The sequence below is a fragment of the Metopolophium dirhodum genome, chromosome 5, assembly GCF_019925205.1.
Source record: "Metopolophium dirhodum isolate CAU chromosome 5, ASM1992520v1, whole genome shotgun sequence".
NCBI classification, from domain to species: Eukaryota; Metazoa; Arthropoda; class Insecta; order Hemiptera; family Aphididae; genus Metopolophium; species Metopolophium dirhodum.
In genome coordinates, this window is record NC_083564.1 from 23,043,157 (window position 1) to 23,115,245 (window position 72,089).

Below are 72,089 nucleotides of genomic sequence, written 5' to 3' on the forward strand. Positions count from 1 at the left end.
AGTTATTAAACTCACTTGGGAAGTTCGTTAATGAAGTTACAAACAAACATATATCCGATATTATACCTAGATTCTGATGAAGTTATATTGAACAATTGTAGAGTAAATTGCTTCACGCGGAGCTCAGCTTACGTCAGATTTTTGAAAAAGTGAATATTATGAAATTAAAAATATTAATTAAATTAAAAATTGCAGTCACTTACAAATATCGTGTATCTACTCCGACGTCCCCCTAGCCCTAGTATTATATTAAAGACGATGAATGCAATCGGTCCGCAGGGTTAAGTCTTTTGTTGTGTGTGTGTGTGTGTGTATATATATCTGTATAATATTATGTATTATAATATTATTATTATTACATATATATATATGCCTACTTACACGTACAATATCACTATAATACTATATATATTATTATATACACCATATAATATAATATATGAATAGAGGGATTTGCCGCCGACGCCGCCGCCGCAACATGACGTCGATCGTGGTGGGGAGGGGGTAGGTCTCGTGTACAGACTCCGCGCGCCCATATGACCACTCGCGCGCGGTATACCAGTTCGAACCAGACGTCCGCGTGTTCCAGTGGTCCGCTGGCGTTCACGACCCATTCGTCATATTACATTATTGTTAATACATAATATCATATTTGAATTTACCGATCGCGACTTTTCTCACTTTGTCTTGATCGCTACGACTGCACGCGTATTTAATAATAATAATAATATTATTATTATTATTATTATTATCATCACTTGCATTATTATTATTATTTTCACATTCGACGATTTGCGACGCGTACACAGTTGTTGTGTCAACTTTGATTCAATATAATTCTGTACGATAACATTAGTGAGTCGTTTACGGTTTTTTTATTATTTTTTCATCCCGAAGATATTCCGATTTTCAACTACGCCTGACCGTTGCGACACGCCACGAGCACGTGCCTGTTTTCCGGATGCTTAAATGAGAACCATCGCTTTCACATGGATATCACACAAGTAAGCAATTCATTTGATAACAATTATTACATATATTATACACTTGCCCCATTGTGACATGACATGAATACCCTCATAATATCGCATACGTTTCCGCGAGATCGATTAGCCGCAATAAGTTTAGGGTTTATATTTTGAGGGAACCCTGTGATTAGGTTTTAATTTTCGTTTTAGAACAGCGAATAGGGGGTGCTCGATGTTTATAATTTTTAAACCTAAGATAGGTATTGTAAGAAATGATAAGAAAAAATTTAAGAAATAACTAGGTAATCTATAAATATTATAGATTTTAATATTTTTTTTCTCAAGATTGTTTTTATTATTTGACTTTAGTCTGTATTCAATTTGTAAGAACGATAACTATAGCTTTAAATTATAAATGCTTGCAGCTATTATGTGTTCTTTCGACATTCTTTACTTATTTGTATATTAGAATATTACAACTGTGGTTTTAAAAAACTTTAATTATAATAACATGTTCTGAAATTATAAATTTGTTTCAATTACAAAGAAAAAGAACCGACAATCATAGCAAAATATGCTTATTCTTTATATATTGTTAAAACGTTAACAATAAAATTCCCAGCAATCATAATAATTATGATTTTTACTGTTAATTTTATCTGTAGGTATATTATTATTTTATGTTATGCACGCGATGACATAAAATGTCAGAATAATCGGCTAACAAATGATTAAAAATTGTATTTATGTAATTTTCTCATACCTGCATTGTACAAGAATATTTTATCAATAGTAAAAATATTCTTCTGTTTAAATAAAAATTGTTTTCAAAATTACAACTTCATTTTTTTATGCTCATACTATAATTCAAAGTAGATATATAAGTTATTATGTATATTAAAGTAGTTATTTATAATTTTTCTGATTTAGTGCAACAAATATATGTCGTACAGATTGAATACTGATAATTTTAGTTAAAATATGAATATTGTTTCTTTTTTGATTTTGTATTATTTATAATTTAGGGTATGAAGAAAAATATACATGTATATCTAGTACTATAGTTATTGTATATGTATGTTTTTTGACAACTTTTTAGGTCGTTGGATAATCTTTGGGTATGATTTTAGACATAGAAATACCTATATTTAGGTAGGTAGGTAAGTATAAAAAATAAATAGGTAACTAATAGAATGTCATAAAAAAATTATTATTTTATTCCACATAAAAAAAAATATCCTTTTGCTAGATGGTAATGCAAAAGTTACACAATTCGAATTGTAGTTACAAATCGCCACTGTTGATATCGTAGTATTAATTGTTCTAACCAATATAATATTGAAAATCTGTCACCCTATGGAAATTAGATTTTGTGTATTTGTTTACATTTGAATAATAATAAAGTAAGTGCACACAAATAATTATTATACAGATAATAAAGTTACATGATAATGTAATTAATACAACATTTTATTTACAAAAATGTATTAATTAATTTAGTGCAAAAATCTAAACAATCATAAGAAAATTCATCCAAAAAAAATGATTATGATCTTCTACATAATAGTTACCTACTTATACGTAATAGTAATATTATACTATTTAGTCTTTTTAACATTGTGAATACTGTAATTGCGTGATTATAAAAAAAATAATATGTATTTTATGTAATGCCTGTTGGAATCATATCGAACATTAATTATTCCGATCGCAGCGATATATAAAATACGATAATTTAAAATATTTTATAGTGCCTAATACCTATGAGCAATGTTATTTTTTTTCTGCGTATAAAATATATATCAAAATAATATATAGGTAAATCATTTTTAGACGAGTAGGGAAGTCGGCGCCGCCGCCGTGATATGGCATACTTTTACTTATATTATATATTATACAATGCCTATAATATTATATACTTGTGATTTTATTATTATTATTATTATTATTACAACCGTATTATCGTCAATAACTCGGTAAATTATTGATCACGTATGACGTACAATATTTTAGTACGTAGCCGGTAAATCGGGACGGCGTACAACACTGCTCTTATTTTAATATATTATTATTTTTATTATTATTATTAGGTATGTAGAGTGGTTTTGTTTTTTAAAAATAACGTTGGCGCGTCTCAAAGAGATCCCGCGGACGTCGTGACGGAACGGTAATACGACGGATGGACGGGCGGGGGGACGGACGAAGGAGAAGCGTCATATCAAAGCGTCGGCAGCGGCGTCGTCTCCGCGACGGGGCGCCGCCGGTTCCGGGCGGCCGGCGGAAGTGCGTGCGGCCGGCGGAAGTGCGTGCGGCGCGCACTCGCTCTTTCTCTCTCACTCCGCTCCTCTGCTCCCTCCCTCGTGGTGCGTATCGCCTGCAGCTCGTATAATATGCTGTTTTTTCGTTCAACGCGAAGCGTCGCGCGGAATCTAAAAGCGCGTTCGTTTCCCTCCAAAAATCCGTTCGCCGCTGTTTTTCTCAGGAAATTAACACGCGCCGCGAGAGGGGCGGCATTGTAATGAAAATAATAATAAATAATATAATAATAATATATGAGACACGGACGATGACGGTTAAAGCGACTTATAGGCATATAATATGAAATACATCATGCGCAGGGATACCGCGGGCGCGCGCGCGCGGCACTCTTGACGACAATCCGCTTGTCGCGCCCGCCAGCAGCACCGCACGCTCGTATCATACACATTATTATTATTATAATAACACACACACACACACACACACATACACACACACACACACGTGTATATACATTTATAAGTTAAGATCTATATAAAATATAAAGATCTATATGTATATATATATAAAAATCTTTACGGTGAACCGCCGCCGCCGGGCCGCGCGTCATGGTACAAATTATGTCCGGGGCCGAGGAGATACGCGTCCGTCGTATAATACACATATTATTTATATATATATATATATATATTATATATAAGTATCCAACCGGCCCCGCTAACACAACACACACTCACACACACGCTGTCAACCGGTTTTCGGGCCAGAGGCAACGCGCTCGGGATCAAAAGCGCCGCCACCGACACACACACACATGCACGCCTCACGCATATATAAGATAACAGATACATCCGACGCGCCAACGCCACACAAACGCCGCCGCTCTTCTTCCTTTTTACTACTTATTATTGTTGTTATTATTATTATTATTATTATTATTATTATTATTGTTATTATTGTTATTATTATTATTATTATCATTATTACTATAATACTATTACTATTACTATTATTATTATTATTATAATCCGGCAACCGCGGTAGAAAGTCGAAAAACCATATACACGCGCGCCACCGTCCGCCCAACTAATATTTACTACAATAAGTTACCGCGACACAGAAAACACTTTGACGTATAGATCGTTGTATATTATAATAATGTACCTGATTGTTGTTTCGACGAGTCTATTATATTAAATACACGATAATGGTTCTTTTATTATATAGTCTCCTCAGTCGTCGTCATTATTCGTTATCGTCTCGAGTCGGATGTGAACTTCGACGACCTAAGATTTCTGCCCACAATTTCATATAGGTACAGAACTACAACAGAGGTACTCGATTTTTATTGTGAATTCCCAAATATTATTGCGCCCGTACGGCTTCAAACTGCATCATCCGTATACTCTTCGTGTATTATATTACTATTTGTTACTATATGCAGTAATGTGTTCCAAAAATTATAAAAACCGTGTTGTCCAAAGTATTATATACGCATACGAATTTCAGTAGTTTTTAAACACCCTGTAAACACACCAATATGCATGTAATATATATATAACATAATTTTTAAAACAATATTGCAATCGAATATTTGTGCACTTTGTTTCAAAACCGTATATATTCGTAGTATCCGAGGACTCAATTGCGAATTTTATGAACAATTGCGCTCGAAACGGCAGCGTTATAATGCAATGGATCCAAAACCAAAATACTCCAATTGCCAACTATACAATATGGTATAAAATGGTATAAGTACGATAACAGAACCGACCGAGAAAACGTTTGTCGAGCCTGATGGAAATCGAAAACCCCGTGTCAAAAATATGTGATAATATTATATAGATTTTGTCGTAACGCGCATTATCAAACGGTAAAAAAATAAATCGTTTGCTACATCGTTAATTGTATGGCCGAAAACTAATTTCGTTATTATAGAAACTTCGGTTATTATAAAAGTATATACTCGACAGCCGAGATGCTTATTGAACAATAATTTACACATACAAAATTCCCAATCAAGGATTGAAACTTGTTCTCGTGCAGTGTATTATAGGTATAGGTAATGTATTATAATAACCATCGTAATTTTTTTCTCTTTGGATTTGATGACTTGAAAAAAACGTCGTTATAATAATCCTATAATGTAATATATTATTTATTGTAATAATATGACGCGGACTGCGAGTGCAACGTTGCAGTCTTACGATATAAACTTCCAAACTGCAGACTTGCGAATACATACATAATAATATAATATACATAGCTACATGACGTACCTTCATCGGTTACGTCAACTGTCCAGGCCTGAATGCGCGTTAAATGTTTACATAATAATATATTATAATAAGGGCCGCAATAATCGAGTATAAATATTCAGTTGCACGTATATTACCCATATTACCCACCCGTAGCTGTATGAAATTTGATAAATTTTACAGACGCCACTCCACAGGTATTATAATATCGTATACCACGTACACGCACAAACACATAATAATAATATTATTTTTTTTCGTCGGTGGTGTCTGATGCGTTTTCCTCGGTTTTCGTTTGTGTCAGTTGTGTATTGCGCGCGCGCGCGTGTGTGTGTACGCGTAATGAGACGACGGACAGCGTGTGTTCACCGGGCGGGGGCGTGTCGCGGGGTCCGGGGGGTCCTCTATTAGCCTCCGCGTCCGCGGGGTTAGCGGGAGATCTAAATTTTCTTTGATGTGAGCCGACATCGCCGCCGCCGCCGCCGCCGCCGCCGCCGTTCTGTTCGTCCGACCGGCTGCCGCTGCTGCTGCTGTCGGTGCTGCCGTTACTGTATAGTCACCGACCGCTCGCTCTTTTCTCCGCTTACCTATACATCGTATACAGGTGGTACTATATCGTCGTCGTCGCCGCAGTTTCTAAGGCCGCGCGCACATGACTATATTTGGAGGTTTCCCGATTTCGAGATCGGCGGTGGAACCTTTTTCACCGCGGGAACCGGCCCTGCTGCTGCAGGTGCTGCGGAGTCGTCGAAATGATTTTAAATCTGTTCAAAACAATATAGATGGTACACCGCGAACACCAACGCCGCCGCGCTATACGTATACCTCCTCGGTGCAGGCGTAGCAGGAAAACTTATCGTATGTATGGTGTAGTTTAAAGGGGCCCCCGTTTCATAACCACATGGTTACGACACGTGTTGATGGTGATTTTCTTCAAAATCGATTCGAACCGACTGCACTATAAACCAGCCACGTCTCTCTACAGCAGAGTTTTGCATATTTTCTATGTTGTAACGTACAATTTAGTAGTAACGAAACAATCGAGAAACCCGAGGGAGAGGCTGCGAGGCCTTGAATCCGCGCATAACCGTCTCCATATTTCCTCATATTATAATACAATACAATAATATTATATTATATTATACTTATCAGTTACACGCCAACTACATATTATATATATATATATATACGTCTGTCTGTGATCCGTGCAATAGATCCCCACATCTGTGCAGGATGCGCTTAATCACATAAAATGACCAATCTCTATATATTGTGTTCGTGTACACGATTTGTACAATGACGCGATTGTCGTCGTCGGCCGCGGATGTGTAACGTTTTGTGTGCATGTGCAGCGTGTCTGCAGGCGTGTGCGTGTGCGAGTGTGTTAATCAGTAGATCGGAACACAATGAGAGACGATTTTCTTTCTTCTAACATTATAACGTCATGATATATATATATATATACAATATAATGTATTATTTATTTATTCGCTGCAGCGTGCACGTACACAGTATATACTGCACTATATATACGATGAAAGCCGCTTTTTTCATTTTTCGTTTTTGTTTTATCGTTGTTTATTTCAAGTATTTTTTTTTTCATCCCGGGGGGAACGAGAAAATGATATCGCGTCATTCATTAAATACGCCGAGAAGAAAGTACAATAACGAACGCGAGCGCGAGCGGTGTTGTCGACGACGACGACGAGGGAGGGCGGACGGGCGAACCGCCGGGCGGATGTTGGCGGCAAAATCATAATATTGTATTATTACACACTGCTGTTCACAATGGACGTTGCCCGCCGTTGCAGCCGATGATTAATTATTACCATTATAATTATTATTAGTATTGTTATATTATATCGAACGAAATGTGTACAAAAATAATATCGTAGTGGCGAGGGGCGGACGTCGGGCGGCGGGTGTGCGCGATGGCAGGGCGGGGGAATTTTTCATAATTGGAGTAATTATCGGCGTCGGTAAAATATAAAAGAAATGTTACAATTATTATTTATCTCGTCCGGCGAATACTACCTATACTACACACACACACACACACACACACACACAGACACACACACTAGCAGACCTATATAATATAATAGGTGTATAATATACCTACCTACTCGTATATTTTTTAATAATGCGTTATAGCGCACCACGGCACGGCGACTCCAGTACATATATTATAATAATTAATAACAATTATATTATTAGATCGTCCGACGCGTATCTCGCCGAAGCATCGACAACATTGTTTGTTAATCGGCATTTGTATGTATGTGTGTGTGTTGTTTGTGTGTGTGTGTGCGTGTTTGTGTGTTATATATATATACATAAGTCATAAGTTTATGGATAAATCAATAGGTATACAATATTGTTGTTACTTGTTGTTGTTGTTGTTGTTGTACGGAAACGTTTTCGCCTTCCGCCGCGCCACGCGAACACACACTGCTGCAGCTGCACCACGCGCGTATCTTCCTACTACAATTCGTCGGAGGTTTTATTATTGTTATTTTTTTTTTTTTTTAACCGTAAATTTAACGGTGCAGCAATCCTATCGGCGTGTGTGATATAGTTGTACGAAAAACTATTTAAAAAATGTCAGTAGGTAGGTATACGCACAAATACGTATAATATACACCTATATAGAAGTAGGTATACGCGCGTTAGACTCGGCTGCGATCGTCCCGAGGTAAAAGATCAAAGAAATGTATATAAATATCATAGACAATACACGAACTTGTTGTAAATAACGCACGCGATAATAAATATCAGGTAAACAGAACGATAATTAATAATATACGTTACGCGTTCGGATCCAGCGCGCGCGCACTCATTATTATTCTACAGTGTATAATAAAAAAATATATAAATATATATATATATAGACTCGACTGGTATGCATATATATACGCACAACGCACTCACGAGTCAAACAACCAATTATAATATCATTCGGTTTTACATAAAATATTATTGTAATTCGATTTATGGTTTGTACTTTGTTTTACCTACCAAAACCGTTTCGAGAATGCGTTCAAAGTGTATTATTTTTATTTTGTTTTTCGCGCCACTCGTGCTATTCGAAAACCGTTTGAAAATAAATTAAACGATCGGACAATATATTATATTATATAAAAAATATATGGGTTTACCAGTATAATACATCAATCATGTACCGGATTTATTACCGACATAGGAGTTGGATGACTTACCCCCATGCAATAACAATAACTACACGCGTGTATTTTATCGCACGCAGTAGATATAATATAATATCATTAATACGTGATTATTATTAATTATAAATTATAATTGCGTCTGTACGATTCGGAAGTGACGACGAGGATTTAAAAAAAAAAAAATTAACAAATATATAACTTCTGTTATGCATACAGCTATATTATTATACCAAATATGTGCGTTCGACAAACTAACTAGGAAAAATCTGTGTTTGAACCACGACCTCGTCGCAGTAGCCACTCGAAAAAACGAAATGTTTGTGTAAATATTTGTAGATACGTGTCGAGATTTGAAGGAAAAAAAATGGTAAACAATGTATATTTTACGCGGCTTCAGCTCCTACCGGTAGCTCCTACTCCTTTATGATAACCTACGAAAAGGAATTTTTTCCCACAGTACATTTTTAATGATTGATAACTTTTTATCGTATCATACCTAATAAAACGGTGCAGACGGCGTTTAGAAAACTCGTACTATTATATGAATCACGTCGATCGATATTTGTTTAGTTTGTTCGATATTACTGCAATCATATAATATAATGTACCAGTAATACCGTAAAACGTATAACATAATAATAAATATATAGGGTCATAATATAGTAATATACTCTCGGGAAGACGAACTTTTCGAGACCAAGAATTTGGCGCTAGGGCGACGACGATGACGGTGTACTGTTATAATATTATTATATAGCATATGAGACTGTTATTGTAGCGTATACGGTTAATACGTATTACTAGTAATAATAATAATAATAAAAATAATGTTAAAATACCTTACCTAGACTGTTTTTTTTATTATTATTATTATTATTATTTATTTATTCTGATTGATGACCGTCGTCCGTACGTCCGAGCCGATACGAATCTCCGAGGGAAACGGAAAGTGTGTATGGCCAGGCGGCGGCGCGGCGGCGACGGTATAAACGAACCGGCCGATGCGTGCGAGAGGGCTTTTTGTCCGTGGAGATTTTTTTTCTTTTGCTCCTTGTCGGCGGCGACCGGCTATAGACTAAAGTATATACTTCTCTCTATATGTATATATATATATTACTATTATGTACTATTATTGTTATTATTATTATTATTATTATTATTCTTATAACTGCAGCAGTCGGCATGTCTATTATAATCTATCTATAGGTGTATAATACATACATAATATTGTGTGAAACGCATAATATGATATTTCGATTCCGCGTGTTAAATTATAAAGGGGTACACCTGGGTATAATAGTGTGCAGCCCGGTGCAGGTATATTTTATACATAAGTAATAATAGGTATAGCTGGTATATACCGGTGCGCGCGATCGGAGAACAACAAAAACCTTCCGTTTACGACTGCAGCAGAACTGCATATTTGTGCGCTATCTGGAAATTTACTTTTCGAAATTCTCAGACTCGCAGACGTTCAGTGGATCGCGTTGGAGGTAGTATTATATATTATAATAATTCCGTCCGACTGATATGATATAATAATATTGTAAATTGCGTTCGACGGTACAATAGTCGTGCAGGGTTGTCGTACTACACGCGCCCCACTTTTCTGTCGATATTTCATCCCCCCCGTCAAAATATATGTGCGTGCTTTACATTTTGCCACTAACCACACACCCCTACTCACCATCACCCATGTGAGTTGATACCTGCGTCGCGGTATTTTACCGTACAGACATAATATTATAGTGTTGGAAGCGTTGAGCAGCAGGATCAGCTATCATCACATAGCCGCATTCGAAGTGAAATCGTCGGATATTAACATAATATTATATTGCGTATCCAACCCCCCCTCTCCGCCGCCGCACTTGTTCCAAACCACTTTGAACCGCGCTCGCTACACCGATGACCGCGTTTAAACCATATATATATATATATATATATATATATAATGATATAATAATATCACGAGGTAATATATAATAATATAATATATATGCATATATGTATACGTATATTGTATAATATATATATATATATATGTACAGTAAAATATGTTAAAATATATATAATACATATACGCGCGCGTACGTATTATAATAAGGTTTTGTCGGCGGCCGCTTTGACGGGTTCTCGGCTCGAAACGGTTTCCCGAAAATATTCGTTTGACGCGGTCCGCATGAATGTGTGTGTGTGTGTGTGTGTGTGTGTGTGTTGTATACATCAATAACGCCCGCGCGATCGACACGATATCGTGTGCGTGGAGGACCGCGATCGTTAACAACAATAATAATAATTATAATCGTTTTCGGGTCGTCGAGGGTCGCGCGCCTTTGCGCGTGCCGAATCCCGGGCGTCGTGTTACACGTCGCGCCGCACAACGCGAGATTCTGTGTGCCGCACATTCCGACGGATTATTATTTCGTATATAGTATTTCGCGTTTGGCCCGAGTCCATCATCACATACGCACACACACATGCACACACACACTCGAGCGTGCGCGTGCGCGTCAACGCACGCACAACCGATTTTATCGAGAAAATTTCGACATTGAAACATCAACAGGTCTCTCCTCGCGTGGTTTTTTTTTTTCATCATGCGGTTCTCGATGAAACATTTTTCGAATATCTGCAATGATAGGTACTCATCGGTGTTTCCGTTATAACTCATAATATATATGTGTATATGTATATGTGTGTGTGTGTGTGTGTGTATGCAGAACAGGCCAGTTATTTATATGTGAGCAGGTGTGCGTATGCGTGTTATAAATTATTCGTAAGCCTAATTAACGAGGGGGCTTAGAATATCGAATTCAACGTAATTTTTTCCAAAGATATTTTTATTAAATTTAGTCTTTAATTTATCCATACAATTACTATATAAAAGTTATATTGATTTTATTATAATTTTATTTTATACATTTATTGAATATATAAGAAATTATACATAGGAATACCTACACTGTTTTAATGTTTCTATATCAAATATGATTTGATTAATATAATATTGTTGAGACATTGGACAAAACGTCATGGCCTAATATAAATCTCTAGACTCTATTCACGTTTATGGGAGCATCTATACGGCGTATATACATATAATCTACCCCATTAGTTCGCCGGATTAAATGGATCTGGAAATCATACCAAAGAATGACATAATTTTTCGATCAGATTTAATGTAATATAACATTTGTGTATATACTGTCAGCGGATATAATCGCGAGGGGTTCGGATTTGGACTGATAGGTCGCCGCGTATACGACTGCTGCAGCAGAAGACGATCGAACCTGCATTGGACGGCAGAATATTGTAGTTATGTCATCATGACTCCCCGCAGAGCTGCGTAATGTGATTTCATAAAACCGGATTTCCCATTTCCACGATTTCCCGCGGCTCGTCGCCGGCCGCACCGGTCGCGCGGGGGCGGCGTTTATCATCGCGCACATTTCGTAGTTTTAAATATAACATATTATATTATTGCAAAACAGTCGTCCCGGTCGCGCGGCTTACGCTCGGACGTCGTACTTGTGCGCGCGCGTTATACATATAATGCATATGTATATATATATATACTTATACACATCACACATACGCCAAGTACAGCCTATGTATATACATATATATATTATATATATATAATATTATATATATTATGTAATATATATACGGTATATATACTTGCAGTGTGCGTGTGGACCGTGGAGGGCACAGCTGTCAGGCGGCGGAACATCAAAGGCGCGCGGCGACCCCTGCGGGCGCGTTCGTATTTTGTTTACATAGGCGGCACGCATTCAAAGGCGGCGAACCAATTGTGATTTTGCACGTCCGAAAGGAGCCGGCGGCCGCTGCCGCCGCCGCCAACGGTGTACGCATACGCGCGCGAGCGCGCGCGCGTATATTTATTGTTCTTTCAATTTCACACACACACACACACATACACACACCCGCACATATATATGACGATCATATTAACCATTATATTTCTCTCTCTTTCATACTCGGCCGTCCGTTTTTTTTTTTCCAGCTCTTTTTCCCATCGCACCCTGCACGTCACACGCACGCACACAATAATATAAAAGGAGATTTTCTTCCCGTACATACGAATAATAATAATAATATATATAATATGCCCACGTCCCACATTATATTCTTTTGTATTTATATAATATAATATAATAATAATAATAATAATAATATATAATAAAATGTTATATCGAACCGTTTATGCGCCTCGCGCTTAATATTATAAAACGCCGCGCCGGTGCCGACGTCACATAATATTACAATATTATTATATCGACGGTATAATAATATATAATATCATCGCGGACCGTATACCAACGACAGAATACTATATGTAACAGTATAATACACGTGACCGCGTCTCGCTTTTATCGGTACCTATATATATATTATTCACACAATATTATAATATGTCATAACCGCGCGCTGTGGTGTATAGCGGGATACGCCCTGGCCTTTGTCGCGCCACTATACACGCTACACCTTTAGGTATTAAATAATATTATTACATGTACCTAAATACGTCGGATTTCGATGTAATATGTCCCACGAAACCCCTCGCCCGCGGTGACCCGAGTACGGATTACTAGCGCGGAGATCGAGATCAAAACCACCGGGTCCTCAGATGTACGTCACGATCGTCGATATACGTCTTATGGTTGCCTACTTAAATACGCCGGAGTCGTGTCCGCCGCAATTTCCACACCGATGGCCGCGGCATGTACCTGATATACCGTCCCGTTTGATACAGGACCGCGGTTACCGGGTGTGCTGCAAGTCACACGAGTACACGACGGACACAGACACGAACAAAGGTACGCGCGAGGTGTGTTTACCGTATACTTATGGTATATACCAACGAACACCGGATATACCTTCGTGTATACCCATGTACAGTCGTTGCGCGCGCTTAAAAATACAAAGTCGTTGGTGGATGTGTGCATGCGGGATCGACGGAGAGTGTGAAATCGACATTCTCTCCGGTCGACTGTAGCAGTGGCGATGTATATATACAGGGCGATTCACCAAGAGTGCTCACCCCTCGCATTTTTCATTAAATATTTAATTATATTTAAGCTTTTAAATATACTTGAGGGTCACATTCTCAAATAATTTCAAATACCGTACAACTGCCAGAGTATAACAAAATACCAAAAATCCGATACGCGTGTGTTCTGTTTTATATTTTAGTAAAACCATTTTTAAGAACTATTGTATCGTTAGTATATACGTCGTTTTAATTAAGTTAAAAACCGTTCGTTCGAATTTTGATTTGAATAATAGATAGGTAAAATCGTTTACTTGACTGTAATATACCGTAAAAAAGGTAGTTCTCGTTTGAAAAGTATATTTTTGTATCAGCACAGGACCTTCATTATTAAACGGAAAAAAATTAATAATTATTTAAAATTTCAAAGGTCAGAATTAAAATATATACATTATTAAATGAAAAAATAGGGGGTGATCATGTTTAGTGGATCACCCTGTATACCGTGATACTTGTGTACTTCCACATTATATTATTATTAGTTTTTACACGTTTATAATAATATATTATACATTTTCGGGTGAGTATAATAATAATAACAGTATAGTCACTATATGGTCTTAGAATAAAAATATAAAATGTACCTATTATACTTATTATGCGTAAAAGACGCATGAGATATAGGCGTATTCGTGCAAGTGCGAGAACGGCCGTGTAATACAATAATAATATTGGTATACCGCGCGGTCATCGATTTAATCTCTTCTCCGCTTTGTGTGTATACCTCGACGTATCGTATAGTACTCTGGAAGACGGCCGTCGCCGGCTAAGACTTTCTTCTCGTCCGATGCTCGCCATATGCAGATGAACCATGCGTACGAATTGTTCATCTATATGATATTATTATACCACGCGCGTTCACATATTTTATAGATTTTGGAAATCAGTCTTGAAAATAGCGCCGCGTTGGACATGGCCCACTTGAGAGCCGCGTCCCCTTAAAACGCACTTAGCCTTTTTCACGCACCCCGCCAATTTTATCTTTGACAGCGTGCGAACAAAAATAAAAGTTTAAGCCGTGTATATACGTATGAGGGGAGGGGGGGGTGCTGTGGCTAACGAGTTACGAGAGGTGAACTCTCCCCGAACCATTTCAATCCCTACACAAGATTTTAATATTATTTTGTTACATTATAATAATATAGTATTTATATAGTATTATATAGTATTTAATTATAATTATTTTACGAATAAAATATATTAGGTAATTCATGAATCGTGCACAGAAATGACAGGGTTACAGGGTCTGGAGGCGAGAAATGGGTTGTTCGAGGTGAGGCACTGTGATTTTATTTGATGAATATATTCCTATTGCTATATAAATAATGCATATTGTGGCCTGCGGACAAATTTTATCCGGCCCGCAGCAAGAAAAAAAAGTAAAAACCGATAATACACGTTCAGCATAGCACTGCCTATATATATTATATATAGTGTTGTGATATTTATCGTTTTTTGTTCATATGGTGTTTACCGATTTTAGCGATTTCGAAGGCCCTCGAACAATTTCCAGATTTCTAATGTGCCCTCAAATATTTTGGGTGACCTCGAGTGTCCGGGGTGTACGCATTTTCGGATGTCGTGCACATGGGTAGGTATATGCCATGCGTTGACCGTTTTCGTTTTAAATCCGATGTCGCACTTGAGACGGGCCGGGCACATAAACTACATAATATAATATAGGTACTGTCGGCTCGAAGCGCAGTCCCCGATTGCCGTCGACCCCACGCCGTCGTCTGTTCGACACGCCGCGCAAGTCTTCGTAATACAATATTATACGTGTATCCGAGGCCGAGGTGCTCTGCGGTGCGGGCGTTTCGAATGCGATCACGCCGCGGGGAGGCGCCTATGTCCTCGAGGATCACGGACCGTGACAAAACGCGATGGCGAAAACCACCCGCGCTTACGGGCACCGCGTCGAATCGTCCAAACGCGCCGACCCCGTGTTCTCCGGGCTCGTCCCGAACAATAAAAATCCGTTGCATATAATATTATTATAATATACACTTCGGAGTACCTACATATTATATTATATACGACTACTATATTATTATTCATTATCGTCGTTTGAATGTTTGATCTGTACACAATATGTAACACGCGATATATTATAGGTATAGGTGCGTACCTATACCACAACCGTGCATCGGTACTGTGACGGGAACGGTTGTCTCGTAATAAATGTTTTATGCATAATATAATTGTCGGCGTGCACCTATAATATACCTGCAGAGCCACCAGAGACCGAAGTGCCACCCGAGATCGAAATTTATGACGGATCCCCGTGCAACACAATTTATGTTAGTTGATATTTTCTTCAAATGGGATTTTATATTCATGAAATCAATAAAAACGATTGCATAATATGGTATAACATGCTATACCTGTGTAATAATAATAATGTCTGTTCAAACTTCGAACAAATTTTAGTTACAAACAACACTAGCTTTATAACGTTGCACCTACTCGTCATTTTAATATAGCTCGTATCTTTCAATAAATATTAATGAAATATTACTTTTATAAGCTACATTACGTAACGAAAATATTGATTGCTATATTATGTAGTTTAATGGTTTAAAGAGAAAACTTCCGGTGTACCGACATTTTTTAGTTAAAAGTTTGTCTTATATAACAAAGTATTAAAACCACGAGCAATAATATAAAGGCCGTACTGAATATTAAATAGTCTTATACATTATACATTTATACCTACATAAACATTATACGTACACAGTAATATTGTGTGTACGTCGTATCATGCACTTGTATATATATATAACTCTGAAAAAGGTACAGTGCGTGATATTATAATTTTCGATTTTTATGTAAACACTATAACTATATATATAAATATATTATTATTATTAATTATTATTAATTATTATTACTTATTATGTATGAGGGGGTCCGGTGACGGATTTCGTCAGACAGTTTTTAGAAGGCTTTCAAGCTATATAGGAATAGGCAAGACACCCAGGTGGTAGATCGTAACACCGCTCACTAGTCTTGGAGTCGTCGGGGTCATAACATCATCACACACCAGTCTTGGGCAGCGTTCAAGTGTCACATTATATTGTTTTGAAAATATTTCAAATAAATACTCGCTTTATCATATAATAATAATAATTACAAACACGAAACAACCAGTGTTCATATTTTTATAACGTTGAAAACGAACTCGAACGAATAACCCAACAAAGTAATAATCGTTGATTATTTTGTATGCTATTCGCATCATCCCGGGTATATTATACCCTCGACAACATCGACGTTCGTTGTTCGCATATAATAATATTAATATGGAGACGGAGCGAATAATAACGGGCGATGAACAAAATATGTATTTTCATCGGGTGTATTTTTTTTTTATTATTATTTTTCACACTCTGCAGCAGGCGTCAAAAGTTACACTTGAAGTACTAATAAAATATTCGGAACAGTAAAAATATGTATAATACACATATTTATCAACTCACGCACTCGAGGTATCCGTTTTCACGTCACTCGTATAGTCGTATATTATATAAAATGTATATACTATGTATCTGATATTTTTTACGGGAGTACAGCCGCGTAACACACTTTTGTAAAAGGAAAATAAAAAAAAATGTTTATTACGTCGCTTTCCACTCGAGAAGAAAATGTAACAATACAGTTTGCACAGTGCACGCGACATATTATATTTCTCTTCTTTTTCATGATCTGCCGCGGGTACGACATAAACGTACACTACATAATATTATATTAATGTTGTCAGGTTTGTCTTGTGGCTCTATGTGAACTGCTGCAATCTATTCAATTAATATATACACCTGTTCGGGCTGTTCGCAATATTTCACTGCATCTGTTTAGTTTTGCCTAAAAAAAAGTAAATAACGCCGTTGGAAAATCAGTATAGGAGTATTTATTTTTTTTTCAATTGTATACGCGTTTAAATAGAACAACAATAACAAAACTTCAAAAATGTGAGAGATTGGTAATTTTCGTTTACAAATCGCTTAACTTTTATCCGGTAAACACAATCTATATCATAATATTATGCTGTTACTATATCTACACACTCTAACTGTCGGCGAATCTCCGCGGTGTATGGGTGTATCTGAGATACAGCATCTCTGTCTTGGATCATTTCATCATTTTTATACCCGAAAACATTGAAAACCGACTGTTCGTTTGGACACAACTAAAACGCTCATTTATGCTCTCGTAACAACATGCACGACACGGTACTATTGTGTTTCATTATTATAATATATTTATTGTTGTTAATATAATATAAAACGGTAAAACTGCTTTCGACTGTGACACGCCGACACACTGGTTCGTACATCATATGGTCGTTTTTTCTCCGGCGTTTTACGACCTTTCGGCGGGCCCGTCATTAAACACGAGCGTCAAAGGGCGGACGGGAGGAAAAAGGCTAAAATCATAATCTCTAGGACAATACAAGCACCGCAGCGGTCATATACATAATATTATATGGTGGTGGCTCCATAAAATTTATTGAACCACATTTTTTGCGGGACGCTCGGCCGCGTGCGTTGTTTCTTTGACGGACATTTGTAGGCACGCGAGGAATTTTGTAATATTCTTGTTTACGTTGAAACCAAAATTTAAAAAAAAAAAATCTTAAACTGGTATTATAATAGTGCGTTTGATTTTACGATAGTGTGCACGTGCACGCGTAGGTCCCTCCGTATAGTGTCCTAGTATATTATTATAATATATTTCTTTTGTATCGAAATACTGCGACTATTGACAATAATTGGGTCGTGTATAAAATCCGATCCGTATGCGCCGAATGAGAATCGAATATTTCTCAAACGAGTTCACATTTGTATCATTTGCACAGTCGTACCTAAAAGAACGGTTTTCACGTGTACCCATACAACGTGGCAACGAGTGGTATCTTCGTAATTACATAATATTATTATTATTACTATAATAATGTGAGCGCATCCGTTTTGCAGGTACCGCGATAGATACATCTCGAAATTCGATATTAATAGATACATATTTTGTACATTTTATGACATACTTCTAATTTCCTGTAGGTAAATATAGTACCTATCTGATATAATGTTTCATCGTGTGTTGGGTAAATAATATAACTATAATAACAATTATAATATATAGCCATGAGGTACCTACATATTACAAGAGAACCGGGGCGAAGGAGTCTCGAGGTAATTGTGCACCCAGGGCAGCGAAATCCTAAGTACGCCACTGCAACCTACTCGGTTACCACAGTTACCACGATTTTTCAGTGTACAGTTGGAATCGCGTGTAATTTGTCGAGTTTACACGAAGTCGTGGTTATCATCGTCATTATTAGTTCGTATACCGTTGACGGTTCTGTGTCAAACAAGTCGCATCGAAATTGTTTTTTTTTTCAACGCACCATATTATTTTTCGTCATTCTCTCTCTCCCTCTCTCTCTCTTTCTGGTCCACAGCTGCAGCAGCTCGCGTCCGACACAAGCCTGTTATTCTATACCTACGTTATATCCATGAATGCGCTTAATGACTTTGGCGGCAAAACGAGCGTTATACACGTTTCGATTATTATTATTATTATTATTTACGTGTATAGTAGTAACTCGGATAGGCCGCCGCCGCCGCCGCAGACGTGTGTTGTGGTACAGTGTATATCATATATTATGTTATACCTGTATATAGTATAGACGCATAATATGCACGGCGGCGGCGTGGTACACGGCGGTGGGCGTTACCTCGGCCGGTCCTGTTTGGTACCCAATTAGCCGCTAAATTACGATCTCCCGAGTCTGCTACTGAATTTAACACGACACAATGTACCGGGAGCGCTTAAAAATCGAATGGTTTTTTTTTTTTCAACTCTTCGTTTTCTTCTACCTCCTGCTCGTTCCACCTCCACCGCCGCCGCCACCACCACCACCACCTCGTCACCGTCGTCGCCGCCGCCGTCTTGCGGTGGTATTCTCGCTCCTACCTAATTCGTTCGGAATCGGTTGTAAATTACACCCTTTGAAGTATCCGCCGGTGTGCGGCCGTGCAGCGTGTATAGCCGCTACTACAATATACGCTACGTATATATATATATATATATATCGTACTACAGCGGCTATATACCTGTATACGCCTACAGTGTAATACGACGACGACGATTTCGGGTTTCCACGTGCAGGGCTGCCTCGGCCGCCGTCGGGTTCGCGCAGAAGCCGCGGTGTTGGGGTGACTCGCAAGAGTTAAGAATCACGCGTTTTTGTACGTTTTCGTTTTTCGGATTTTGCGGTACCTACACATCATACCTATATATAACACATCGACGCAGTCATATTGCGCTCGACAATCGCACACAACACTGCACACGTGTACCGCTGCAATGTGCGATAAATCACGGCAGCGTTTGCGGTGTATATAGTCCTTCGTCGCTGATGGATTATGAGAGAAAAAAATCCAAGCCACTTCTAGGAATCGTAGTGGTCAATATATGAAAGAACAACCCCAATAAAAAAAAAAAAAAAAATACAAAAAGGTTCGAAACGGGTTAACATTAAAAGTTAATAGAACTAAACGATATAATGGAATTTCAAAAAGAAAACAATTTAGTGTCGAGTTTCAAAGAAAACAATATCTTATATGATACTATGTAGGTAGGTAGGTAGGTTCTCATCGAGTGTATACCTATACGGTATTATATTATGTGTTGTGTACGAGCAACGTATTATTACGGTTAACGTTCGAGCGATTTTTCAAAGAATGTTTTTACTAAAAACATAAAAATATGTAATAATATAATAGTACCTACATAAAACACTGCTATAATATTGTGTAGACGCGCAAACAAAACTCGATCATCGTAATAGTCTATTCCAGAACCAATGGCGAACGCCGTACACATAATATAATTTATAATTATTATACGACTATATATACATCGGTACACCTATAGTGTATTTTCGAGATGAAAATTTGAAAAAACCGTGTAAAGAATATTATAACTTAAAATGTTTCGTCAAACTCGGCAATACGATCGGGTCACGAGAAATCCAAAATTTGATACATTTTATTCATTTAAATATTGACAGCGAAAATAATTTGTTATTTTTAAATATTGACTATTTGCATACTCTGTACAGAGTCGCTTCAGTGCCTACTTAGACTCTCGAGTGACCTATTTTTTTTGTTTTTTTTTCCCAACGAAAACTGCTCTGCCTATACAGAAATAATATGCAGGCATTATACAGCCTTGGGAATAACTATTTTCGTGTTGAAAATCCTCTTAAAAATTATAATTACCTGCACGGTGTTGCACTCGCGGCCGATGATGATGATAATAATAATAAGTTATTATATTTCGGCTCCATACGTTAAAGATGACTATACAACAACAACAACAACAACGCGTGTACAGGTACAATATAATATAATAAATTATACACTCGCGTCTACGATATATTGTATGTAGGTATATCATAATTTACTCAACTGCAGTATATACTATCACTATTTTCTATTGACTGTGGGGGGGGGGGATAATTCGAGATCTGAAATATTTTGATTTTTAAAATGCGTGAGGACGGTGGCGGAATAATGTAACAATTCTTTTTTTGAGATTAAACGTGTTCAGGGTACCTATATATACCTCTGTATACCTAGACATAATGATAATTAATAATAGTCATGCACTAGAGCGGACACTTTCGGCTGAGGGCTGTTGTTCGTATATTGTACACGTAACGTGAACGCTGCAGCAGAGCACCCTCGGAGTTGTTCGAACAATAATAATTGGCAAAGTTGTTCAGCACAACGCCGCGCGCAAAGTGCAGTGCACAATAACATATCACAGTATATAATAACGCGTGTGTGCCTCTTCTCTTATTAAGTAGAACGGCATTAGGTGGAAAAAAAATTAACAACAACATAACGACCGTTTTTGTTTGTGCAATTTTTTTCCGCCGTCTTTATTAATCGACCGAGCGCGCGCGCGTGCACGGTTGAAATCACGACGGTGGTAGATACGTATACATTATTATTATGCGACGTTAATGATCACCGACAGAGATCCATTCGGTGACATTGCGCGCGCGTTTATTATATTATTATGTTGTGCGAGCAGGTTTTTCACTCGTATACCGCCGCCGCCACTGCCGCCGGCGGACAAATTACGCGCGTGCACTCGCGCGACCGTCGGTAACGGGAAACGAGGACGACAAATTCCGAAATGGACGGGGGTGGGGGAGTGGGGGAGAAAAAAAAAACACGAAATTCGTTTGCCGCAAAACAAGACGAGTGCTGCACGTGCGCACGCGCGAGCAGTTTTTGGTTTTTTCGCATATTGAATTGGAATACGCCGCCCGAAGTGCGCGCACTGCAGTCGTACTCACGTGTACCTACGAGAAAAATTTGCACTCCCTCCTCCCTTGTAAGCGTTTCTAGGGGATGCTCTGGAGCGACCGGTGTCGACGATATAGGTACCTGCGGCCAAGGACGTATAGACGAACCGATCGATTTACAAATTCCGTTATCGCATGCTCACAAAACGTTTTACTCCCGGGATCGATGAATATATAGGTATGTACTGAAGGTATTTCGTCGAAATCGATATTAAATCAATTAGGCAACTGTTATGTTATAATTTCGTGACTCTCGCAGTCTCACGACTTCCCCGTCCCCATTATTTTTGCCGTCAACATCGATCGAAGTATACGTATAAATATATCATACTAATTGCGGCGGCCTATATCTTGTGACTGATCTAAACTCGAATTTGGGTTGCAAGGGTGAAGGCCGCCTATAATATACGTCCGAAGGTCAGTTGGTAGTTACTTGATTGATATAAAACGTACGATTTACAGCACGTAGTCGTCTACAAAGTTCGTGTACGTGTTTAAATAATTCTTACCGGTATAATATTATTATATTATAGAGGTACCTACAATTTTACTCATTGCTATCAAACTCGGACGTTATTATTTGATAATATTACCTACGCAGAATGCTCGTTCGACAACTATTACTGCATATTTTGATAGTTACTATTTACCGAACCGGCGTGCGATCGGCATCCGGTGACGACGAAGTAGAGAACACACCCCGCGTTCAAAATCCCCACTTCGCGCCCTTATCCGGTCCTCGCGGGATCCACGTGTTATGGCAAGTGATCCGCTTCGGGACATTCACATATCGCGCCCGCGGTATCAGCCATATAAATTATAAGTTATAATTTATAACGATATAATATCGCGCCGGCATATTATTCGAGAGTCGCGCGGCGCGCGTACATAGATTGCAGTACATGCAGCAGAACCCGTGTCGAGAACAAGCGCGCGCGCTGCGACGACGATTCGTTTAGGAGTGTAATTAACGGCGGCGGCGGCGCGTCACGGACCCGCGGAGGTCGCGGCGTTTTCCTCTGATGTTTTGCCGCCCGCGCGGGGTCACGCCGCCACGACGACGACACAACAATATAATATTATGTATATAACAACAATAATATTATTGTTGTGCTTACGCCGTCGCCGCCGCCGACACCGCAAACACATTCGTGTAATATAGCACGCGCGTACGACACGATAATAATATTGTAATAAATCACATTTTAAGTAGGATTTATCGTGCGTAATACTTGTTGCAATGCGGTTCAGCCGCGGAAGATGGTTGAAGAAATTCTCGTGGATATTCGATATTCCGGATTTGCGTTCCATGTGTTATTTATATACTGACCTGCCGGATTTGCGTTCCATGTCATTTATACTGACCTGCCGGATTTGCAGTTCGACCGCGAATCCGCCTATACATTATAATATTCGTTTCGTTGGCAGCAGCAGAAGGCAAATACTAAAACACCCCGAACACGGTGACCGGCCGATCGGGTGACGTATTATGTAACCTATGCACCCGCACGGCGGCGACGGGGTCCGTCCGCGGTATACCGCGACCGGACGGCGCGCGCGTATACCGCGGTCGTGGTACTCGTGTCGTGCGACCGGCGCACCGGTGAACACGCGCGGCATCGCGAAAATAAAGACAAAAAATAAATCGAATTTTTCCGATACACTCGACCGTGTTCCGTTTGTGTCCGCTGGCTGTATTTTTTTTCCCACATATATAGAGGTACCCATATTCTTTGCATTCCGCACGAATCGTTTACCCCTCTGGTCGTCGTCGTCGTCGCGCGCTCTCGTGCCGCGGCAGCAGTGTCGTGTCCGGTGTACGCGGTAAAACCGCTCGTCGTCGTCGTCGTCGTCGGTCGAGTATGAAAAAAAATAATAATTTACGATAAACAAATCACGCGAACGCGTACATAGGTATTACCGCACACTACACAACACTGTTGGTCGTCTTGTAGACATTTATAATATATATATATATATATATATATATATATATAATATATGCGTAGGTTACCTAACCTATACATTATAATTTAGAATATTAACGCGGCGCAAATGTAATGACTTGAACGGCGGCGCGCGAGTGTATAATATAGTGAGATTAGGTTATAGTTTGTTACGGTTTTCATCTCACCCGGTAGACGAATAATATGACGTGTGTACCATTAATGTTACGATAATATTATGTTTTTGCGTTTTTTACGCGTAAATCACGGCGCCGCCTCGCGTCGCGAACTACAATATAGAATCTTTGCCGTCTTGTGGCAGGATTATCGTGACTATATTGTTCGTCGTTAACGTCCGTACGTGTTTTTTTTTTTGTTTTCAGATATTACTCTTTGCATCAGGCGTTCTCCTAACCTGCGAACCGACCGGCGCCCAAAATGACTTGTCGCTGACGTACCGAGTGTCCGCCGAGCGAATTGTACAGGTACGAATTTCTGAGCCAAAACCGTGTATCGTAAGACGGCGAATGGACATTTTAATTAATGCGACTTTTCGTCTGACCAAATGCGTCTTATGCATATACAGGACACCAGTAACTATGTGGAAACCCGGAGTGCAGAACAAAAGTTTTTGAAAAAGTACATGCTATCGCCGGACGTGACATGCAACGACGGATCTCCGGCAGGGTAAGTACAATAACACTATAGGACGCATTCTATATTATAACCGTAACGATGATAATAACAGGCTCAACAATATAGTAATATAATATAATAGTGTGTGTAATAAATGTAATGTATATGGGTAATTATTTTACACCTGTTATTGGTATAGCTGGTATATGGCAGCGAGGGTAATAACCAACAATTTGTCAGTAATTATGGTGAATTTCTAATTAGGGCCCCGAAGTGCTGATACGATTTGCATATTTGTATTTAATGATCCCAAAACACCTACATGTATACACAATGAATATTTATGTAATTAGACTATAGGTATTCGAGATCTCGACATTGAATATATAGTAGGTTTTCAAAGCCATATATATACCTATTATTATTGATAAGTTGAGCATTTCGATACAAATATGAAATGATAAAATATTTCAATCGCAATTGTATTCATTTTTGCGTATAGTAAAAATATATGGGCTATCCGGTATCATCAATTTGTATATTTTAATTATTATATCATGGTAGGTAAATAATATGAAATAAGGTTGACTTACATTTTAACCTGAACAATAATATTGATTTGATGTCGGGCTTTTCTACAAGTCACAAATAAGGAAAAATCAGTCAACAGGTTACTTTATTACTATTGTCCTGTGCTTGAGCGTTGCCTTTTTCTCACATCGAATTATTAGACTCTAATCAATATTATTATTGCGTATATTGTTTACGTCAAATACGAATAAGCAATCTTCATAAATCCTTTATTCTAAATTTCTATTCGCTATTTTTATATATAATATTGTACATGTGTGTACTATAATTGTATGCATACATAATAATATTATATATTTATAAATCAATACAATATATTATTTTTTTCCATGATCGATAACAACTACTTTATCAACTATTATAAACAGCGACTTTATAATACGCTTAATTTGTATGCTCAAATTTCAGTAAATAATATCATATAGGTATTTTGAGTCTTAATGAATTTTCCGGTATTAAGGATTAGTTTTTACGTCACTATACCTACAGTAATAAAATTTGTGTTTCAAACGACGTTTTGAAAGTTGCTCGCTCGTACGAATAGGTCAGCGCAAAAATGAATACCTATATATATGTATAGAGAATTACAAGTAAATAATTTTGTGTTTCCGTAGGTTTTACGTGCGCCATTCGAACTCCAGTAAGACATGGATAGTGTTTCTCGAAGGTAATAAGCATAATAATATATGAATACTAAAACAGTTAAAACGCGTTCAAATCAAAATAATCGTAGCAATCGCGGTGTATTGTACATGTATGTGAATATTTTTCCGTTGTTCCAGAGGGCTGGTGTTGTTACGACAAAGCAAGTTGTGACGAACGTTGGTCGCGAGCCGAATACCTCATGTCGTCGAAAGAATGGCCCGAAACCCGAACAGGTATTATTATATATTTTCATCCACGCGATTGCGGTGAATGTCATTGAAACTTAACTGTACAAAGAAAAATTATTATCCATCTGTTTTCCAGGCGGAGGAATATTGTCCAACAATGCGGCTGAAAATCCTTACTGGTGGCAGGCTAATCACGTGTGAGTACTCACTTCGGCTGGTCGTGATGGTCGTTTTATTGTATAATATTTATGCGTGTGCGTGTGCATGAAAAACCTATTGAATAAACGATATAAGAATATTAATAAAATATATGATTGACCGACCAAATGCATACGGACATCGATCATAATATCTATTTATCCGACTACGCTTTAAATAATTAAAAAAAAAACCATAGGATGATCCGATGATTTAAGGGAGGAAAAATGGAGATGATAAAATCTGTCCGTGCTTGAAAGTGTCAGCCGCACACAATACATGACATATTTTATCAACGGGGGGGGGGGGGGGGGGGGGTATTGGAAAGTGATCTTATATTATATAGTGTGACAAATTGTTTAGTCATTTTCCGTATTAATACGAAAGTAATTTGTAATATATTTCAATAGTAAACTAATTTCGCCATGTAATTTATTTTTATATTTCAGTTTCGTGCCGTATTGTACTAGTGATATATGGACGGGTCGGAGAGCAGAACCACAACACGGGTCTAAATTCACTTTTATGGGCTCCATAGTGATTAAGCAAGTCATCAGAGAGTTATTAACTATAGGTTTGGCCAATGCCAACGCTCTCATACTTTCTGGAAGCAGGTATTATATATTATTATATTATTATTATCTATGTATAGCCTATAAATCAGCACAACTTTAACAACGCGTTATTTTAAAGTTGTATTTCACAAGGAAAACATATAATTTTAACTATTTCATCTGTAAATTATTTTCTAATAAATATTCTTTTATTATATCCACATGTATACTGCAAGTATGTTTTTTACACCATTACAATATTACTATAGATAATATTGCCGTAACTATAGAGGTACTATAGACATGACAGAATGTTATGATTTCGAGATTACATAAAATTCGTTTGGACTCGAAAAAACATTATAATATACAGACTTGCAGAGTCGCATGTTTATGGGAAGTAGTCATGACGTATGGTAATTGATCTCCCCCCCCCAAACCACAAGTGTAATTTATTATATGCATTTCAATAATTGTAGATGTATAATAAAATTATATTTTATTTTTATTACTATATTAGTTACCGTCCCCTCCTTATTAAAACGTCTTAAACATGCTACGGACTTAGCGCACCCATATCTAATATAGGTATAATATATAAGGTACAATGTTAAGTGATGTTTATTAAAACTGTGGTGGTCAGTGGTCACTGTACCGTTTCGTAATAATGATTTTTAAGTATGGCGAAACTACCTATGTATAGTATATGATTACATAGTAGATAACAGACATATTATGCTAATCGATACATTTTATCGAGAAAAAAAACCATCACCGATACTCTTGTCCAAAACGTACAAATAACAAATAATTTTATTGTTTCTGTTTTAGCGCTGGGGGTGTTGGAGTCATGTTGAACCTGGATCCCATTCAAAAGATGTTGAGACAGTACAGCGGTATGTCGGTGCACGGTATCACGGACTCCGGTTGGTTCATGGACCAACAGCCGTACGATATCGAGGACGAAGGGGGTTCGTCGGCGTCGCCGGTCGAAGCCGTGAAAAAAGGCATCCCTTATTGGCACAGTCAGATACCGTCCAGGTGTCGGAACCTCTACATCAACGAGCCTTCCAAGTGTTTTATCGGTTACAAGATTTATCCTACACTGTCGGGTGAGTACCCACTTTATAATTATTATTATACCTACGTATTACATTATTGCAACGTAAACTGCAAGATTGGTATACGGCAGGTCTGCAGGTCTCGTCTGCTATTATACGCTGTGTATTGCATTCTCGCTGCGCAGAGATTTCGACGCTAAGTAGTAATATATACACTTGTGACTATAGTGTGCACATTACATTACCTAACTGTAATAAACCGCCGTCGCGGGATACCAACTTTTTTTTATAAAACTATTTCCACGAATCTTTAATAGCACTAAAATTGGTCCAACAGTGACATATATTATATTATATTATGGGTCTTCTTCATATACTTGAGCGTTCTGTACGGCAGTTCGACATTTCAATGCCTACGTATTTTGCGTAACCTTACCACTTTTTTCTTTCAATCCGAGCATTTGATCAGATCGAAGGTGCCTTATTGGTGGTTAGACGCAGTACGCTCATCATTGAAGGCTGATAATCACAATAAATTAATTAAGAGTAAATATATGGCAGATAAGCTTGGGCGTGTAGATGCCTCCTGGCTCCTTGGAGGCCACGGATATGGATTTAGGTCTTGAGCCATTGGCTTCCAGGCCGCTATCAATGACGCGGCTTTCGTGCATAAAATAATCAATAGCGTTACCAGCCTTTAACTCAAGAAATCTTGGCCCCTTTTTAATTCCAAACTGCTCTATCAATGTTGTCAAGTACAGTCCGGAGTATCGCCTTTTAGATGAACTGAACCAAAATTTGATTTTTTTTCTTCGATTCATTAATTAGATTTGAAAAAAAAATGGTACTGAATAACCAAACTTAAATTAGCTATTTACCATGTAGGTATAACGAACAATATTGTATTATGTGAGTTTGTTGTGGAAAAGTTTCAAACTATTTTATACTATACACATTTATATTGTTGTCTCATCTGTCACTGCACTTTTTCCCCTTTGGGGTGTTAAAACAATAAATAAATAATTTATGAATAATAATCGACGAAAAAACCGTTCGGTGCATTGTTGCAGTCCCGTTGTTCGTGTTTCAATGGTTGTACGACGAGTTCCAGCTGAAAAATGACGTCGGCACGCCCGTAACCAAACAGCAATGGGACTACATACACAAGATGGGCGAAAGGCTGCGAAAATCGTTACTAAACGTCACGTAAGTGTCCTATACCCACGCATACCATGGATTCAATAATATACCTATACAACATAATAATATGCTGCAGCAGTGGCGTGGCAAAGTAAAATATTCTATCGGGCGATTTAACAATTTTTTAAACGACCTACCCGGTAAGGTGCCGCCCCCGTAACTATACTTGATATGATACTTATTATCTAAGTTATTATTCGTATTAAATATTATCTCGTCTCCAGATGAGGTTAATCTCGTGCTACAATTTCTCGGTAAATCCAGTACTCGCCCACTCGGCCTGCACCCCTTTAAGACTATCGGGCAACTGCCCTTCAAAACCACCGTCAGGCACGCCGCTCCACTGCGGTATATTAATTATTAATCTATGCTCATGCGCCTATACTGTCCGTAGCAGCGTGTACACGTCGCGCAGACGTCGAGGTCGAGCCAAAATAACGAGCCAGACGTCCGCGTGCTGTTGCGACTTGCCACAATTCAAATATAAATAATTGTTATTACGCGTGCAGTTTAACATAATATGAGTAGGTACGTGTTTACTAATTACCGTTGTGCTCGCGTGCGCAGGTCGGTGTTCGCCCCGTCTTGCGTTTCCCATACGGTGCTCACGAAGAAGGACTGGAAGAACATCAAGATCGACTCGGTGTCCCTGCCTACGGCGTTGCACTGCTGGCAGACCGAGACGAGGTTCGCGAAGATGAACGGAAACGGAAACGGAAACAACAACAATTACAACAACAACAACAGCAACAAGTCTAGCCAGTCTAGACCTGGCCGGGCGAACGGCAACGGCAACGGCAACCGCGGTGCGGGAGGAGGCCATAACAACAAGAGATTGACGAAGGTCGACAGGCGGACGGCGACCGATAACGCGACCAAGAGGAAACAGAATAAGATGCATCGCAACGATCATCGATCTGGAGGTACATATCATACATTCTTATCGTTATAATATTTATCAATATTATTACGACATTCCTGATTGTTATCAGTGGCCGCACGAACTTCTGTGAGGCTATTGTGTACCTACTTAAATACAATTTCGTTTTTCAAATCGAACGCTACACGCGTGATAAGGTTGTGAGGAAACGTGTCATAGATACCTAGAACTTGCAAGATATTACATTGAAATACTCAAACCAATATTAGTTAGCCCCCTACCCCCCCCCCAAGTCCGCCAAGCCCCCTCCTTTTTTGGTTTTGCAGGATCGAAGCCGCCCGCTCACATTGATGTTAATAATGTTGGCCCCCCTCCCCCTGAAATTGTAATGGAATATTTCTTAACTATTTGTCATGTTGTGAACGGACGTCGATTTTCCCGAAACTAACGCTATAATAATATTATGTTATGCAGCATTGATTCATAAGAAACGCAGACGTCACCACAAAAATCACGGGGGCTGCAGACACCAGCATATTCAGAGCTGCACTTGGCCGCAGTGCAACAACTCGTGTCCAAAGCTTCAAAATCCGGCAACGGGTAAGACCGTTAAATTAATGTGACGTAAAACAAAATAAATATAAGTTGTAACCACATTAGGCACTGCGATTCAACCTAACCAGGTGGTTGACTTTTATAAAACGTCATATTATATGGAAAAAACTCTAAACCAACGCTGAAGGGGCCTGCTCGTGTCGTGTGTCATTAACAAGGGGCAATATTTAGGCAATATGCAATTTCGTTGCCGCCGCTCGTGGGCATTTGGTTTATTCCTCGATGACGGATATCACGCACGCGATCCATGTCGACGGCACCGCCAGCCAAAAAATATAAAAAGAATGATTTTTTGCTCAAAACACGCTTTACGCAGGAAAAACCCCCACGCGTCGTAGGCCGGTCTGATTCGATTCAGTTTTTTTTTCGCGAGGATGATTACTTCCAAGGCGATATTGGACTTTGATTTTAGATTCTGAGCAGAGCGATGAACGTATTCGGTCTTACAGCGATGTGTCGTCATCACCTTAAAAAAAAATGCATAGATTTTCTTCAACAGCATCTTTTCTTTTCTGATGGGAAAATGACTATAGATGGTATTTTATTTTTTTGCCGGGGGGTCAAAAGTAAAAATTCCCAGTAGTATTCAAAAGCGCCGGGAAAATCCAAAAAAAAAATTAAGGAAAAACAACAATTTTTACGTATGCTCGGTTTTCGACAAAATCGATTTTGGTTTTCGGTGTAACTCTAAGACAAACAAATGGACCCGCGAATTTATATGTGAAAATAGACATCTCATCCCACGCTGTAGGTACTTATTGTTTATTTCGTGTCGATATCGTTAGTGTTAAACGACGTGTCAAGCTTAAAAATATTATTCACTAAAATGTTTATTTTACCTATCCGTAATCACTTAAAAGTGTCTGTTACGCGAACGGTCAGAGAGAAAACAAAATAGTGTGCTGGCATCCACACCCGCTTAACCTATATTGTCTATAATCTAAATAATCGAGTAGGTAAAAATTATAAATCAACAATATATATGGTTAACGAATAGAATAATCGAACAGACCTTTATATTTTCAACGTCGGTAAAATGTGCCGCTGCAGCCGACAATATAATAGCAATTACCTATCGGTATAAAAAATGTATTAATTCGGAGAAACAACAATATTGTTGGCAATTGAAAAGTCAAGTCGCTTAAGTATCTGTACGATGAACCGTGGCGTGTTCGTGTTCGACTACACAATAAATGAATCGGTTGGAGTTGAACGTTGGTATTATAGATTTTGTCAAGTTTTAGTGATATCGTATGAATACCGACGGATAGAATCGACGGAATTATTTAAATAAAATAATAATATATGCCTACCCTGTGGTCCTTACTCAAGTTATACCGACGGATAATATTTATTGTGTTACGTTGTCGACATAAGAGAACGAACGCCTTCCATCTTGGCGTCCTATCTTCGATGTATTGTAATCGATCTAATCAGACTGTTGCAATTTATTGTGTTTCGTGTACAGGCGAAGAAGTGGACTTCATCGAGTTGCTGCAGTCGTTTGGTGTGAGTATACCAAGCCTGTCGACCGAGCTGGGAATCGATATGGAATCGCTGGTACACATGGACCAGGAAGAGCTGCTGAACCTGCTCACCCAACAGTCCAATTAAACCAGTACTGATACGATTGTCATCATAGTTTGGGGGGGAGGGGGGGGGGTCGGTAGTAGGTCTAGGGATGGGGTGTGCATTATGATGTGGGATAAGGGATGGGTCGACGCGGGATTTCAAAATATAGTAATATTTATTGGGGTGTTTTGTGTCTGGGCTTTACTGGAACGCGTCAAAGTTTACCAAAAAAAAAAAAAAAAATAATAAAAAACAGAAAATATTAACACTAACAATACCGTTTGTACATATTTTTTTTTTTCATTTTTAATGTAGGCTACGGAAAACAGTCAATTTGTCTCCCCTTTTTTTTTTTTATGTAAATAAGTTATTTGTACATTTTGTTAAAGGAAACCAAGCTCTTAACTAAAACGTCGAAACAGTAATTACCTACTGCTTTGATAGTATATGTGTACTTGAACTTGGTTACATGTAAGTACAACATTATTATTCCTTTTAGGGACCAATATATTTTTTTTTTTCAAATACACGAGTACACAACTGTATACCAAACTACCTGTTCCTTAATATTTTAAACTAGTTTAACACCTAATGTTTTAATTATTATATATACTTAATAGTAAGTCAATATGATAAAGTAATTGTAAATTTTATAGATGCGGTTTTTAAATCTTAAATAACAATATAAACAAACCATTACATTAGATTCAACTAGCTACCTTTAACCTACATACGTACCTGTCAACTGCAGGGTCGAGTCATATGAACCGCATTTATGAAACACCAGACATTAAACAGTTTAGTAATAAGGAATACTACTATTTTAGATTGTTAAGGAATTATATTCCTGAATTTCCGACTTAAAATAAGTCATACAAATGAATTGGAAAAAAATACTTTTTGTCGACATTTATTTATTCTTTTTATATACAGCAATTATTAATTATTATTATTATTATTATTATTATGATTATTATTAAGGTAAATTATTGATTCATTTTTATAACTTATAAAATAACTATTACCTACCGCTAATGAAATTATTACTTTTGTACTTATAACAATGTGTGAACAATTTTTTATTATAAACTATGAAAAAAAATTAACTAATGTAATCATTTTTAAAAAAATCACTATTTATAACATTATTAATCTCCAATATTTTTGAGTGTATTGTATTGTGCGTACAAATATAAATGATAAGTGTGTGTGTGATGACATAATATGGCATAAAATAAAATAATTTCTATTCAAACTGTATGATATAATATAAAAATACAATACAAAATAAAATAATCTCTAAAGTTTTAGCAGTGTTTTTATCATTTTTCCTACCGACATTATTCAATTAATATAGGAAAAAAGTATTTTTATTTTGTTGTTCAATACAGCAGTTCTAAAAAACCAATTTTGTCTGCTTGTATTATTGTATATGAATTTTGTTGGCGTTTTTTTTTTTTCTTATAGTACAAGTTTGTCTAAGATTTTTTAGTTACTTCAATTTCTTACTAGATCTAAAAACAATTTTGCTTTTTTCACAGAAATTTCCATATGTATTTTCTATCTAAGTTTCCAATAGATGATTATTTTAACAGCTTTTCAAACTGATTTTTTCACCAGTCACATTGTTTGTTTATACCACGAACAAGGTGAAAATATAGGTGAGACTTTTTTTTTTTTACCAAATATTGTTTTTAGGATTTTTTGTCACAGACCATCATTGATAGCAACTGATATTTATTTATTATTATTTATTATAATCAACGCCAGACGGCTTTTACAAAAAACAGACAGGAAGTACATAGATAACAGTATAAAAACATATACAATATATATAAGATGCATAACTTATACTAACTTAATATACTAAATTAGTAAGTAATTAAAACAAAAAAAACAATGTGGTGTAAGTTAAGTAAAAAAAAAAAAATATAATAATAATATTTAACAGTTATTATCGTTTTCAAAGCCGTACTGATGAAAGTCTTTGAACACAACATTAAATGTTATCCAAACACATCCTTGACTTCTGACTCTAGTCACTAAAAACAAATATTAACAAGTTCAAAATTCTTTCAGTAAGCAGTAAGTTTCAGCAAGTTAGTAAGAAAGAAAAAATTGATATTTATGAAAGAAATGGGTTGGTGAAAATTCCAGTGATAATTTTTAAATTCAATATGTATTTTATACCTTCTCTGCCATCGCCTCTGGCTAATAACCGTGCGTCCACGTATTCTGGTCTTTTACCAGTCAACCATGATGTCAATTTTTGTAATGTTGAACTTGATTCCGGTACAAACATAATCATCCTACAAATTAAAATTATTCTTCATATTAAAAATGTTTGAATAATACAATGCTGACATCTACTAGTATAATTAATATAACATACTATTAGGCAATCAATTCTACTTGTAACAAACTAATAAATCAAATACTTACTCTTCAGAAGATTGTCCATTGACAACTGGGAGGTGACATACTCCATAGCCTCTCACAACATCGTTCCCAAAAGTGTCCAATCCATAAACACTGATGATTAGTTGTGGCCCTAAAAATGTAGAAATGAAGTCATTTTTCAAAATCAAATAAAACCAGTTAAATCACAATTTAGACGAATCCAAACAAGTAAAATACACACAAGTAAATAGGTACGTTGTGTATTTTTCTCATAAGCCATAACTGATTGTAAAGCAAATACTCAAATCAATTGTTTTAACATACGTTATCATTTTGAGTAAATGCTATCAATAAACTATTTCTATATACTACACAGAAAATAAAAGTTCATACTATATGTGCCAAGTGATGGTAACGATGGTGTTTGCACTTGTGACTTCAGAGTTAAATTCTAAATAATCGGATTTGAATCCAGTGCAGTTTGCAAGGTGCTGTTGTAAATCACATTAAAACATTAAGTGGTTAACGGTGCCCGCGAAGGGGCAAGAAAGAGAATAATTTTGGAGTCACTATGTTCAAAACACGTACACCCGTGAGGATTGGTACTCTTGAAAGAAACGTCTAACGGGAAATTCCATACGACCTGTTGCCTTTCGTCTTGGCTCTTTTGCGCGATTTGCGATATGCCTTCTTCAATACCCTGCTTTATGGCAAAATACACAGGTAAGACACAAATTACAATTGGGGCGAAAAATTCCGCCTCCGAAATGGAGGACACTTACGGTAACGATTTCCCAATCGGGTCCATAGACGAAAGTGTACTTGCAGTACATGTTGTCATAGTTCGGAAAGTGAGCTTTCTCGATCTGACCGACGACAGAGACCAGAAACACACCACCGGTCGTACTCTCGCTACCCGACATTTTCAAGTCTTCCTTTGATTCGCCGTGCGACTTTTTGTCGACAGAATGGGACGAGAAAATCACACAAAACTTCGAACAAATGTACGAACCTACGAAATCAGGAGACAAGATTTGAGGAATATTAGAAATTGGAATACAAATAATACAATATCGAATATTACATTATCATATTTGATATTTCACTTATCAGATAACGATTAATGGAAGAGGGAAGCCGCGGGCGCCGGGCGATATAATCGCGATTATCAGTAGTCGAGTTTTAGAGGTGTGACCAACTGAACGGCAAAATCTTCGATGACATCGGGTCTCCTTCCTGCGGCCGCGCCATTCAAACGCATTAGTTGCATTCAAATTGACAATAATCGTGTACCTGTGGTCCCGCCATTGCGTAGAATAGTAAAACACAAATACTGTTGATTAATCATTTAATATTTTCATCGATCAATCACTTCGTTTACCGTACACGTAATTGACGAGAGTAAGTCGCACGAAGAAACACCAAACCGTTTAATAAAACCAAATAGAAAGAATACCGAAAACTGTAGTTGTACCTGTACAGCGCGTCTGAACACAGACGACCAACAAGTACTATGGCCAAGGATATAAAATCGTTAATTGAGTTTTATATCTGTGACTATAGCACTTCGATTGGCACAGGACGCGAAAATGTATGCCTATTAGTGATAATAACTGAACACTAAACGGCCACGATTTAAATTAAAATGGAATTTAAATAAAATAGATTATCCCGTTAATGGTATAAATTCACTTTAGCTACCCGGCAGTTTTGGAATTTTTTTTTTCGAAAAATACGCATTTCAACGAGTGAACAACGGTGGTGCAAAATAAGATTTGCGGAAACCATTATTTTGGAAGTCATATCCAAGGTTTGCGATTTTAGGTTTAATACGCATGCAGCGCGGAGGACCTTGAGTTTGGCTACCGGAGCCGCCGAGACGATAGGCGAAGGGAGCGACTACAATATACTTATGTGACTAACAGACCGGCCATAACAACTTTGTTTAATCCCGAGCAGTGGCGTATTTAGGAATTTGTCATGGGATGGGTCCAGATAATTTTCAGAAAACAGAGCCTCGGGGGTCAAATTTACTCTTTATTAAATAAATATACCATATATATAAGACGATATAAAATGTTTTTAATTATTAAATAACCATATGTACAAAACAAATTTAAAAAAGCGGGTAAGTGGATGTCGCTCTGCTGTACAGTAGGTTACATGGTGATAAACAAAGCATTAAAAATTAAAATCCCATTTTTAGCGGTTTTTCGTCATTTTTCCCGTGGCATTAAATAACTATTGAGAAAATCGAAAAATGGCCTCTTTAAAATAGCATCTTCATCCAATTTTCTAAAAGAAAAGATGATACTATATATAGAAATCAAAGCACTCCTTCTGGTAGACATTTTGTATACAGGATAAAAAAAAAAACACCATTGTAAAACCAATAGATCCTTCCCTCCACTCAGAATCTAATATAGTTATGTTATAACGTTAACTTTTATACAAATATTTCCTAAAATACATTACTTCATTCATAGTTGATCTTAGATAACTTTTCAACCTTTTTAAGGTTGAAAAATATCTCTCTGGAGTGGCTGTAGATACTGACAATGTATAAAACTACAAAATATTTGAATTAAAAAATGAACTCGGTATTTTTCAACCATTTTCGGTACCAAACTGATGACAAAAAAAATCACGATATTTATTGAAAATGTTGATAACAGAAGCTTCGAAAGTTTTTTACAAAATCCTTCGTATCGTATGATAAAATTTGTTTTTCTTAATCATGTAAAAACACAACATTTAACATGTACAAGTCACGAGTCAATGGGAGGGGAGTCCAGACCCCATGGACCCCCTCACCCATAAATACGCCACTGATTACGAGGCCTACCAAAGGTGGTTTTACACAGCAGATCGGGGGATAATTTCGATTTTTTTGTCCAAGCGCAGCGCAGCGAGCATAGTAGCAAATTATGTGCTTTTTAACAACTTTGTTTAATTCCGAGGCCTGCCCAAGATGGTTTTATACAACGAATCGAAATTAAAATACGTTTTTTTTTTTTTTTTATTTATTTATATATTTAGGTAATTTACAATCTATACAACATTATGTACAATGGGCAAATTTGATAATTAATATAATACGAATAACAGAATTTAACATTAAGGGGCAGGCACTCAGCAGCACCACCCGACCGAGAACATTTTAGATGTCGTGGTTTTTTTTATTTTTTTATTTAAAATACGTATGAAAAAAATTAGAAATTAAGTATAGGCGCCGCGCGCGGCATTAAAGTAGTGTGGCGCGCAGCGTATAAACGTAATAACTTTGGATGGCTATAACTTCTAAAATAATGATTTCCGCAAATTTTTTTTTGCACCATCGTTCTTAACTAGTCGAAATACGATTAATTCGTAAAAAAATTCGAAAAACGCGCTGGGTAGCTAAAGTGAATTTGTTCCCCGTTAATTGTCTAACAAAGAATCCTAAAAAAGTTCGGTCCGCCACAATTGTACCCAGTAGATTATCACTCTAAATACAACGCAATATACCAAACAATATCAATACAATATATTTTTAATATGATTTATTACAGCACATCCATACTCTGCCACCATCAACACAGTTATTACTTGTGTAAAATAATTTACATCGTTGGTTAATAAACCCAAGTACCTAACTTTCAGACTAGTGATTACATTAATACAGGAAGATTTCACCCATAAGCACGATTAAAGAAATTTCATTAATTAACCGTAAGTAACCATTTGACACTCGTATATAAAAAGCGGGTAAGTGGATGTCGCTCAGCAGTACAGTAGGTTACAAGTGGGATAATGTATAATGGATTGTATTAAACTTGAATTCAATGATATAATATCATTGTATAAGAAAAACGATTCTGAGCGGAGACGGTTTATCAGTCTGGATTTTTTAAATTTTTATTATTTATTATAGCCTTTAAGTAGAATTAATAAATTATTATAATATTATAATTTTTTATTCGTTGCTACGGTGATAAACAAACCGTTAGAAATTAAAATCCCATTTTAAGTGGTTTTTCATAATATGACAGTAGTTTTTTTGATATATAAAAAAAAATAAAAAAAAATACACCATTGTAGAACAACTAGCTTCCTCGCTCCGCTCAGAATCTAAAATTATATAAGAATATAAACAATTTAAAAACACCAGTTGTAACTGTATTAAAAATGTATGTAAATTTAACCTATTTACATATTTCATAATTGTAGAATTAAGTCGCTTACATTTCAGTCATTAACTAAAATAGAAGTATCCTATAATAGTGATAGAAAAGTTGACGGGTATATTATTAGGTATAATATACCTAAATTCAAATAATCAGAGCACATGCATACAGAATACATCTGAAATCTTAAAAATATTTGTCTATGTTAAGTGCTAAATTACCTTTAACTGTACATATACATATATAAAAGAGCAACACTATCGTCTTTGATATGGATGATGCCGAACTTGTCTGTTTTGGTATTGTGGTGGTGGAGGTGGAGGTCGATTGGTTCTGGTATTAAAACCACGTTTATTTGGCGGATTTCCTCTAAACTGTAGATAAGCAGGGTCTGAATGGAAGAGTTGACTTCCACTATCAACATAATGCTGACCACTTTCACTGCTAAAATGTGGACCACCATCTACGAAATGTTGAGATCCATTTCCATAGCTGCCACCAGCAAAAGCACTATCTCGACTAAATGTACGACTCTCAATGTATTTTTGTCTGCTTTCTTCATATGCATCTTGAGTTTCAAAATCACTGAACGACTGCGTTGATTGCTGCGTCATGCTTTCTCTTTGATTGTAATTTTCACTATAAGACTGTCTCGGAGGAGGAACAGATTCGCCCATGAACTGAATAGAAGCCATCGTTTCATGTGAGCGATATTGCCCAGGCACTGAAGATATCAGATTCGGAGGCTGAGAAAATATAGAGTTCGGAAACGATTGACCTGCATTTTGAAGTGGAGGATAAGGGTACATAGGGAAGCCCGCTGGAGGTATTGGTGGTGGCGGTTGCATGGGTGGTGGTGGCAATTGCGTAACCCCGGGAGGGATCAACATTTGATTTGGTGTTGGTGGAGGGGGTGGAAGTGATGGAGGAGGTGGCGGCGGTGGCATAGTAGGCAGTGGCGGTCTTGTTGATGGAAGTGGGGGTGGTCGTTTTAAGGGTGATTGTGAGAATATAAATTTAGACGGTGTGAGAGGTGGTGGCAAAAATGGTTTTTGAGCATTTTGTGGTTTTGGTGTAACATTAGAAATTGATGGTTTAATAATTCCTGGTGGCATGGGTAATAATTGCTTGACTGGCAAGGTACTTGGCGTTGTAATCAATTTCACATTTTTCGTTATAGCTGCTTGCATCGCTTGTTCAGGTGTAAGCACTACAATAAAAACAATGATACGTATAACACTTAAAAACTATAGCTCTAAAATATGCCATTAAAAGCTTTTTTAGTCACAAATCAATAAAAGCACATGAACAAAAACTCACTGTATTTAGCAGCCATTTTTTGCAACAATAATTTCTGATAAATGGACTGTGGGGGTATAACTTTTTTTGGAACTATAAATTTTTCTTGGCATGGAGGTGATGGTGGTGCATTTTTGTCTGGAGTTGAATAAAGATCCAGAACTTGATGACAAATATCTAATAAAAAATTAATAAATTGTATACAACAAACATTTTTCTCACTACCAACTGATGATAATACAGGGCTAATACATTTTTAAACTTTGTCAAGACTTAATTTATCTGTCCCCATATTGATGATTTTTAAAAAAAGCCATCCCTTTAAAAAGAGCTGTTAATACAATCATAGACAGTGGCATACTCTTGGTTGGGGAGGGGGGTTAGGGGGCTTTAGCACTAAGTTCTAAATTGTTATCCTATGCAATGTTTTTATTATTGTTTTAATGAATTACCAAATTTAAATATGGTTTAGTTTAATCAATTGGAAAAAGTATAGACAATATTTTGCGATACAAGCAATAGTTTCGGTACTGGTTTATTTCCCACCACTTATATTTCTCGTATTTTTGATGTGTTAATCATCTTTTATACAATTTATACAGCAATATTTTAAAACGATAATAATAATAAAACAATAAATACAAAAGTATGAAATATCAGTATATTATAAAATGTACATTAAAAATTCACTTATAGGATATTTTAAAAATAATGTTTGGTAAAACCCTTCAAGTAAAATGAATGATATAAGCATACACCTGCATAAGTTTATCTATTTTTATTTTTACAATTATTTTATAATATTATTCATAAATATAATTTAATAAAATTTAGAATTTATTGTTTTATTATTATTATTATTTTTGAATACTGCAGTATAAATTGTATAATAGATAAATAACACATCTAAAATACGAGAAATATAAGTGGCGGGTGTAAGCTAAACCTGAGTGGGAGAATACACGGGCTGGCCGGTGTCAACTACACCCGTACCATAGTTTCTTCTTTAACACATAAAATAAAATTATTATGTACTTCCATGATACATAATTATTTATATATGATCCTATTTTAATGTTTGATTCTTATAATTAATAAACAATAAAAATATTCAGAATGTTTAGGTATTGTAGACATATAGTTCTAAGACAATGTTCCAGGTGCTATCTATTTCAAGTATAAAAATAAGGGTAAATATAGGGTTATCATATTCTTTTTCAAAGTTTGGTTAATTACAAACATTTTAAACCAGCAGTGGACTGAACAAAGACTATTTAGACTTAATTTAAATAAAACTCAAGAAAAATGTTTGTTAAACTTTAAAAGCCATATGAAACCAATGACCACAAGAAAAATCTTGAAACTAAATGCACACATGATCTTAAATATAGCACAGGTATTATGGATTATAAATCATAATTATATGAATTTATAGTGCATACAGTTCTGCAGATTTTTTTTCCTATCAATAAAAAGACTTGTTAAGTCAAAAATAAATGCTGAAGTCTAGGATAATATATAATGATCAATATTCAATCTTACAATATAAACCGTTTAAAAACCATTACACTCAATAAATTACAATTTAATTTAATATAATCTGATTGAAGTTAAGGCAAAATTATTTAAATACTTTTATTATTAGTGAATAATGTAACAAACCTTCAAGCAAATCCATATTCATTCCTTGAACAAACATATCCCACCAACGTAAATGATTTGGCGTACGACCCTGCCAATCGTTGAGTTCAAATTTACTCAGTTTACATGCTAAATATATTAATGAAACTGCAATAATCTCTGGTTCCCACTGAAGACAAAGCGTTGTACATAAGCTGCAATATACAAAACTTACTTTAAAAAATATTTTTCATTTTATCTGATGGAGATCAGGGATAGACTGTCATTTTCAATTGTTCTGTTAAGTGGAAATATATTATGTAGAATTTCAATCATAAATATCATTAAATTATTTAGCTATGAAATTAAAAAATATTTTTATATTTAAAAATGTAGGTATACCATGTCCAGTCCATCCCTAATGTCAAATAGATAGTTTTTACCTATCATTTACAAATGTCCAAGCCATTTGAACCATTTTAGTTAGTTTAGTCTTATCACCTGTTAAATAAAACATCAAAATAATATAAGTCCTATAAAACCTATAAATTAAGAAAATAATAATAGATATTACATACCTTTTAAACATTTAGCATATTTTAATAAAAACTGATAAGGATGATCAACTTGCAGATCAAATTTAATTGTTTGCAACAATATACGTTCGAGTACCATTACTTCTTCCTAAAATGTTTAAGTATTTTACAGACGACCAATAAATTAGTACAATATTTATTTAAATAAATAACTAACTAACCTTGGGGTCTAATCCAAGGGTTTCGTATTTTTCTTCGGGTAATATTGCTTTAGCCAACTTTATTATGTCCTTACATTTCTTAGGCGTTTCTTCCACTTTACCCGCAAGAAAAAGACAACAGCATGCTGTGAGCTTCAATAAAAAATGGCACATACATTAATTTAACATAATATAAAGCCAAACCGTGTAAATATTATGCTAGATGACAAGAAAATCAGGTTTTAAATTATAAAAATCAAAATGTAGGTGCCAAAAAGTAATTTATTGCAACACACAGTAGTGGCTATTTTTCCTTTAAATTAATAATATTATCTCAAGATTTTGTAAATAATTATGAGTACAAACAAAATATGTATGTTTGATCTTATTCATAAACGCTCATAAAATATTATGTTAGGTTAACATTTACGTTGATATTGAAACGCAACAGTGATAACATAAAAAAATGTATCATATAGGTAATGGGAAAAATGTTGAAAAAAAAAACAAAACCGTTTAGACACCCAGTGGCAACGAAGTCCATCCTCGCCATGGCCTGACCTCTTTATTGAAAAATGTGAACAATATGTTATGAGCATAAGTATATTTAAGCTATGATTATGAATAAATGTATATTAGGGTACGTCTATATTAAATAATTAAGATATTGAGGCCGGAAAGTTTTTAAATTCCCGACCACATTTAAAATACAGCATCACTGTGGACAACAATGCAGCTCATGACACATGGGTATTTCCAAAAAATATATAAAAACACGAAACACTTATAGGTAGTTAAATGTGTTGATTTTTGTATTTTTAATCAATTAATCTGAACATTATACTGTTTAAAGATATATTGCAGCATAATAGTGTAAATAACCACACAATGCTACGGAAAAGTACTGTCACCACGACACAGTATGTAGGCCTTAGTACAAGTCTTTTTTTTTTTTTTTTGTGGACATGTTCTGATTAAAACAGAAATATGTGCTTCAATATGGTGTAATTTTAAATTGTAAATAAATAATGATCGAAGAAGATTGCATTGCATTGCATGGATCACCGTGCTTAAACAGATTATGATGTCGAAACAAGTACTATTTAAAATCGTCATCCCACGAGCAACAAATGTAATCTTTGCTTAAAGAAAATTGTTATCTATTTCGGCAGCTGAAATATCAATAAAATTACTAGGTTGGTAGATTCACTCAAACATTAGGTACTCACATATCTAGGGAAAGTTTTGAACGAATGGTACATGTAAAAACGATGGAAGTAAACGACACCAGTGGCCATCGTGTTGTAGCCCAAGTCCATCTTCGTACCAGCGTCTATGATGAACCTTGCCCCTTCTTGGCGGTACCGGGACTCTCTCTCATGTGGTATGCCATCCTGAGCCGAGGCGGTCCGGTGCAGCTCATCTTTGTCGAAATACCAAAAGGCCATTGTCGTAGTATTGAGCGGGTCTGCAGGACATATATTATCGCGACGTGGTTATTTATGCTTCGAGTTCAGACGTGAAACACCAGAGCACTAGACGTCTAAATAATGTCTGTAGTCAATAGTCGACAATCGACAGTGTGAAAAATGGAAATAAGTAATAACTAAAGAGCGGTTTATATCTCTACAAAATAAACGTTTTTTTATCAATGTCGTGGAGTAGAAATATCGCTCGTTCCGAAAATGGAATAAACGATACGCGCGTGAGTACTTTGTCACGGGCCGCCAAATTTATTTCATTTGAATTGTAATAATTTTGTTTGATTAACGCGTATTATAACTTTTAGTATAGTATTGTGATTCGTGGTAATCGGAATGAAAATCCCAAGAATACAATATTCGTCACAACCACGAGAAAACGATTGATCAAATATTGCTAGTGTAATTACCAAAGTAATTAATATTTAATAATAAAACATATTATACTTATCTCATAAAGAAAAAAAAAAGAAAAATCAATCTATGTTTAAAGTTTAAAATATATATAATTTACAATTTAACTTACTTTTATATTGATATTATGATTTTAAAACATTAACAATATTTTTTTTTATATCACGTATAATTCTGTAAAAATGTAACGTTTCTATAATATATAATGTAAACATAATTATTAGGAGGTGTTTTTACAAGATTTCCTTTATAGATAAAATATTTAAAAGATTATAAAATAAAAAATAAAAATATTTTGAATGATCAATACATCAAATATTACAAATAATAGTAATAATTATCAAACAATAGTTAATGAGTAGTAATTAATACCTATTATTCGAAAAGAACCATGGTATAAACATAATATTATTTTGTTTCAAATCGTGATAAAAAAAAAAAAAAATATTGTTGAATGTTTGAAAGTTATTTATTATAAATATATTTTTTTTAGTGATAAGTATACCTAAAAGGCTAAACTATAAGTATATATTATTGTAATTAAATATTAATAATATGGTAATTACACTAATTAGCGTTTAAAAAATATTTGTTCAATCATTTTCATGTGGTCGTGGTAGTAATATTGTATTCTGAGGATTTTTTTCCGTGGTTGTTCGTCGGGGGGTATTTTCAGGGGATTTTTATACCGCAATTCATTAATATTCTTCATTTTTAGATGTAGAACAGTATTTGTTTAATGCGAGAATAAATCCACTGTTCAGATGGACCACAAATACATATTATACCTACTGTATCATGAACGACGTTATTTTTTCGATTAGATGTCCGGAAATCTGAATTTCATATATTATTTATAATTATATGATAAAATATGTATAATGGTACAAAAAAATAAAAATTCATCAAATCGACAGACAATCGATCAATGTTCATCTATCCGGCGCGGATCCAGAAGATTTTAATAGGGGGTGCTCAAAAACAAAAAGGTAGGCAAGTGGATCTTGCTTTGCTGTACAGTAGGTTACAATTGAATCACTGTAATGGATGGTGTTAAATTTAAATTCAATGATATAACATCATTGTATAAGAAAAACGGTTCTGAGCGAAGACTGTAGGTAAGCCAGATTATAATATTACTATGTATATTTGTCTATAATATTGTGAATAAAGTAATTTATTTACCTAATTTACGTGGAACTTTGTTTTAAACTTTCAATCTTGAGCTGTAAAAGTTAAACATTTTATAAATTTTTAACCACAAAATAATTTTAGATTTTAAGTGGAGCGATGAATGTATTGATTTAACAATGATGTGTTAATTTTTCTAAATTTTTTTTTTTGAGAAAGTTATCACTGTTTGGGGCAGTCATACTGCTTCGAATTTTTTCAACAGTATTTTGTTCGATGGAAAAGTGAATCTAGTTGGTGCATTCGGGAGGTCAAAATTTAAAATTCTCAATAGTTTTCAAAAGCGCCGGGAAAAACAACATAAAAATTAAGAAAAACCGGGAATTTTTACGTAAAATCGATTTTGGTTTGAGGTGTAACTGTAAAACAAATTACATATACATGCAATTTTTATTGGTTGTTATATTAGAATTTTCTACGAACGCTACAATTTTCAACATATTTTGACTTGTTTTCGGACATTTTCAGTATCCAATTTGTTTAGTTTTTGTTTCTATGAATGTCAATAAAATTTTATTTGTAGGGTAAATAAGCTTGAAAATGTAATATAAGGCTCCTAATGTATTGTTACAGTGACATTTGAAAAATATTAAAAATCCAGTCACAGTTATTTTTTACACGCATTTAAAGTTCAAATCTTGACAAAATCATGAAAATGTGCAAATTATTTTGTGTTAGAAATTCCTAAAAATTTTTCTTTTTAAATTGAATACAAAATTTCTTATAAGATTATATACCTTAATAAAAAAAAAAATTTATACAAAGCTCCTGATATATTGTTACTTTAGCAATTGAAAAATATTAAGATAGTGGTTTCTTGATGTAACGTTTTAAATATATTTGATTATATATTATGATTAAAGATAACAATTTTCAACTTATTTTTATAATAATTACAATAAAACAATTTTTTAAAAGTAAGTTTGTACCATAGATCTATAAAATGTATTCTTTTATAGGTCTATGGTTTGTACACGTAGCAACAAGCACATGATAAAATGTATACGTATCAGGACCTAAATCAATGATACTATAGATAGTTCCTATTTTCCTCTACAAGGTAAATCGAGGAACCGTCATAGATATGTTTTTAGGTATAAATGTATAATGCAGTGGAAAAATATCTAGTAACATGCTACATTTAGTTGGGAATTTAATAAAAAAAATTTTTGTTTATTTTTGTTTGAACTTATCGCACATTTGATGACGTGTCTTCAACATTTTTTTTCGTAATTTTTTTTTTAATTTTAAACATATTTTCGTGTGTTATAAATTACATACACAATTAAACTAGAAATGAAAATATATTTTTTAAACAAAAATTAGTTTTTGAAAGTAACAATAGTTAAAAAAATTGAAGTATATTAGACACCCTTTCTTTTCATAACTTAAGGTATACTATCATATTATGACACCGGCCGGTCACTTCCCCGGAGACACATTATATAAGAGGTACAAATATATATATATTTTAATTATATAAATGTTATTTTAATGTATCATGTATGTAGTAAAAAAATAAAAAGCTTAGAATTAATAAAATATTTTTTATATAATGAGATTATAAGAACTTAGAAGAAAGTTAGGTATTAAGGTATTAAATATAATATATAACTGTACTTTTAATTTGATTTGATATAACCAAAGAATATATTCTGTGATATAACTTTGTAACTAACATTAAGCAGATATTTAACATAAATTAATTTGTATTATCTCTTATCAATATTTGATAACCGGTGGGCGGTGACGACTAAAAATTACATTATGCTTATATCTGACGAGAAAATTAGTAAATTACCACTGCCGAATAAAATAACCTGAATATTACGAATTAAAACGTTGAAAATTGTAATTACTTACCAGTCATTAGAGATCATTAATACTTAAATTCACATAGGTACACATTAGAAATAAAAATTAAGTAACTAGTTGGACGGCCATTATTATATTAAATGTCGTGGCCGAGAAAAATTGTCTATAAAAAAAATTGCCTTGATTTGTCATTAGCAAATGGCAACATTTACTACAACTATGTAGTACAACATTGACTGGCATGTTTGGCAAGTGGCAAGACCACGGAGTCCACGACAAAATAATATAGAGGTAGGTATGTCAGCGAATATAAATATTTGAATCTTATTTGCGCATCCCCACTTTTAGCTGTGTTAGGTTCTATCATTGATTATAAATACTAGTAATACCAGTATTTATAATCAATCTAAACATATATTTAACCATGGGTTCTATGATCTTCATGATTTGGCATATTATTCGACCAAAGAGTGGTGGAGAATGTAATACACAGTAAAAAATGGGGGATATGCGTATCACAGACAGTGTTGGCAAGACGTCATGCACTCACCACTATCATTGCCAAATGTATACCATGACGTACGGTGTTTCTGGTCGTTATTTTAAACAAAATCGGTGTTACGAACTTCATATTAGTAAATTATGGAAGTCCGTTACCACGAAGGTAATCGCGGTTATATATACGGTGGTACCTATGTCCACGTTTGAAAGCCGCCAAGTATTTGTATTTGCATTTGATTTATCATTTTGTAAATTATTATTGCAAAAAAATCCCTGAAACAATATTTCTTCAAAAATATTCATAAAGGATATAGGTTATAAAGGATATTTTGAATTATAAAAAAAGCGGACGAGTAGAAGTCGGTCTGCTGTACAGTAGGTTACAAGTGGGTCACTGTAATGAATGGTATTACATATGAATTCAATGATATAAAATCATTGTAAACGAAAAACGATCGACGGTCTGTCAGCAGTGACGCATTTAGAGGAGAGTGAAAGGGACAAGTGCTCCAAGCGGAAAATTTTTGAGGGCGTGAAAAAATTATAGATTTTGCTTATGATGTGATCATGAATTTTAGATTCTGAGCGGAGCGATGTGATGTTCACAAAGCGACAACAAACACAAAAAAAAAATTAAAAAACACATATTATTGTAATCATTCTTATTACAGTAAATGTAAAAAAATTCATTTGACTTTCCATAAAACTTTTTTTTATTATTGAACGTAGGAAAACTTAAGGGGAATCTTATATCAAATTTTCAAAGCTTAGATATAAATAGAAAAATTTTAACAAATTTCTTATTCGAAATAATTTGCCAATTTTTGTGATTATTAAGAATTTTGTCAACATTTTTACTTCAGACGCTCATACAAATGTAATGTGGATTTACACTCAACTTTTTTTTAAATTACGCTGACATCAACTAGCGAGAAACGTGCTATTACATTTTCAAGTTTTTTGACGTACCGAAAAATGTTGTATCGACAACAGATCCGTGCCGTCAAGATCAGGTGCCCTGGGCAAAATTAAAAATATTCGCCTTCTATTTTATTCATTACTATGCATTTAATTTCTAATAAATTGCAATTTTAGATTCTGAGTGAAACGATGAATGTATTGATTTTACAATGATGTGTGTTTTTTTTTTTATTTTTTTTTTTTTGTGTCTGTGTACACGATAAGTAGTCGAAATAATGCTTCGATTTTCGACTTCAGTATCTTGTTCGATGGGAAAGTGAATATCGTTGGTGCATTGGGGAGGTCAAAATTTTAATTTCCCAGTAGTTTTCAAAAGCGATGTGAAAAACAAAAGAAAAATTAAGGAAAAACGGGAATTTTTACGCAAAATCGATTTTTAACAAAATCGATTTTGGTTATTGGTGTAACTCTAAAACAAATGACCGTAGATGCATGAAATTTTCACTGGTTGTTTATATTAGCATTTTCTATACACCATAAAATGTTGAAAATATTTTGACTCTTTTTGAGCTGTTTACGGCCATTGTCAGTTTTCAATTTTTTTAGTTTTTTTTTCTATAAATATCAATAAAATTTTATCTGTTGAGTAAAAAAGCTTGACAATTTAATAGAAGGCTCCTAGGTTATTGTTTCAAAGGCAGATGAAAAAAATTAAAAATCCTTAGTCACAGTTTTTAATTATAAGCATTTAAAGTTCAAATTTTGACAAAATACGGAAAAATCACGAAAAATAGCAAATTATTTTGATGAGAATTCATAAAAATTTTTCTTTTTAAATCTAAGATTTGAAAATGTAATATAAGATTACTCATAAGTTTGTCTACCTTTATCAAAAAAAAAATGTCTAGAAGAAACTTAAATTAAATTTTTATGAGCGTCTGAAATTTATATTTTTACAACATTTGATATTTACTCGATTTCTCATGTAACGATTTTTTTATTTTATTGTAATTAAAAAACGAATGACTGTAGATACTTGAAAATTTCACTGAATGTTTATATTAGCATTTTCTATACACCATACAATTTTGAAAATATTTTGACTCTATTTGAGCTGTTTACGGACATTGTCAGTTTTCAATTTTTTTAGTTTTTTTTTCTATAAATATCAATAAATTTTTATTTGTTGGGTAAAAAAGCGTGAAAATTTAATATTAGACTCCTGATATATCGTTTTAATAGCAGTTGAAAAATATTAAAAATACATTTGCACAATTTTTTTTTATAAGCATTTAAAGTTCAAATTTTGACAACATTTATCAAATTTATAATTTATTAATTATTTTGTGGTTAAAAATTTATAAAATGTTTAACTTTTATGGCTAAGGATTGAAAATTTAAAACAAGGCTCCACGTTAATAGGTTATATATAAATTACTTTATTCACAATAATATCATCAAATATACTTGGTAATATCATAGGGTGACTGACCGTTTTCGCTCAGAATCGTTTTTCTTATACAATGATATTATATCATTGAATTCAAATTTAACACCATCCATTACAGTGACCCACTTGTAACCTACCGTACAGCAGAGCGACATCCACTTATCCACCTTTTTTTTTTTACAACGTATTTTGAACATTAATTTGATAAAAAACTAAAGCGGATTGCAATAGTAATTATTAAACAAAATATTTAGGTAGGTATAAAATAATTAAAAAATTATACAAATCACAAATTTATCATATTATATAACATAATATAACATATTTTGTAATAATTGTATAATAGTCAACGTATTATTTATATTATATTGTATTTACAAACGTATCGTAATATAATAGGTACTTAGTTTAAAACTTAATTTTCCTGGACGTTTTTTAAGTAAAATCTTCCATGACGTCTTCAAAATCTGTGTTTTCGTTATTTCATACTCAATATTGACAATATTGCTGAAGTGGTTAATCTCTTTTGCGACATGGACACATGGTTGATCGTAAATACGTCTTAGTTAATTTCAATTTACTAAAAGAGCGTTCCCCGGAAGCGACGGTAACAGGCATGGTAATAGAAACAATCTATATGCAATCATTAATAAGTTTGGACAAGTTGAATCAAGTTCATATTTTTAATTGCTTCAAAATATTTAAAGCAGTTGCGTTTTGTAACTTTGGTAAGATTGCTTTGCTTGATATTTAAAAAATTCTATTTCGTTAATTATTTCCTGGTCAATATCTTCATTGTAGGTATTTGATTGCTAATTAATCATCTGCACATTTTTTCAATGCTTCAACTGATGTTACAGAAAGTACTAGAAAGAAATTGAAAATCATCAGCAATATTGATCATTTTTGTAAAATGTAAAAATAATAATATATAATATAATACCAATAGGCAATAATTTGTACCTGATTTTTTTCACACCCCTATCGCACCCCACGAGCTGGACGAACAGTAGTTTTGAGATAAAGAATACGATAATTTATTATAAAGCCAAATAATACAAGAATATTACGTTGCGGTAGTTATTACCCGACCATAGTCGGAAATTTGTTCAGAAAAATTTTGTAATGTTCCAAAATGATAATGTAAAACAATAATCTTTCCCAAATATATTTTACTTATAAAAATTTATTTTTTATTTATTTTTCAAATTTTTGGCGTCCCTTTAAACTATGCGCCCGCCGCTCATGTCCCCAACCCCCCTCCCACCCATAATACGGCTCTGTATGACAATACTTAAAAAAAACTAATAAAACTCGAAATTTCCTTATGCTAATAAATAGCTCAAAAGAGTCACCGTATTTCAAAAATGTTATCGTGCATAGAAATCGCTATAATAATATGAACATTCAGTGAAAATGTCATCTATATGTTCTGTTATTTCACTAAAAATAAAATTTATTTTTTCAAAAATCTCAGTTTTTCCTTAATTTTTTGTTTATTTTTCCTGACGCTTTTGAAAACCATTGGGAATTTTTACTTTTTACTCCTCAAAGTATAAACTAGATTCACTTTCCCATCGAAAAAGATACTGTTGAAGAAAATCGAAGCAATTTAATACCCCAAACGGTGATAACACAAAAAAAAATAAAAAAAAACACATCATTGTAAAATCAATACATTCATCGCTCCGCTCAGAATCTGAAAAAATTCAAAATTGTATCTTACATAGCTGCATGTCGAGAAACAAATATTGTTTGAAAACAATTTCGGAGGCTGTTTAAACTTCCTTAAACCCCCCTGCCTATACCGTTACTATATTTTCTATAATAACTGACTTAAATTACAAATTCCTTGTAAGTTGTACTCGTACTAGGGAATCACTTTTTTTTAAAGTTTGTTTATATTATTATATAATGCTTATAAGCTTATTATTCGATTAGTGCAGTATAATGCATATTGCATACAGTGGCAACTGGCGGCGCCAGAACTTTTGCATCTGTTGGGTCTAAACGAATTATGTTATTTAACATTTATTTATTTTATATACATTTATATTATTATTGTATATAATAATAATGTCTTTTAATGTATTAGGTACTTATTATTTTTACATGTTAAGTATACCTACCTAATCAATTATTTACTATAGTAAAATTTTTAAATTACTTTTTACTACCTACCTGACCAGTGACCACCTATTTGTTTATGCGGTTCATGATCTAAGGAAACATTTAGAGCAAGATAATATACATATATAGGCACATGGTGATTTTTTAAACATGCTCACCCACATTTTTCCCTTTAATAATACTTTTATTCAAATTCTGAAATTTAGAATTTTTAAATACAGGGTGATTCATTAAGCGTAAAACACTCATTATCTCAAAAAGTATTAATGTTTTTGAAAAAAAATTTTTACATAGTTTCAAGTTGTTAAAAAAAACAACGTTTTTATTAAACAATTATATTTTTAAATATTTTTTTTAAGTTTTTTACTTTTTTGAACGACAGCATAGTTTTAATTTCATATTCCAAAGCAGGATATTTTTCCAAGTATTTTGATTCATAAAAATCGAGTTTAGCACGAGTAGTTTATGAGTTATAACTTATAAGTTAAGATGGGCGGAGTGGAGTGATATGGGGTTGCCCCGCAAAATGTTTGTCCACTACTCCGCCCATCTAAACTTTAAATACATATAACTCATAAACTACTCGTCCTAAATTCAATTTTTATGTATCAAAATACTTAGAAAAATATTCTGCTTTGGAAAATGAAATTAAAACTATGTTGTCATTCAAAAAAGTAAGAACTTAAACAAAATATAAGGATAAAAAATATTTAAAATTATGATGTTTTAATATAAACTTTGTTTTTTAAAAACTTGAAACTAGGTAAAAATAGGTACTAAGGTACCTATTTAATTTATTTTGTTACCTACGGCATTTTCAAAGAGTGATAATTGAGTTAATAGTTTATTTAATATAATTTCAGGTGTATTTTTCTACAAATATTGTGTAAAATTGTTAAACCTATCAGATGCTGTATCTAACTTATTTTAGAATTTTTTACGAGTTAAGGCACTTTTGCTTAGCAGGGCAGTATATATCCATGTTACATAGGTAGGTACTGAATAATTTTGTTAGATAGTTAGAAAAAACTATGAAAACAAACAATTTGGAAAAGAAATCTGACTAGAATTCATAGTTTCTGACAGTTCAATCATATAGTATATACTACAAATTTAAGTATACAATAGTTATAATTTATTGAAGTTAAACAAACATTGAAAAATATCAACACAAAAAAAAAGTTCAATGAGTACTAAAAAAAAAACTACAGTGGGTCTTAAATGTATAAAATCATTAGCCAAACAAAAAAAAAATATATAAAATAATTAGAAACAATAAAAATAAATCTAATTATATCACTACGCAGTCTCACTCGTGTATATAAAAATGCTAGATTATTGATAATCTTCACAATTGCTAAGCATTTAGGTATTGTTTTCCAATTGCAGTAATATAAATAGTTAAAAAAAAAAATTATAACAAAATGAGATCTAATACGGTGAATACAGCCTTTTAAATCAATACTTAAATAAAATAATGTGTTTGGAAATCTAACATCAACTTATGTATTTGCTGTATTTTCTGTCTTGGATTTAACATAATTAAAAAAAAAAATATGTATATAATATATAGATATTAAATTAAATCAATGTAAGTAAAAATAAATATTATAAAATATAAAACACAAAACAATAAGTCTTGGAAAATAGGTAACTTTTGATTCTACCACTACTAAAAAGGACCCAATACTATAAGCGATGCTTATGAAAAACATTAAATATTGTATTAATACTACAATTACTATTATTTTTATAATTATTAATATTATTATTTAAATTATTAATATAATTATTATTATTATTATTATTAGTATTATTATTATAAAGATAGCACAGACAAGCATCAAGATAGGTACTTTTAGACTGATTTTCCATGAAGACTATCATATGTCACGAGGAGACGTTTAGCAGCACTGAGAACTGTAATGAAAATAAAAATATTATTAATATACAATATAACATGAATAAATAATTTTTGTGTGATTAGAGTGCTTACTTGTAGTGATGCAAAAGATATTAATTGCTATTTATCCATATCAGATTCTTGACTAGCAGAGAAAGTGCCTTTGCCTAAGCACCTTTCGATGACAGAGATGCATTCCTTGGACATGATATAAGGACGTAAACGTGGCGAAGCAAAAATAAATTTGCGGCATTCGTTGTTTGCAATGATAACAAGTACCTCGCTATTTGGAGCACTCGACAATTCATAAGCCTATTTCAACAATTATTAACAGTTTTAGTTAGAAAAAATATAAAGAACTTTGAATATCTCAAATTAAATTAATATTAAGTGGTTAATTGTTTTTTTTTTTCAAATACCAACCCAATATCTATGATCACACTGTGCCATTTAAAATAATTTAAGTCTACTGGTTTAAATATATAAATCTAAAATATAGTAGGTACTATAATTTTTTAGATAATTTATTTGTCAACATACCAAAACCATTTTTTACAAGAAGTCAAATTAACCATAAAATAAATAGTAAATATACTTACATTGTCTTCAACCAGATCAATATAACGTTCAAATTCTGTAGAAACAAAATCATTTGCCACTGTGCAGTCTAGAGCAGGACGGTATAGCGGTGGACGATTAAACATCATCGAAGTGAAACGACAAAGTTCAGTAGTCACAATAAATTGTTCAAGCTTGTGTGTGCCAAGTAGTGTTGTACCTTCTGCGTGTGAGAACATCATTAATACAACATCCATACAATGATCTGCAGAAAGGTTCCACACCTATACATCAAAATAATGTATCGATAAAAAAAACACATTATACATTTATAATTATGTTATAGCCTTATAGGACAAGTAATTTTCAGGTAGTGTTAAGTTATTTCTGTTACTACGGTGTAACTAGCCTTTTACTCAATCATCCTAATACATAAAATATGTATACTACCATTAGCTCTTTGGATGGTACAACACTATAATGTTTACAGTGAAAGTTACTAACACAGACGTTAATAGTGGGTTCGTCTAACAAATTCTTAATTTATTTATTTTTTACAAACATGTAACAAAAATCTTTCATTGATCACTCTCATCCTGCCAGTCTGTAGTAATTTATACCGAATATAATAATACATATATACTGAAATTATTGCGATCCAAGGCAGATACCTAGGAAGTCTACAATACAAGAGTTTAGAAGCATAACAAGCGGATTTGCACTAAGCGCCTACCTACCTGTTACAGAGCGAGAGGGTGCGTTACGGCGTGATAGGGGAAGTTGCGCGCGACGGCGGCGCAAGTTGGACAAACGCACAAGCGAGAAAGCCTATGAGATTTGTTTTCTCTTTATTTACCTTTTTGAACAGTTCGTCCTTGTTTACGGTTTCCGATATGGTTTTCAGCTTCATTTCAACGGTCCAAACACGGCACACATAGGCCACAAAATCCGTACGCGGTGTGTGAGCGTGTGCGACGAATGACGATGATAATGTTATTTATTCCGTTATTATTATTATTATTGGCACTTTTCAAGTAAACTTTACGGTCGCTATGAACCCGGAGAGCGGCGCTGCTGTTGCACGGTAACTGGCTCTGGCTGGCTGCGGCGGCGGTGGCGACTGACAGCGGTGACTGGTGAGCGGCGGCGGCAGCGATACTCGTAAACAATTCGATTTTTGAAACTCTCGCTCCTCTCCGGCGGCACAGCTGTGGCAAGGGATGGTTGGCGGACGAGCGGGGTGGTCGTCGCCCTCCGCCGATCGTCCACCCCTTGGCCGGCCGGGGACTTATGAGTCGCGGAAGCCGCCAGCCGGCCGTCGCAGTGTCGCCGGTTCGGCCAGCCCGAAAATGTGCGACTGCCACTGATATTATTATTATTATTATTATCATCGTTATTTTTCTTAACGCATCGCAGTTGTAGGTACCGGTCAACTATAAATTTAGCCGCCGCGTTTAAAAGAAGAGCAGGTCTCGGACCACCAGGATTAGTCCAGGATGATATTATGTAAAGGAGTCGTTCACTGTTTGGAATTAAGGAAGGAAATTCGAATTTTCCGCGGTGGTTGAAGAGGGTGGGATTGGCTTGGAAAAATGTCACCGACAACAATTCTACAGGACCTGCGCGTCCGTGAGATGTCTGCTTGCGTACTTGAGATGCGTAGGTACATAATATTATTATATCTATACCTACATAGCCCCGCACAAACCTGCTGTGGTACTCCTTAACGAAGATGAGCTTTTAAATCAACATGACGTATTCCATGTATAATATTAAATGAGCACCTATGACGTGAAAGATTGAATAGAAAAATAATGTTTGACTACCTAACCAAATTCTGATGTTTGACCATTGGTTAACGGTTTAATAAACCTAAACCAAAAAAAAATCTATTTAATTAATTTAATTTTATACATTCCATAATGCTTTTATATACTGTTGTTCTGTATTTCATTAATTTACCTATTATTTATTAATTTCGTGAAGTAACTATACAAGTGTGAGATAGGTACGTTCCAACCTGCATGGTCCAGGACACTTTGCCAGTTAAATGATTGACTATTGTCTATTGATCTAAATTTTCAACTGGAAAATTAGAACTAATATAATACATAACATGATAGCAAAATATTCGAATTTGGATTTTTATTATTAATTATAACATATCTACTGTGTCTACTGTCTACAGACCACTACATCGCCCGAAATGTACCTATAATATCTACACATAATAATATATTATTAAACATTTATACGTACCTAGGTATTTATTTACCTGTATTTTTTTGAAACGCCCTTACGACAATATAATTTATATTATGGATAACTATGATAAATTATTAATTTTGAGTATAAATCAATACGCATAACTAGGTACCTATGTTATCGTAATGTTAAATGTACTAATATCGTTCAACTATTATCGAGAGGAGAAAAAAACATCACGACGTGGTCGAATTGGGCATCGTGATTGACGACCTCGTTTGAATTTAAATTGTATAGTATAATATAACAATTTCAACGATTGTCTATCGCTATGCTTTCTATAATTTACCTATACGGTCGTTGAATGTTGATAGTCAACAATTGATGGGGGATTGTGGACGTATAAGCAATTACATATATCATTTAAAAACTGTATAGGGGATGGGTGGGTCTATTGGTCCATAGCAAGGATTAAGGGATCGTAAATGCAAATCGACTTGCTGCTGCAAAAGACCCGCCAATTTCCCGTCGCTTTTTGCCCTAAATCCTTTTACCCCTACATCAGCCGCCGAAAATGTTGTATTGATCAGAAGCCGATTATATTATACAGGCACGGCGACACGTCGTACAATATATTATAATATATATAAACCTTCGACGAAATAACAAATTTAATTTTGTTCTTCAGTTTGATTATACCTGACTATACAACCTTCCGGTCGAGTTCGGCTTAAATCAATTATGTTGACGTGACAACGTATTTTCTGTATAAATTATAATTCATAATATTTATGCATATATAGTTGCTAATGTCTAATGTATATATATGTAATTCCGTCAGACAGCTCCTATTCTCTTTACGGCCGAGTGCGTCCATATTATTTAAACAGTGTACCTACCTAATATTATGAACTATATAATTAAATTTATCAGTAGTCACGTTTAGGAACAGAAAAATAAATTTAACTGGAAGGGAGGGGGGAAGTTAAAAATCATATTATTCATGACTGATAATCAATATAAATTATTAGATATGCATACGAATAATAAGATTGTTCACAAGAATTTTCAGGGAGTGTTGAACCCGCAAACACCCCTCTCCTGTTTAATAATGGTGTAACGTCAGGGATGGATCTGGGGTGATGGCAATGGACCCAGCGACCCACCCACACCTCGCAAACATACCTTGAACACTTCTCCATATTTTGGGAGAAATATACAATCATATAATAATAATATTGTATCTATAGTTATTCAATAGTTTAATTGCACGCATTAATGAATTAGGTACCTAATATAATATATCATATCCATAATCCATGATAGTGTTTACCCGTTCAAATTGTACGTTTAGTTATAATATGTCGACGTCTAGATAATATTTTAAAATTATATAGTGATAAATTAATGTCCTATCGTAAATCCGGGACTTAGTCAGTATATGAAAAAAAAAATATGAGACATTGAATAACATAATAATGTGATATTTTTATATTACATTTATCTTTACTCTCTGGAACCGTGATGCCTGATTATTACTATATAATATTATATACATCCGTTCACGAACCGCGTTTGCGCAATATATAGGTGCCTACTATACTGGTACTAATTTCTACAGGTATATCGAAACGCGATATTCCTGTCCACACGACCACACCACAATTGCAGTGTATGACAGATTATAATGTGTATATAGACATATAGTAGATACCTACCTATATAATGTATATATTATAATATATTATGTGTGCTTACAGCGTAGTCGCAGTGCTGTAGTGTGCGTTTGCCAATTGTGTGTGGGTATACGGTGGTGTAGACTAGCTGTAAGTATAGGTATATAATATTATATAGGTATTATTATATTATACATGTACCTACGTACCATTCGAGTGTCAATAAGAGAACAAAAACGAATAATATTGACATTTGACAGACTGCACGAACGCACACATATTATATTGTCACTTATCGCATTCACATGATAGAACACACACACATAATATAATATATATAAATATATTAAATGAATATTATATTGCCGTTATTCATTTTATTGTTGTACTTCCTATTAATATATATCCGTTGATGGCGTATTCTATTATATGCATAAATATACATATAATATATACCGGGTGATCCATCTAACGTAAGGTAGCATATTATACTCATTATTTCAAAAACATTTTTTTTTTTTTATACTGTTTATGTTATTATTTAAGTCGTTACAAAAAAATGTTTTTACTATTTTATTTTTTATCATTTTACTTTTTTTAATGACTGCATACATTTTTATTTTCTTATTCCAAAAGAGAATATTTTTTGGAATACTTCGATGCGTATAAAATCGAATTTTGGTTGAGTCTTGAGTTTATATGGGTTATAACTTATAACTTATAAGTACCTAGGTATTTCAAATTTAGATGTGCGGAGTGGATTGGTACAGCAGGGTACCCCGAAAAATGTTTGTTTACTACTCTGCTAGTCTAAACTTTAAAAAGGTCCTTAAAATTAAAACTATAATAAACTGCAGCTTTTCCGAAATGTGATTTTGATAGATTGAAATACTCCGTAAGTATAATATTCTGCTTTGGAATATGAAATTTAAAATGTATATTGTCATTGAAAAGCGTAAAAATGTCGTTAAATGTCTCCCGTTAAATTGATCATCCCGTATATGTATATATTATACGTTTATATACCTGTATTTACTGTATAGTAAATATGAATAAAGGATATTAAACTAGTTATATAGAAGCATTGTGTGTATAGTGTATAGCTTTCGCGTGTAGCCAGGTGCAGATTATTATGGATATTTGACTCTTCAATTCTTGCGATAGACAGAATTGACACTTTACTTTAAAATGTTCCGAGTAATCCATTTAACGCGAGACATAATTCATTATTTCAAATAGTAATAACGGTTTTGAAAATATTTTTTTTACATGGTTTCAAGTCTTTCCAAAACAACATAACTATTAACTATTTTACATAATTTTTATTTACATTTAACTATTTAAGATTATATAACTTAATATATAAAAGTAAACGTAGCAGTGAACACATTTCTATATTTGTTTTAATACTTATTATTTTATTAATAATTCTATAGAGCGATTATATATAGCTATTATATTTCTATAGAGCGATTATCCCATTTAGGTCGTTAAGATAAAAACTTGTCCCTCAGTAAAATATACTATCATCATTCAGTTATATTTCAAAATACCGACATCGTATTTTAACTAGTAAATATAAATGTAATAGTTAATGGAGTTACAGTACAGTACAGTACTGAGGCCACTAGAATCATCCGCCCGTTTACGTGGCCCGTACTGTAGTCGTTCGTTACACTTAGTCGCATCTATTTTGTCCGTTAAAATACCAAAAGTCAAACCGATTAAATCAGCCATTTAAAAATATATGAATCATATTTAATTTTTATTATTATTATTTATTAATATTATATTTGATTTTATTGATTATAATTAAATCTTTTCGGTGCGTTTTTTAATATATTTTAATGTAATAATGCAATCAATTTAGTGAGTTTTTTAATGCAATGACTTCACTGCCCTACTGCCCCTACTTATAATATTTAAATGTCATATTTACTAGGATATAATTAGAAGGGGTTCACATAAATAATTGTTTAAAAGAAGAAAGACTCCGTCCTCTCGCATCCCCCTGAATTCAAGCACTGTAGATATAGACGTCTAAGGGCTGCAGATGGGGGCCCCCAACATTTTGATGTTTAAATGTTTTCATTGAAATTTTTTTTTTCTTCTAAAAGGGCCCCTGCAGAGCCAACGATTACTCTGAGTTTTGATTGTATAGATCAGTCAAACTAGGCATGTCAAACTCAAAGTATTAACTGGGCAATATATATATTGAATAGTTTATAGTAGCGAGCCGCAAATACAATTTAACAAAACAGAACATTTTATACACATTTTTAATTTTATTCATTAGGTGCTTACAATACTAATACAATACTTATTAAATTACAGTTTATTATAAGATATTAGATAAGACAGAAAAGTAACATAATGTATATCTCACACTGACTTAGTTGTGACACGAAAGAAAGATTGTATAATTTTTACTTATTTATTATTTTTTTTCAATTGTTTATTGATATTGCTATCTACGGGCCGATAAAACGAGCTGAGGGCCGCGTGTTTGACATGCCAGCTGGTATATAAAGATGATGTAAAATCTTTTTGGGACCCCCAAAATTCTAAATCCTATATTGAATATGTATTATATTTTACAATACAGAGTATAGGTATATTGGTATATTGAATAAAACTTCCTTGTCCCGTCTCCAGAGTGGTTTTCGTAAAGCACATTGCTTCATCGATTGACGTCAGAACTATAATAATAATTTACAGTATATACACCACGGGCACACGGGGTTGATGTTTTTAATCATTTATTTATTGTTTTTGCAACGTGTATATATTTATAAGTAAATAATTATATATAATATATTATCACGTATCAACTGTTTTTTTTCCTCACCAACTTAGACATCCTTCCTCCCCCGTTCTTCGCAGCAATATCAATAAAATGCAATTTAATAGGTAGGTAGGTACTTTGTATAATAACATAATATTTTTTTAAACAGCGGTTCATTCATTGAACTTCAATTGTCGAGTCGTAGACATAATAATATATATATTATTTTAAATATATAATATCAAAATATATTACCAATATGGTAGGTAGTCCTAAACCTCCAAACTTTGTATTCTCATGCACAGTAAAAATGAATTACTTATATTATGTATAATGTATGTAATGCATATACGTGTGAAAATGAGTTATATATATTATATATAATACAGGGTGATCCATTTAAAGGGAATAAACACTATTTTTCTCGGAAAGTATTAACGTTTATAAAAATATTATTTTCACGTAATTTTAACTTCATTATTCAAAAGTAATAAATTTAAATTCTCAGAAAAATATTTTTCTTCAAAAAATGAAAATTGTCATTCAAAAAAGTAAAATATTTAAAAAATAACAACAGTAAAAATTTGTCTGGTATTGAATAAATTATTTTCAAACGATACAATATTTTAAAAAGCGTAAATATTTCTTAAGAAGATAAGTGTTAAACACACCTTTGAAAAAATCATATCGTACGGGTATTTTAGGTAAGTATACATATTAGTATATTACTATTGGAGAGAGAAACCACTACGACGCAATTGGGGTAACTACCCGAGATAATTAAGTACCCACGGGTCATTGCTCCGGCGGCAACTTAATGAATAATGCATTTCATATTGTTATAAATTATAATATACACATACACTTGATAGGTACTTGATTCGTACAATACGTATTTTTGCTTTAAAAATAACCACCAATGTTCTGCATATTATGTAAATATGAATTATATATCATAGGCAGGGGTGGACTGAGACCCATTCGGCCCACTATTATGAAAAAAAGGCACTACTAAACCAAGCGTGTCCAACCCGCTGGAAGTATTCCAACTGGCCCGTCACCATTTTATAAAACTAGAAAATTTTTATAGGTATAAAATAAAAATAAAAATTATGATTTAAAAAAAAAATTCAGTGAGGAATATAATTCTGTTAAAATAAATAAAACTAAAAGTATACTTCTGAATACGAAAAAAAACACAGTATCAACATAATTAGTAACTTAATTACATTATGAACACATTTTATAATAATATATTCAATTAAACAGTTCTTCAAAATATGGTGTTTAAAGTTTCAAACAACCAAAAATGTAATAAAATTAATTTTAATTTTTACCAATGTGATTTAGAAATTTTTACAGAAAATGACAAAATGTCAATAGAATAAAGAAAATCAAGAAAAATAGAAGTGGAAAAAAAATAATAGCAGAACTTTAACAACCAAAAATGTAATTAAATGTGTACCCATAAATTTTGAATTTTAAATTTTGAACTGTGAATTTTTACAATTGTATAAAGAAATAATTTTTACAGAAAATTACAAAATGTCAATCGAACAATAATTAATAAAGAAAATTAAAGGGGGAAAAAAATAACACCAGAAGAGACACAATAAGCATGGGGGATTGGTACATGATGGCAAAGTGTTTAATGCGGGCTACGGTCCACCTGCTCGTCTTTGGGCTTCGCTCCATCTCCGTTCCGAGCTCCTGCAATGCAGCCTGTCCACGCTGCGATTCGGACGTTCCGCAGCGCTGCATTTCCAAAATCTCGTCACCCAAACCTCCGTTGAACGTCTCCTCTTCGTTGTATATAATTTCGGGTTTTTAGGTAATCGGTTGAGTACCGGCGTTCAATTTTGTCCATAAGAGCGGTGACAACGTCTATGACAGAAACGTCAAAATAGTCCCTAAGCATCTGGTCGTCGTATTCTCTGGTATCATGATGGCAAAAACTGTGTCACATAGACGCAAATAGGGGGGGGGTAGGGGCTAAGTCCCCCCCAAACATTTCCTACATTTTGTTTTAAGCTTATTCAATTTTATCAAAGTAAAGTTTTAGCCCCCCAAATCCTATACGCTATATTTGCGCCTATACAGTGTGTGTGTGTCTACGACTCGGAAATGCAAAATATAATGAACGCAAAACTAGAAAATCTTCCAAAGCTGCAGTCACCGAAAAATACAAATATTTCCCGGACGACGGGTGCAGAGTTGTCATTATTCCGGCCAGCGAGTATGCATACAATATATTCTGATCGGTCGGCGTTAAGATTTCGTGCCTGTTTACTTTTTCAAATCCTTAATTATTATTGATACCTGTATATAGTATATAAACTACCTACGCGTACAGGTATAATATAATATAATATTATAATATTTTAACGAAGATTCGTATTTGGATTTGTATCAGGTGTACCTACTGCAGAGCTCGATGTATTATGTATAATATTATAGGTATACTGTTAGGGAAGTCTTTTAGATTCTGAACGGAGCGATGAATGAAGTATTGATTTTGCATCGACGTGTGTGTTTTTTTTTGCGAATGTGTACACGTTTTATATATTATGATTCGATCTCAAACTTTAACGGTTATTTCTGATAGCAAATTGAATTTAGTTGGTTCATAAATATTGAAAATTCTTTGCCTTTGCACTGTTTTTTCGAACATTATATTACTATCAACTATCATTTATCCATAATATCTGCACTCTGCAGCTATAGAACTTGGAATATAGTTCAATAATTTCGAGTGATATTAAATATTTTATCGTTCATATTTTATAATCCTATCACCAAAGGAAATGGATTTTAAATTTCCCAATTATTTTTATATTATTTTTTTATTTTTATGTTCTTTTGAGCGATGTCTAACTGCTATAAGTAAAGTATTATTATATTGGAACACCCAACAGGCAGGTAAGTGGATGCCGCTATGCTGTACAGAAGGTTACTGAATTCAATGATATAATATCATTGTAGGCATGAGAAAAACGATTCTGAGCGGTGACGGTTTGTCAGTATGGATATTTTATATTGTTATTACTTATTATTAATATGGTAGCCGTTAAGTTGAATTAATATTATAAAATTACAACAAAATAACTAAAATTGTTATTCTCGGTTAATTAATTTGTAATTTCCTCCAAATTTGAACGTAAAAAAACTATAAGAAAAACAGTGTTTTTTTTATATTTTTGAGATTTTTTGGTTACGGAATAACCAACTTACTTTGAACCTTGTTGTAGTTTTTCAATCTTTAGCCATATAATTTGAATATTTTATAAATTTTTAACTGCAAAGTCATTTTTAAATTTTAAATTTGATAAATATTGTCAAAATTCGAACTTTAAATGCTTATAAAAAAAAATTGTGCCTATGTATTTTTAATATTTTTTAACTGCTATTGTAACAATATATCAGGAGCCTTGCATTAAATCGTCATGCTTTTTTACCCAAAAAATAAATATTTTATTGATAATTATATTAAAAAAAAAATAAAAAAATTGAAAACTAACAATGTCCGTAAATAGCTCAAAAAGAGTCAAAATATTTTAAAAATTGTATGGTGTACAGGAATTGATAAAATAAATTATGGTATAAATTTCAAGTGTCTACGGTTTTTCGTTTTTGAATTACAACAAAATTCATAAAAATCACTAAATGAAGAATCGAGTAAATATCCTAGTTACAATCGAGTAATAATGTTGTAAAAATTTGAACTTAAAACGCTCATAAAAATTTAATTTGATTTGCTTGTAGAAATTTTTTTTTTTTTTTTGATAAAGGTAAACAATCTTATGAGGAATCTTGTATTACATTTTCAAATCTTATATTTAAAAAGAAAAATTTTTATGAATTCTCAACTCAAAATTATTTGGTAATTTTTGTGATTTTTTCGTATTTTGTCAAGATTTGAACTTTAAATGCTTATAAAAAAAAACTGTGACTAAGAATTTTTAATATGTTTCATCTGTCTTTGAAACAATATAATATTAGGAGCCTTCTATCAAATTTCCAAGCTATTTTACCCAACAAATAACATTTTATTGATATTTATAGAATAAAAAACCAAAAAAAATTGGAAACTGAAAATGTCCGTAAACAGCTCAAAATGTATAAAAGAATTAAAAGAGTAAAAACACTTATTATCAATATATTGTAGAAGAGATGCATAAAAGTATAAAATGGGGTTCTGAATTATAGACGGGCCTATAATAGTTCACTAGAATAGTACCGAGAGTCACGACTAACGGGTCGCGAGTGAGCCACACGCTGTTTAGTTGGGTTTCGTTAGGTTTAGTGAGGTTTAATCTAACCTTAACGCTGCTAACGAAATTGGCCGGTATTATTATTTAGATTTAAATAATTTCGATAATGGCAGCGCCATCTAACGCCGCCGAATAATTTTTAACACTAAATCGTGCTTGAAGAACTGGCCCTCCTCGCAGCTGCTTAATTTCTTAGTTAGATAGCGTTGTCATGTACGATTTACAACACGGATGGATCTCCAAACTCCAAGACACTGCAATTTTATTTGCAAATAGTTGGGTAGCAGAATTTATATTTTTTATGCCAAGTAGATATTGTAGTTTGATTCCAAGATTTTTGTATACATTTTTATGTCGAAACACTTGTTGGAAACGTATTTTTAAAAAGCAGGTAAGTGGATGTTGCTCTGCTGTACAGTAGGTTAAGAGTGGGTCAATGTACGATGGATTGTATTAAACTTGAATTCAATGATATAATATCATTGCATAAGAAAAACGATTCTGAGCGGAGACGGTGTGTCAGTCTGGATTTTTTATATTGTTATTATTAATTATCATAGCCTGTTAGTTGAATTAATATTTTAATATTATTATTATTTTTTATTCGTTGCTTTGGTGATAAACAAAGCGTTAGAAATGAAAATCCCATTTTAAGTGTTTTTTCATAATATGACAGTAGTTTTTCCCGTGGCATTAAATAACTATTGAGAAAATCGAAAAATTACCTCTCTTAAGTACCATCTTGATCCAATTTGCTAAAAGATAAGTAACTATATGTTGAAATCGAAACTCTCCATCTGGTAAAAATTTTGTATATACAGGATATATATAAAAAAAAAAATAAACACCATTGTTTATTTACACCATCGCTTCGCTCAGAATCTAAAAGAAGGTACCTAATACCTATCTATTTTAGATTCTGAGTGGAACGATGAATGTATTGATTTTACAATGATGTGTTTTTTTTTTTTGTGTATGTCATCACGGTTTGGGGCAGTAAAACTGCTTTGATTTTTTTCAACATTGTCTTGTTCGATGTGAAAGTGAGATCTAGTTGGGACACTCAGAAAATCAAATTTTAAAATTTCCAATAGTTTTCAAAAGTTCCGGGAAAAACAACATAAGCACTAAGGAAAAATGGAAATTTTTACGCAAAATCGGTTTTCCACAAAATCGATTTTGGTTTTTGGTGTAACTCTAAAACAAATGAACGTATATACATGAAATTTTCACTGGTCGTTTATATTTGCAATTTCAAAATATTTTGATTTGTTTTGAACTGTTTAGGAACATTTTCTGTTTCCAATCTTATTAGTCTGTTAGATTCTAAGCGGAGCGATAAATGTATTGATTTTACAATGATGTGTGTTTTTTTTTAATTTTTTTTTTTATTTTTGTGTCATCACCTTTTAGGACAGTAAAAATGCTTAGATTTTCTGATGAGAAAGTGAATTTAGTTGGTACTTGGGGGGGGGGGGGTCAAAAGTAAAACTTTCCCAGTAGTTTTCAAAAGCGCCGTGAAAAACAAAAGAAAAATTAAGGATAAACGGGAATTTTTACGTATAATTTGTTTTCGAGAAAAAAAAAATAGAAGACTCTATAGGATTCTCCGGCCTCTTGAAGAGTCGTAGCCCTCTCGATCGTGTCGGCGGGAAGGTCCGAAAACACAGGTCCGCAGAGTAAATCTGGCATATAGTCAGCGCTCAAAGCGCGTCGCGTGTACATTAGCCCTCACTGCGTCCCACCTAAGGCCTTGGAACAAGGTGTGCTCAGCAGTGTCCGAGGTGCTGGAGCAAAGGATAAGCTATACCTAGCAGTTATTAACCTACAGGGGTACTTAGTTAGGTATAGTAAATAAATAGCATATTAAATAGACAGAATTTTCTGATTCGTATGACTCTATAAATTCCCAAAACAATAAAATATGCCTAAACAATGATACCTACCTACTCACAGAAAACGTAATAAATTAAAATGATTTATAATACACGTATGTACAGTTACTCGAATTAATATTAATAGGCAGCATAATAATAATACGACTAATCAGCATTTTAATAATTTCTAGTTTCTACCTCATTATTGATTATGTAATCCGAAATAATCTTTTAGTAGGTAATCCGATCGGCAAGTTACAGATAATCTGTCCAAGCCTTATGGAACTCAGGGCCGGAAGTACTTATGAAATACGTAATGTGTATACATATTATAATATATACGAATAGGTATACGACATACCACAATGTACATATACATACAGACACTGATTAAAAAGCTTAATTTTTATAACTACATAAATATTATGTGATTATAATATGCGCATAGGTAATCTACGTTTAGGTATTTGAAGTATTTAACGCGGATATTTAAGTATAATCATTAGATTGTCGAGTTTTGAGAAGATAATATAGTCTATACATATTGTACAATGTACAAGCATAGTGATAGTTTAATAGTAACTATAAAAAAAAACCTAACCTCACCTATTTTTTTAGTTGCAGTGAGACAGTAATAGAACCTGACAATTGAAACAAAAAAAAAATACAATATTGCATAAGTAAGGATTTAGTTATCTGATACAATATTTTGTAATGCAACTAGGACCTAGGTACTTTTATTTAATATTTTATAATGATGTTGTTAAATAATACCTATTTGGTAAACAGTAGATAGGAATGCAGTAAGTACAACTAAAATTGTTATGAAAAACAACCAACAACTACTTTTAATACACAAGACTAGCGGCTGACTTTTTATTTAAGTCTTTACTATCTCACAACTATTAATATGATTGGTTTAGTCAAACTATTATTTAACTTCTAGTTTGTTCCTGGATTGTAAATTAATAATTATAATAATATATAATTGTTGGAAAATATTGACTAATAATTAATACAAACACATAAATTAAATTATTGTAGATAATTCAATAACACAAAAAACAATTGCATTCTGTATTAAACTATTATCTTAAATTGTTTGCTTAAATATATAATAGTGTATATCTTATGGCCAATCTTTAGTCTTGTTTACAAATTATTCAACAATATAATCTTAAACATAAATAAAAATTTTTTAAAACAATAATAGCCTAATTATAAATATTCTAAACCTGTACAAGTACACTTTTTCAAGTTTGTGATAGTTTACAATGTTTACATGGAATGGCAATTTTATAATTATTGTATTATAATATTATTTATTACATAAATTGTTCTTATTCAATCCGTACATAATTACATGTTTATGCTTATTAAAAATAACATAGTTCTTCAAGAACTAATTAAAACAATTAATTATCTAAATAACATGTATAAAATAGGAAAACAATCTAGTGATGGCTGAATAATTGAGGCAGGACTTACAATGATATACAAAAAAAAATATACACACCAAAAACATTTAAAAAAGTAACAAGTGAATTATTTCAATGACACAACCAATGAAGAGGAGACTAAGGCTACTTATTTCTTTTAAATAAAAAAAATGTGTGATTATCAATAAAATAAAAACTTAATGGTAACATAAGTCTATAAATGCTAAGCTCATTAAAATTAAAACACAATAATATATATTATAATTCAAATAAATTCAATTACTCATTTAAAATAATATCTATTGCTGATAAATTGAATTTATTAATAAAATATATAATAGTCTGCTCAAAATAATAAACGCATACGGGGGCGACCAGTTTTTGTTGGTGGCAGACAGGTAACACTCGTATGTCATCCCCACAGTCACCAATATATCTACCTGTCGTGAAGTATTGCCATACCCTTGCGCACAAGTCGGCCACCATATGTGTTTCTTGTTTTGAACAAAGTATTATAATAAACACTTAATACATTACAGATTGACTTTAAAATGCTGATGGAGAAAAATGAAGAAAAATAAAAAACTTAAAATTATGAATGTCACAGGTTTTGATCATAAGTCTTCATATAAGTAAATATAGCACAATATGATCACAATTCTCCAACATTGTTATACCTCTTCAATTTTGTTGGAAATACATCTCTGTACAGAACAGGATCAACTCTATACTCTACAGTCTTTAACGGCATTCTACCATAAATAGCGGCAAACATGTTCACACATAATGTTCTTGTAGCCATGTGTCCTTGGTCAGCTGATAACATTTCAGTGTTTGTACATTGCGGACACTTAAACTTTTTTTTAGGAGTTACCTATTGAAAAGTTGAACATTTGAAATAATGAAAGAAAAATTAATGTATATTATGTAAAAATTACTTTAATTGGAGCTTTGTTTGTAGTGTTGGACACTAAAAAGTTCATTGCAATGTCTTCACAGTTCATATGTTCATCTACCCATTGTTTGATATTATTAGGCATGATATATGTATAAGCTTGATTCCAATACTATTTATGAATGTATAAAATTCAAAATTATGTTTATTGAAAAAGTTTATTATTTATTTATCAATAATAAATGTTCTTACTTTATGGTAAAATGCTGCCCCGGTCAACACCATAGATATTTCATTTTTCCATTCCGATTCATATTTCCAAGTATTAGTTTTGTTATTCCATATATGAGTTCTGGACGGAAAACCTACAATATGATCAGGAAATTCTTTCCAAACCTAAAGACAACAAGCATTAAAAATTTTAATTTTACTTGAGTTTACAATAATTATTTACCTGAAATCCAAATTCAATTTCATCTAAAGTCAACATAAGTATATCATCGTCCAGAGATAAAACTGCTTCTGTTTCAATTTCTCTGTAGGGAAAAAATCGATTTGATAGTTTGTTTGCTGTTGTTTGTACAACCTTTAGAGATACATCAATTTTCGGCCACACTGAAACTTTATTTAGTAAACTGTTTATAGATCACTTTTTTTAATATGTTGGAACTAGAAATACTTACAAGGTGGTGGAGATTTTAATTGATTATTCCAAACAACAATAATCTTTTGCAGACTTGGCGCCTTACTGATCATATTTATTAATGTAAACAAACTATCTATTCTATCGTAGGATAATATTATCGCTGTGAACCCTGAAGAATCTGACATATATGGTAGGAATAATGGATTTCTGGCGGATACCTGAATAAATCAAACATGAAAAACTACTGATACATATTAAATTATTAATGCAAACTTACAGGATGTGGTCTTAAATTCCAATTTTCATAAAAATCTGAGTTATGTGGATGCAGTCTTTGGCTTAATATCTTAAGAGTAGTCATGGTAATTATTTTCAACGAAGATAAATATGTCTGATATAGCCAACGGCCTTGAGCTGACATTTCTTTCCGTCGGTCCAAAGGAATACCAGAAACTACGTCTAGTAAAGTATTTAATTCAGTTTCACTCCACATAATTACAGCTCTATCAAATACAAATAAAAATTTAGTTTTATTAAAAAATAATGTACAACAGAAAATACAAACCTTTTCCAGTCTATAACTTCAAAAAATGGCAATACAACATGATTAATAGCTACTATTGGTATACATCCAGCTGCCAGTGCATCAATAAAAACCATATCCATTAGCCGTGGGCCAGGCAATATCAAACAAAATACACTGTCCTGAAGTAAATAACACAAAAATGAAAAAAAAACAACATTAGTTAATATATTTATTTTCATACATTACACAAGGTTTTCTAAGTAATACTTACGGCAAGTATGTCTGCATAGTTATAAGTAATGTTTTCATGGCAAACTATTGTTCTGTCGTGTCCACTATGTGAGCAAGGTTCTATAACTCTAATCATTGACATTGTTATATTCTGAGTCGTTGACTTTTGTTTTTCAATTGATTTCAAAGAAGTGATGAAATCATTATGAAGATTTGTTTGAACTGTGCTGATAAATGTTGTCCTGAAAAATATTAAAAATCTAAATAGTTAACTGCATTTATTACAATAAATTTAATTGTTTACCTGTGTTTAAAGGTATAGTTATTACTTAAAGAAATTGCTAAATTGCTGTAAATTGCTATTGAGATATCAAAAGATGATCTATACGTCCAAGAATCAAAACCTGCACCAGCAACCATTGATTTACCAATTGATAAATCGACAACAGTTTTATAGTCTGGTGCTGTTCCTGGTACCATATTAAATATCAAATGGTTCTGACCATCATTCCAACTAAATAATTCAAACAAGTTAATTAGATAGTTATTCCATTGTTATTTGTTATTATAGATCTAACTCACTGTGGTAATAATGCGAGAGCCTGTGATGTTTCTTTCACTCGAAACCGGTTTTGATTTAATGTATCAATTGATGACACAAAAACGCACGCTTCTTCTGGATTTGTCGTATAGTACTGGCTCTCTACTATTGCACTCAATATAGTATGATATTCTTTGGACAT

The 72,089-nt window shown here is 33.7% G+C and overlaps 5 protein-coding genes across 7 annotated transcripts in view; 1 reads left to right on the forward strand and 4 right to left on the reverse strand.

The window, feature by feature from the left end:
* Positions 1–557: 557 nt before the first annotated feature.
* LOC132945902 (palmitoleoyl-protein carboxylesterase NOTUM) lies at positions 558–32,470 on the forward strand. The gene is made up of 12 exons (XM_061015715.1): positions 558–1,004; positions 24,454–24,555; positions 24,657–24,757; positions 25,912–25,964; positions 26,080–26,175; positions 26,267–26,327; positions 26,778–26,942; positions 27,714–27,994; positions 29,014–29,149; positions 29,711–30,066; positions 30,498–30,623; positions 32,107–32,470. The coding sequence occupies exons 1-12, from the start codon at positions 990–992 to the stop codon at positions 32,250–32,252; spliced, it is 1,638 nt and encodes a 545-aa protein (XP_060871698.1). The 5' UTR covers positions 558–989; the 3' UTR covers positions 32,253–32,470.
* A 1,474-nt stretch (positions 32,471–33,944) lies between these two features.
* LOC132945903 (B9 domain-containing protein 1-like) lies at positions 33,945–35,903 on the reverse strand. The gene is made up of 5 exons (XM_061015716.1): positions 35,393–35,903; positions 35,199–35,310; positions 34,653–34,761; positions 34,401–34,519; positions 33,945–34,252 (listed from the first exon to the last, which is right to left on the reverse strand). The coding sequence occupies exons 1-5, from the start codon at positions 35,531–35,533 to the stop codon at positions 34,155–34,157; spliced, it is 579 nt and encodes a 192-aa protein (XP_060871699.1). The 5' UTR covers positions 35,534–35,903; the 3' UTR covers positions 33,945–34,154.
* Positions 35,904–38,114: 2,211 nt separating this feature from the next.
* On the reverse strand, positions 38,115–47,572 carry LOC132945901 (cyclin-K). 2 transcript variants are annotated; one of them, XM_061015714.1, is made up of 9 exons: positions 47,381–47,572; positions 45,512–45,552; positions 43,661–43,899; positions 42,453–42,584; positions 42,274–42,379; positions 42,139–42,196; positions 41,738–41,910; positions 40,097–40,252; positions 38,115–39,986 (listed from the first exon to the last, which is right to left on the reverse strand). In XM_061015714.1, exons 3-9 carry the CDS (start codon positions 43,877–43,879, stop codon positions 39,034–39,036), a joined length of 1,797 nt encoding a protein of 598 aa, XP_060871697.1. In that variant the 5' UTR covers positions 43,880–43,899; positions 45,512–45,552; positions 47,381–47,572; the 3' UTR covers positions 38,115–39,033. The 2 variants fall into 2 exon arrangements, with proteins under 2 accessions (XP_060871697.1, XP_060871696.1); XM_061015713.1 differs by lacking the exon at positions 45,512–45,552.
* A 5,875-nt stretch (positions 47,573–53,447) lies between these two features.
* LOC132944744 (uncharacterized) lies at positions 53,448–56,035 on the reverse strand. Its single transcript, XM_061014228.1, has 4 exons — positions 55,652–56,035; positions 54,837–55,079; positions 54,331–54,549; positions 53,448–54,254 (listed from the first exon to the last, which is right to left on the reverse strand). The coding sequence occupies exons 1-3, from the start codon at positions 55,703–55,705 to the stop codon at positions 54,358–54,360; spliced, it is 489 nt and encodes a 162-aa protein (XP_060870211.1). The 5' UTR covers positions 55,706–56,035; the 3' UTR covers positions 53,448–54,254; positions 54,331–54,357.
* A 12,319-nt stretch (positions 56,036–68,354) lies between these two features.
* The window catches only part of LOC132945327 (exostosin-2), a 4,717-nt gene continuing 982 nt past the window's right edge, over positions 68,355–72,089 (reverse strand). Inside the window, exons 1-10 of one of the 2 annotated variants that reach the window (XM_061015037.1) lie at positions 71,929–72,089; positions 71,651–71,860; positions 71,387–71,588; positions 71,155–71,294; positions 70,867–71,092; positions 70,627–70,807; positions 70,398–70,558; positions 70,196–70,339; positions 69,987–70,115; positions 68,355–69,922 (exon numbers count right to left, since the gene is read on the reverse strand). The exon at positions 71,929–72,089 is cut by the window's right edge and continues 982 nt beyond it. In XM_061015037.1, the coding sequence (XP_060871020.1) occupies positions 69,701–69,922; positions 69,987–70,115; positions 70,196–70,339; positions 70,398–70,558; positions 70,627–70,807; positions 70,867–71,092; positions 71,155–71,294; positions 71,387–71,588; positions 71,651–71,860; positions 71,929–72,089 (1,776 nt within the window). In that variant the 3' untranslated portion in view covers positions 68,355–69,700. Of the gene's footprint in view, positions 69,923–69,986; positions 70,116–70,195; positions 70,340–70,397; positions 70,565–70,626; positions 70,808–70,866; positions 71,093–71,154; positions 71,295–71,386; positions 71,589–71,650; positions 71,861–71,928 lie in introns of both variants that reach the window. The other variant, XM_061015036.1, reaches the window with a different exon arrangement.

Excerpts from the sequence above, each read along its gene's own strand:
- LOC132945902 (XM_061015715.1), top strand. Across the intron at positions 26,176-26,266 it reads ATGGCCCGAAACCCGAACAG|GCGGAGGAATATTGTCCAAC; the intron begins GTATTATTATAT and ends TCTGTTTTCCAG. Across the intron at positions 30,624-32,106 it reads GCTTCAAAATCCGGCAACGG|GCGAAGAAGTGGACTTCATC; the intron begins GTAAGACCGTTA and ends TTTCGTGTACAG.
- LOC132945903 (XM_061015716.1), bottom strand. The coding sequence starts at position 35,533 with ATGTCGGGTAGCGAGAGTACGACCGGTGGTGTGTTTCTGGTCTCTGTC. Across the intron at positions 35,311-35,392 it reads CCGATTGGGAAATCGTTACC|GGTATTGAAGAAGGCATATC; the intron begins GTAAGTGTCCTC and ends GCCATAAAGCAG. Across the intron at positions 34,253-34,400 it reads CAGAGGCGATGGCAGAGAAG|TGACTAGAGTCAGAAGTCAA; the intron begins GTATAAAATACA and ends ATTTGTTTTTAG.
- LOC132945901 (XM_061015713.1), bottom strand. Across the intron at positions 42,380-42,452 it reads CCCTTGGATTAGACCCCAAG|GAAGAAGTAATGGTACTCGA; the intron begins GTTAGTTAGTTA and ends TAAACATTTTAG. Across the intron at positions 39,987-40,096 it reads AAAAATGGCTGCTAAATACA|TGCTTACACCTGAACAAGCG; the intron begins GTGAGTTTTTGT and ends TTTTTATTGTAG.
- LOC132944744 (XM_061014228.1), bottom strand. The coding sequence starts at position 55,705 with ATGAAGCTGAAAACCATATCGGAAACCGTAAACAAGGACGAACTGTTC. Across the intron at positions 55,080-55,651 it reads AGGACGAACTGTTCAAAAAG|GTGTGGAACCTTTCTGCAGA; the intron begins GTAAATAAAGAG and ends TTTGATGTATAG. Across the intron at positions 54,550-54,836 it reads TTGATCTGGTTGAAGACAAT|GCTTATGAATTGTCGAGTGC; the intron begins GTAAGTATATTT and ends TTGTTGAAATAG.